General features: G+C 41.8%; 1 protein-coding gene and 1 pseudogene across 1 annotated transcript; one reads left to right on the plus strand and one right to left on the minus strand.

Moving 5' to 3' along the window:
• Nucleotides 1-3,978: 3,978 nt before the first annotated feature.
• On the plus strand, nucleotides 3,979-33,917 carry stx18 (syntaxin 18). The gene is made up of 11 exons (XM_060901281.1): nucleotides 3,979-4,165; nucleotides 22,413-22,480; nucleotides 23,791-23,906; nucleotides 24,010-24,087; nucleotides 29,047-29,113; nucleotides 29,239-29,324; nucleotides 29,777-29,859; nucleotides 29,961-30,019; nucleotides 31,122-31,191; nucleotides 31,285-31,365; nucleotides 33,338-33,917. The coding sequence occupies exons 1-11, from the start codon at nucleotides 4,013-4,015 to the stop codon at nucleotides 33,431-33,433; spliced, it is 957 nt and encodes a 318-aa protein (XP_060757264.1). The 5' UTR covers nucleotides 3,979-4,012; the 3' UTR covers nucleotides 33,434-33,917.
• Nucleotides 33,918-38,772: 4,855 nt separating this feature from the next.
• Nucleotides 38,773-56,419, minus strand: LOC132869020 (glypican-6-like; annotated as a pseudogene).
• Between the last annotated feature and the right edge of the window lie 15,670 nt (nucleotides 56,420-72,089).

Genomic DNA, 72,089 nt, shown 5'->3' on the forward strand with positions numbered 1-72,089 from the left:
GTCCCAACTTCTTTGAAACGTGTTGCTGACATTAAATTCAAAATGAGCATATATTTTTCAAAAAACAAGAAAATTTCTGTTTCAACATTTGATATGTTGCCTTTGTACTATTTTCAATGAAATATAGGGTTTCCAAGATTTGCAAATCTTCACATTATGTTTTTATTTCCAGTTTACACAGCGCCCAGGGGCGCAGATACGTTTTTTGAACTGGGGGGGACAAAAAACTGGGGGGGACAAAGCTGCCAGAAAACCAACCCCAACCCCGATATGCCTGTCAAACTTGTTGTGGGTTACCATAGCAACCAAGCTCGAGCTCGCAACCTGTGCAGTCTGCGCAGCTCAACCAACCGAATATCAGTCTTTGTTTTGTTTTATGTGAGTTGTTGCAACTATGTATACACTGCTGTGCACCTCAATAAACCGAATGGTAATTAGTCTTTTGATTTTTCCGTGAGGTTTGCCTTATGCAAAGAAAGACAGCATAGACGTTTTTTCCTCCCTATAAGTGGGGGGGACCGATCGAAGTGAATTTAAATCTGGGTGGGACGAATCCCACCCGTCCCCCCCCCCATCTGCGCCCGTGACAGCGCCCCAACTTTTTTGGAATTGGGGTTGTACATCGGATTTGTCATGAATCTGACATTGAACATTGCTTGAAAATGGTGTGAGAAATTTTGGGCTTTTTTTGGGGGGGGAGCGCATAGTGAACTCTGACTGTTACTTTCGTTTGAAATTATTAAATGCTAGTGCAACTGTGCTAACAACATCCCCTTGCTGCTCCCCGGGAGCTGTTAGCATGGCTGCCCACTGCTCTGGGTATGTGTGTGTGCTCGTTGCTCACGTGTGTGCGCATCAGGGCTTTACATTAACTTTTTTGTCCACCGGCCACTGTGGCTAGTGGTTTTCCCGAGTCACTAGCCATTCAGCCTTTTCACTAGCCACAATTTTGTTGCAAGGAATTCGCAGTTTTTTCTTCACCATGATACGTTAAAGTTCGGAAGATCTAGATTTAATTATGAATGACAGCATATAATGTATCTCTACAGTAGCACTCAAGTATTCAGTGCTGTTAAGGTAGCTCCCTATATGAAAACATGCAACCAATTCAGACAAAAATATAAACAGAGTATTCTGTTTATTGAACTCAAATTCAAGCCCCTTACAATATGAAATATCGTATAATATGAAAAATAACATTCAGTACAACTGAACTGATTCTAATATTAAAAGTCCAATTCAAAACATTTATCAATGAAAAACATTTGATGTTTTGATATGCAAGTATTATGTGTATTATCAAGTATTATTATGTATATCATGTATTATCTATTAATAATGTGTGTGTGTGTGTGTGTGTGTGTGTGTGTGTGTGTGAACATGTGTAGAGAGAGACATTAAATGTCCTCATTACATTCATCATCAGATGAGTCTGAATGGTCCATGAAAAATGGTCTTCGTGACCTGAGGCTTCCAGCAGGCCATAAGTTGATAGCTGGGGTGGGATCAACTTCTTTACAATCACGTGAACGTTTCTAAACAGAAGCTCCATCCTCTCCAGCTCAGCCGACTTCATGCCAGCCAGGGACTTGAAAGCAATGCTGTCCTGTAGTGACCAGCCGTCTTCGCCGGTTTTGATGTTATGCTACCGATGTGTGCATTTGACTTTTCGTGGTCCTTTATAATTTCGAGTTTAAAATTACTAGTGCCTGTCTTTGCCAGACTTTCTACAGTCTTCGCAGTACAGGGTATTTTCGGTTTTGCTATGAACTAGCTAATCTCGCCCTCACTTCCATTTGTCATTGAACTGTTTTATCTTCTTATTAGCGTCTTGTTCATCTCCATGGCCGCAGCCAGCTCTGAGGCCCCCGTGGTCCGGACCTCGGTCATTTTTAAGAGCTGAAAATACATTTGTACGCTAAATATTCAACTGGATAAAAAATAAAGAATAACATTAAAACATCTCCGTAAAAATGTGCATTGTTAATTATGTTAAACGCTGATTCTGTCTTCTGTGTGTGTTTGGTGCGCGCGGCTCTGAGACCAAGAACACAAAAACGAATGAGCGCGCGACTTGGGGGAGGAACGCAGTGCAGGAGACACGGGGTTTCCATGGTAACCATCAGCGCACTTTCATCAAGCTGTTCAATTTACATTTTCGAAGCAGCACAGTTGTAGCCTGCCTTGCTTGTCATTTTAAAAATAAATCATTCAATAAGCCAAAGCAATAGAGTGGAAAGTTTCAACTTATGTTTGCCTTGGATAACTTTGCCTAAAACATGGTGGTGTATACTGATTTTTTTTCCCCCAGAATTTTTTGTGTGTAGGTGTAACGGATGCCAGATTGTTAATGTATCTTAGTTCCATAGGCTACATGGTTAGGGGATCTTTTGTTCTCATTGCTTGGGCCAGATCAAATCATTAAACAAGCTTACTCTTGCCACATATATGATTTTTTTTCAAAACCGATGATATTCAGTTCAAACACCATTAAAAAGTAATTTCAGGAATAGATCTCTTGTGTGGCGTGTAATTCACCCCTCTCATTTAAATATGGCGAAAATTTCTCGGCGCGCACTTTGCGCATCACGGACCTCGGTGATTTTAAAATGCTGCTCTGGCCCTGCTCATCTCTGCCCCTTTTTTCCTGAGCAGCAGGGTTTGAAACTCCAGCAAAATGCCGCCACATAGTGCGCTTGTCAGTCGTCAGCAACTTTGCTGCTTTGTTCATTACCCGCAGGTTACCGTATCATTGATTTTATCTGAGACGTTAATGAACGTTCTAAACAATTCTAACATGCTGTCAGAATGTTTATGCAGGTGCTCATGGGAGTTGTAGGCATGTAATATTACATTGCAATGCGTTTATTACATCAGATGCCTTCAGAGAAAACTACAATTAAAATATATTGTCATACTACAGAATAAACCGCAAGTGGGACTGAAGTTATTACCCACCAAAGCCGAATTTTACCTGCATTTGGTGGGTGGGCGGGTGCTAATGTAAAGCCCTGGTGCGCATGTGTGTGTTCACTGCTTCAGATGGGTTAAATGCAGAGAGGAAATTTCATAAGTGTGTGATGAATAAAAGTTGTGCTTTCTTTCTTTCTTCTTTTCTTGCAACCGCTAAGTTCTCACAGGAAGAACGAAAATGCAGCATCAGCTAACACATTAGCAGGAAAACCACAAATCAAAGTATAAATATAATAATAAATAAACATATTTGACGTGTGGAGTTGGGGCAGCACGGTGGTGTAGTGGTTAGCACTGTCACCTCACAGCAAGAAGGTCCTGGGTTCAAGCCCAGTGGCCGGCGAGGGCCTTTCTGTGTGAAGTTTGCATGTTCTCCCCGTGTCTGCATGGGTTTCCTCCGGGTGCTCCGGTTTCCCCCACAGTCCAAAGACATGCAGGTTAGGCTAATTGGTGGCTCTAAATTGACCGTAGGTGTGAATGTCTCTGTGTCGGCCCTGCGATGACCTGGCGACTTGTCCAGGGTGTACCCCGCCTCTCGCCCAGTGTCACCTGGGATCGCCTCCAGCTTGCCTCCGACCCTGCAGAACAGGATAAGCAGCTACAGATCATGTATGGATGTGTGGAGTTTTCCTTCAAGACTGACACTAGCTCAGCTTTTTTATATAAGAGCTAAAGTTTCAGTTTGTGTTCGATTTTCTCACAGTTTCACTGCTGTGGATTTTGAAGATAAAATTTCACCAGGGGAAAGACAGAATTGAAACGCGACCTCTTGTGGCCGCTTGTTGACAGTGCATTTAGGAAACATAACGTCACATATGTTATACGTGTAATATATAATGTCTACAAAAATGTAAAATATATATATAAATTATGTGTTAAACAATCTTCAGTTTCTGCACTTCTTTTGCTTGTTGTACCAGTTATACATTCCTGTATTCCGTACCAATCGATTTGCAGTGCAGAGCCGTGTTTTTGTCGCAGGAATATGACGTAAGCGCAGCGACGCTGCCGGCGCGGATGACGTGTGTATGTTGGAAAAATGGCGGTGGACATCACTTTACTGTTCAAGGCGAGCGTGAAAACGGTGAAGACACGTAACAAGGCGATCGGCGTCGGACCGGAGAGTGCAAAGGATGAACTCGTGCGGAGAAATAGACCGAAAAACAGCTTCTCTAGCAAAGCCAAGGAAGTGGTGAGGGGTTTATTGTGCTAAATGCTAACTAGCTTAGCCTCAGGAGTCAGAATAGCATTAAGCCTGGTCTGAAATAATGACCTCAGTGTTTACCTTATTTATGCGTTTTATTGTTATTTGTGTCTCCTGACCCGACGTTCAGGATTACATGCAAAACACGAGCTAAAATGTGATTTCTTCAACACATAGTCCTATTATTAAAGTGCATGTGTAGGGCCACTCAAGTGGAGTTATTTTGAGGACATTGTCCCAGCTGAAGAACTCACACCCTACTTGTCCATCTCATAGCAGTGTTTTCCCCAGAAAAAAATTAAAGCCCTAAATTCTGGCATGATAATACACAGACAAACGAAGATCCATGCTCTCAGGTGCATTTTCAGGGTCTGAGAGTTTTTAGATACAGTTGCGTGAAAAAGTGTTTGCCCCCTTCCTGATTTCTTTTTTTTTTTGCATGTTTGTCACACTTAAATGTTTCAGATCATCAAAAAAAATTTAAATAATTGTCAAAGATAACACAAGTAAAACATAAAAATGCAGTTTTTAAATGAAGGTTTTTAGCGGAGCTCCCGAGCGGAGCACCATACCCAGGGGCACCGCTAAAAATCTTGGGCCCTATGAAAGATTACAATTTAGGGGCCCCCCCCGGTAAAAATTTCAAGCTCAAGGAACTGAATTTGAAGTCTGTTTTTGGCTGGCACTTCTACTTTACTATGCATATGATCAGCTACCTAGCAAGTTTAGGTGATACAATTATTTGGTATATGAACATTTTAAATGCAGAACTGTCAGAATTAGACTGAATAGACTTGCCTTAAAATGAAAATTCCATGATATATATGGAAGATATTTTTTTTTCTTTTATGAGCAACTATTATTAGGCCACTCAGTAGCCTATGGAGTTCATTCAATCCAAATGTTTGTGTTGAGAGAAATTGCATGCATCACTGTATCAGTATGGATTTATAACATTCTGTATGCACATTATGGATACTCCAGAGCCCTCCAGCAAACATCATCAATAATCAGGATTACAAAATGTATTCCTTTGTTTCCTCCATTTATTGACTTATTGTATGTGATCAAATGTATGCCTTGATGAATAACTACACTAGTTTTTTGATACAATTACTTAGTGCACTGCAAGAAATCCACTAAGTGTTTTTGGTTTTTTTTAGGCATCACACATTTATTAGAAAACACAGCAAATGTTCAAATATTCAAGTTAAATACTTAGCAACAGTATCAATAAATCCACACATGAACAATAGCAATGATATCTATGATCACAGCTAATGTGCAAAATATTAAAGTTAAATACTTAACAACAAATCCACACATGAACAATGGCAAAACATCTAGACTTAATTATACAATAAAGATACCTATGAAAAAAGGTGATTTTTTTTCACACACAATGTGATATCCGGACTTCATAATTCATCACTCCTGCTTAGCAACTTCTAGAATGTACACCTCTGTTGCGCACATAGAAAAACTGCCAGCTGCGCTAATAGCTCTGCGCATGCACGGAGCTACACATTTCACGGGTCCCGCGCCCAGAATCAGACTGTACCATTAGTAAAAAGGGTGGAGGGGTGAAATGACAAGATCATATATAATTCAAGAAAAATGTTATAGCAAATCATAACCATGTATAATTTGCATATTTTAACAGATGAAATGAAATATTTTATTTCAAAAACTTACACAAGGCAATACTATTAAAATAATATTAATATCCCTCACAGGCCCCCCTGTCAGTGCCAGGCCCTTAGAATCGTCCTAACTTTCCCCCCCTAGCGGCGCCCCTGACCATACCTAAGAAAAATTGGTAAACCCATCGAGTCGATTTTTTGTGGTTTGTACGTGTAGTCATACACGCCGCCTCGTGGCCAGTGTTAATAATTACCAGTCATACACACCGCCTCGTGGCCAGTGTTAGTAATTACCAGTCATACACGCCGCCTCGTGGCCAGTGTTAGTAATTACCAGTCATACACGCCGCCTCGTGGCCAGTGTTAGTAATTACCAGTCATACACACCGCCTCGTGGCCGGTGTTAGTAATTACCAGTCATACACGCCGCCTCGTGGCCGGTGTTAGTAATTACCAGTCATACACGCCGCCTCGTGGCCGGTGTTAGTAATTACCAGTCATACACGCCGCCTCGTGGCCGGTGTTAGTAATTACCAGTCATACACGCCGCCTCGTGGCCAGTGTTAGTAATTACCAGTCATACACGCCGCCTCGTGGCCGGTGTTAGTAATTACCAGTCATACACGCCGCCTCGTGGCCGGTGTTAGTAATTACCAGTCATACACGCCGCCTCGTGGCCGGTGTTAGTAATTACCAGTCATACACGCCGCCTCGTGGCCGGTGTTAGTAATTACCAGTCATACACGCCGCCTCGTGGCCAGTGTTAGTAATTACCAGTCATACACGCCGCCTCATGGCCGGTGTTAAGGCCAATTTATGCTGACAACCCAGTCCTCGCAGATAGCGTCTGCGTAGCCCCCCCACCTTCTCAGACGCTCTGCGCGCACCTCCCAAAAATTGTGACCACCGCAGAAGCCTCGCAGACAAGAGGGCTCTGATTGGTCCACTTTACATCCGCTGTACACGCACTTCCGCTTCCCTACTTTCCCGGCTTGGTTTGTTTTCACGACCGCCATTTTTTAAAACACGAGCGAAGATGGAGCAGCACGAAGAGCGGTTGATTGAGGACGTGAGGAAGTACGTACATCTATACGACTCCAGTTCTAGTCATTATAAGTAACTGGAGGATAAACACTCCACTAACCACACCCACCAACTACTCCTAGCGATTTCGCGACTTCGCGCCCCCTTGCATTGTGGCGGTGAATAACATCGCGCACGCCTATTACTCCCTGCTCAACAATAAATTACAACTGTCTGCGAAAAGCTATCTGCGAAAGCTTTGTCGCAAGAGCATGCAGAGGCCCTTAGAAATTACCAGTCATACACACTGCCTCCACGGTGGTGTAGTGGTTAGCGCTGTTGCCTCACAGCAAGAAGGTCCTGGGTTCGAGCCCCAGGGCCGGCGAGGGCCTTTCTGTGTGGAGTTTGCATGTTCTCCCCGTGTCCGCGTGGGTTTCCTCCGGGTGCTCCGGTTTCCCCCACAGTCCAAAGACATGCAGGTTAGGTTAACTGGTGACTCTAAAATTGACCGTAGGTGTGAATGTGAGTGTGAATGGTTGTCTGTGTCTATGTGTCAGCCCTGTGATGACCTGGCGACTTGTCCAGGGTGTACCCCGCCTTTCGCCCGTAGTCAGCTGGGATAGGCTCCAGCTTGCCTGCGACCCTGTAGAAGGATAAAGCGGCTAGAGATAATGAGATGAGACGAGACACACCGCCTCGTGGCCAGTTTTAGTAATTACCAGTCATACACGCCGCCTCGTGGCCAGTGTTAGTAATTACCAGTCATACCCGCCGCCTCGTGGCCAGTGCTAGTAATTACCAGTCATACACGCCGCCTAGTGGCCAGTGTTAGTAATTACCAGTCATACACGCCGCCTCGTGGCCAGTGCTAGTAATTACCAGTCATACACACCGCCTCGTGGCCAGTGTTAGTAATTACCAGTCATACACGCAGCCTAGTGGCCAGTGCTAGTAATTACCAGTCATATATGCAGCCTAGGGTGGCACGGTGGTGTAGTGGTTAGCGCTGTCACCTCACAGCAAGAAGGTCCTGGGTTCGAGCCCCGGGGCCGGCGAGGGCCTTTCTGTGCGGAGTTGGCATGTTCTCCCCGTGTCCACGTGGGTTTCCTCCGGGTGCTCCAGTTTCCCTCACAGTCCAAAGACATGCAGGTTAGGTTAACTGGTGACTCTAAATTGACCATAGGTGTGAATGTGAGTGTCAATGGTTGTCTGTGTCTATGTGTCAGCCCTGTGATGACCTGGCGACTTGTCCAGGGTGTACCCCGCCTTTCGCCCGTAGTCAGCTGGGATAGGCTCCAGCTTGCCTGCGACCCTGTAGAAGGATAAAGCGGCTAGAGATAATGAGATGAGATGAGATATGCAGCCTAGTGGCCAGTACTAGTAATTACCATTCATACACACATTCATATAAGAAAATTCAACAACCCAGAAACAGATGGGAGCTCTGCTTTTAGCCAGTGCCTAAATCTATATATTATTATTAAAGGGGAAAAAATCCAAACCTACATGACCCTGTGTGAAAAAGTGGTTGCCCCTTAAACCTAATAACTGGTTGGGACACCCTGAGCAGCAATAGCTGCAATCAAGCGTTTTTGCGATAACTGGCAACGAGTCTTTTACAGCGCTGTGGAGGAATTTGGGGCCACTCATCTTTGCAGAATTGTTGTAATTCGGCCACATTGTAGGTTTTTCGAGCATGAACCGCCTTTTTCAGGTCATGCCACAGCATCTCAATTGGATTCAGGTCCAGACTTTGACTTGACCACTCCAGAGTCTTCATTTTGTTTTTCTTAAGTCGTTCAGAACTGGACTTGCTGGTGTGTTTTGTATCATTGTCCTGCTGCAGAACCCAAGTGCGCTTCAGCTTGAGGTCACGAACAGATGGCCAGACATTCTCCTTCAGGATTTTTTGGTAGACAGCAGAATTCATGGTTCCATTTACCACAGCAAGTCTTCCAGGTCCTGAAGCGGCAAAACAGCCCCAGACCGTCACAATACCACCACCATATTTTACTGTTGGTATGATGTTCCTTTTCTGAAATGCTGGCAGATGTAATGTAGACATAGCCCTTCCAAAAAGTTAAACTTTTGTCGTCAGTCCACAGAGAGTATTTTCCAAAAAATCTTGGGGATCATCAAGATGTTTTCTGGCAAAACTGAGAGGAGCCTTTATGTTCTTTTCACTCAGCAGTGGTTTTCATCTTGGAACTCTGCCATGCAGGCCATTTTTGCCCAGTCTCTTTCTAATGGTGGAGTCATGAACACTGACCTTAACTGAGGCAAGTGAGGCCTGCAGTTCTTTGGATGTTGTTGTGGGGTCTTTTGTGACCTCTTGGATGAGTCGTCGCTGCACTCTTGGGGTAATTTTAGTCAGCCGGCCACTCCTGGGAAGGTTCACCACTGTTCCATGTTGTGACCATTTGTGGATAATGGTGCTCACTGTGGTTCGCTGGAGTCCCAAAGCTTTAGAAATGCCTTTATAACCTTTTCCAGACTGATCGATCTCGGTTTGGATGTTTTCCCCCTTAATAATAAAAACCTTCATTTAAAAACTGCATTTTGCGTTTACTTGTATTATCTTTGTCTAATATCTAAATTTGTTTGATGATCTGAAACCCTTTAAGTGTGACAAACATGCAAAAAAATAAGAAATCAGGAAGGGGAAAACACTTTTTCACACCACTGTACATGATTATAGGATAGATTTTACCAGTGTTTCAATGATTTCTGATCTAAATACAATCCCGGTTCCATAAACGTTGGGACAAAGTACAAATTGTAAATAAAAACGGAATGCAATGATGTGGAAGTTTCAAAATTCCATATTTTATTCAGAATAGAACATAGATGACATATCAAATGTTTAAACTGAGAAAATGTATCATTTAAAGAGAAAAATTAGGTGATTTTAAATTTCATGACAATACATCTCAAAAAAGTTGGGACAAGGCTATGTTTACCACTGTGAGACATCCCCTTTTCTCTTTACAACAGTCTGTAAATGTCTGGGGACTGAGGAGACAAGTTGCTCAAGTTTAGGGATAGGAATGTTAATCCATTCTTGTCTAATGTAGGATTCTAGTTGCTCAACTGTCTTAGGTCTTTTTTGTCGTATCTTCCGTTTTATGATGCGCCAAATGTTTTCTATGGGTGAAAGATCTGGACTGCAGGCTGGCCAGTTCAGTACCCGGACCCTTCTTCTACGCAGCCATGATGCTGTGATTGATGCAGTATGTGGTTTGGCATTGTCATGTTGGAAAATGCAAGGTCTTCCCTGAAAGAGACGTCGTCTGGATGGGAGCATATGTTGCTCTAGAACCTGGATATACCGTATTTTCCGGACTATACGTCGCTCCGGAGTTTAAGTCGCATCAGCCAAAAAATGCATTATGAAGACGAAAAAAACATATATACGTCGCACCGGACTACAAGTCGCACTTTTTTGAAGGGTTATCCTATCCATAGAATCTGTGATTCTATCTGATAAGCGGCGCGTGGTTACTGCGCGACTGCATTGTTTATTTAATAAACGAACAGCTGAGCAGTGATAACTCGCCCTTTGCCCTGTAAGTAGCCTAGTCTGATTATTTTAAATATCTACTACTATCTTTAATACTATCACTATCGTTATTACTAATAGCCTATATTATTATTATAACTAATAATATTAGTAGCCTATTACTGATGCATTAATCAGTTTGCTTTTAGAATATTTTTACCGGTAGGGCTTATTGTCACCCCATGGCTCTTTCATCTTTGTTATTAAAGCTGTAGTCATCATCGAGGAGTGTCATTCTTCATTTTTGTCGAATTTTATTTCATCAAATCAGAGGTCAAGTAGGCTATAGGTATATCATCTCCAAAGACAGGTACGGTAGTAAAAACAACCGTCTAGTGAAAAAAAAAAACAACAACCACCGCTCAGAGAAAAAAACAGGCAGAAAGTGCGCCTGCCAGTTAACGTCATATCAGATAAAAACATCAAACGTTATTCAGACCATTAACACCATAACATCAGAGACGAAGAATAAAGTTCATCTTGGAAGGAGAGTTACTTTTAAAAATGCAAAACAAAATCATTTATAATAGCCCAGAGAAAAACTGGCTGAATATGTACCGTAAAATAAAGTTATTCAATAGCCTATAGGCCTAAAATCAGGGCTTAATTTGAGCCGGAACATGACCGAACAAGATCCGGAACCTCCGTTGTCGGATCCGGCAGCTATTTTCATTTCATTTGGTGTTCCGGCAGCTATTTAAATGGATCAGATCACCTCCGTGACCATCACAAAGGGGAAAAAATCAAACAATAAATTAAATAAGTAAATAAAAATTTGTTTAGTGTTCGGTTTTGATTTTGATATCTGTTGTTGATTTCTCTCCTATGACATCCACAAAATCTATGTGGAAGGGGAAGAGGGAGGGACATGGGGTGTATACTTCCGCTCAATCGAACACCGGGTTTTTTGTAGCCGTTAGCTTGCGCTGTGGAAAAAATGGCAAAAAAACAAGAAAGCTTACTAAAATTTTTAAAATGAATTCTCCAACTTGTTTTGTAAACCCTTTATTTCTTAACTATTACTTGAATTGATTGCACGTATGTTTGCTGGCACTGCTTTTAATGAGCAGGAGAAAAACAGGGAGGGCTCAGAAAACGACCACAGGTCAGAATCGAACCCGGGTCCCCAGATTTATAGTATGGCGCCTTATCCACTCGAGCCATGAAGTCCTGCTGGCACTGCTTTTAAATCCCCTACTTAAATCCTTAAAATGAGTCAATTAATTCATGTCTTGTGTGATCTGATCTCCAATGGTGAAATAAACCGGTTGTGATATGAGTACAGTCTGTTATTTTAGAAGATAAATTTAATATATAATTTAATATATGGAAGAGGAAAGGGAAGTTTGGGCTTCCATGCTTAGACTGCTGCCTCCGCGACCCGGTCCTGGATAAGCGGAAGAAGACGAGACGAGATTTAATATATAGCCTAATAAAAAACATTTTATAACATAATATCACGACATATTACTGTCTGTAACTGTTCGTCACTAAAGCGTTTTCTAAGATCATAATGTCTGATATTATTATTATTATTTTTTACACACACACAATAAGTGCGTGTGCATAAAGTTATGGCCCTTTTCTACTACCCTTTTTCAGCTCGCTTCAGCTCACTTCAGCCCGACACGGCTCGCGTTTCAACTATCTCAGAGCAGCACGACTCAGCTCGCTTCAGCCCTGCTTAGCACCCAAAACTTGCACCGTTTTGGAGTGGGGCTGAAGCGAGCCAAACCGAGCCGAGTGGGGCTAGGGGCGTGAGCAGACACTCCCCTGTGCACTGATTGGTGAGGAGGAGTGTCCTCACACGCCCACACACGCCCCACGAGCACGCTGGGATCTGTAAACACCGTAAACCCGGAAGAAGAAGAATTACGAATTACGAGAATTTCTGAAGCCTTATGCGCCTCGCCTCATCTATACGCTCTTGCCAGTATCTGTTGGCGTTGTCGGTGACAACAAGCCACAGCACCAAGACCAGCAACACTAACGACTCCATGTCCTCCATGTTTATTGTTTACTATCCGGGTCGTGAGACTACCGCTTAAAAGGTCACTGATGTCACTGTTTGCGCCGCCTAACGACATCACGTGACGTCCACCCACTTTCACTAACTCCACCCAATGTGTCCACCCACTTCCAGCCAGCACGGTTCAGCGCGGTTGTAGTCGAAATGCAACTCCAACAGCCCCACTCAGCTCGACACGGCACGGCTCAGCACGGCATGGCTCAGCCCAACTCAGCCGCGTTGGTAGTGGAAAAGCGGCATTATAGTAAACCACCCCCGCCTTTTTTTTCCGCAGGAGGTGGGTGGATCCGGCGACTCAAAAAAAAAAAAAAAAAGGCGGGGGTGGTTTACTATAACTTTATGCACACGCACTTATTGTGTGTGTATTGTGACCTCCCACTTCACAAATTAAGCACTGCCTAAAATCATTACATAACTTATTTAAATAACTATAGGCCTATCATTATTAATAAAACACAGGTCAATCAAGTTTATCAAGCTGACGATTTCATTCCAAATCAGCAAATCCATTGAATTCCTCATCCTCGGTGTCGCTTCTGAACAACTCTGCCAACTCCAGCAGCAGACGAAGCGCCGTTTCCTCTTCTTCTGCGTGGCTGTCGTCAGACTCGGCATCAGCTCCAGTTATTCCGCGGTGAAAAAAAAACCATATATACGTCGTACCGGAGTATAAGTCGCATAGCCAGCCGAACCATGAAAAAAAGTGCGACTTATAGTCCGAAAAATACGGTACCTTTCAGCATTGATGGTGTCTTTCCAGATGTGCAAGCTGCCCATGCCACACGCACTAATGCAACCCCATACCATCAGAGATGCAGGCTTCTGAACTGAGCGCTGATAACAACTTGGGTCGTCCTTCTCTTTAGTCCGAATGACACGGCGTCCCTGATTTCCATAAAGAACTTCAAATTTTGATTCGTCTGACCACAGAACAGTTTTCCACTTTGCCACAGTCCATTTTAAATGAGCCTTGGCCCAGAGAAGACGTCTGCGCTTCTGGATCATGTTTAGATATGGCGTCTTCTTTGAACTATAGAGTTTTAACTGGCAACGGCGGATGGCACGGTGAATTGTGTTCACAGATAATGTTCTCTGGAAATATTCCTGAGCCCGTTTTGTGATTTCCAATACAGAAGCATGCCTGTATGTGATGCAGTGCCGTCTAAGGGCCCGAAGATCATGGGCACCCAGTATGGTTTTCCGGCCTTGACCCTTACGCACAGAGATTCTTCCAGATTCTCTGAATCTTTTGATGATATTATGCACTGTAGATGATGATGATGATGATATGTTCAAACTCTTTGCAATTTTACACTGTGGAACTCCTTTCTGATATTGCTCCACTATTTGTTGGCGCAGAATTAGGGGGATTGGTGATCCTCTTCCCATCTTTACTTCTGAGAGCCGCTGCCACTCCAAGATGCTCTTTTTATACCCAGTCATGTTAATGACCTATTGCCAGTTGACCTAATGAGTTGCAATTTGGTCCTCCAGCTGTTCCTTTTTTGTACCTTTAACTTTTCCAGCCTCTTATTGCCCCTGTCCCAACTTTTTTGAGATGTGTTGCTGTCATGAAATTTCAAATGAGCCAATATTTGGCATGAAATTTCAAAATGTCTCACTTTCGACATTTGATATGTTGTCTATGTTCTATTGTGAATACAATATCAGTTTTTGAGATTTGTAAATTATTGCATTCCGTTTTTATTTACAATTTGTACTTTGTCCCAACTTTTTTGGAATCGGGGTTGTAGTATTAATGTATACACATTTGAAATTTCACCTTAAAGTTCAACACGCAAATTAAACTGTTTTTTGTTATAGATTACTGAGGTATATGATAGATTGAAAATCTACGGGGATTCCTTAATTATCTATGATCTAGTAGTGTTGTAACAAAAATGTCCATGAAAATATGAACAGTGGTTTGCTCCATCTTATGCAATCCAATGAAGAGAATCGATCATCATGACCTTCTGTTGATCACAAAGGGATCTGAACCTAAGAACTGCCACCTTAAAATCAGTTGCTGTATTACTATAACTGTAATGGTTTAGAATGTTTCTGATGCAGTTACCGTAATATATGTAGAATTAAGATACACTGAAAAGAAAAGTAAGACAACTGCATATTATAAAGTTTAAATTTTGGCACTTTATTAAATGGACTAGATTAAGAGTAAAACATATTTAAAGGAAAAGAAACTTCATTCATACATTTAAGTTTGCAGAAAGATTATGTACTTATGGGTGATTCTCATGAAGACCTTCACATTAACATAAAGTTTTTCACCTCATTTCAGTATTTTTTCAAGTTGAGAGCCTAAAATAGTGTGAACTTTACTATGTTGATCTTTTTTTAATGGAAAAATATTTTAATAGAATTTTATTCTTATTTGAGGCTTACATGATCCAGAATAATTCTCATCACCGTTACAGTAAATGAAGCTAGATCATGAGTTAAAAACATTTTTTGACAATTTATTTCATATTTCCACAAAATATCCCATTAAATGAACAGCACAGTCCATGACAATTATTTTATATTTTTTTGACATTTATTTAAAGTTACGCAACTCTCATTACCGATACACAATATGTAATATATAATTAAATTTTTTAATTGATGGAAATGTTATAAGAATGTTTGATAAAAAAAACTCATGTGGACAACAGGTGGAGAATATACTACAGAAAAATGAGCCAAAGTTATAATAGGATGAAAAACATTTTTAAAAATTAATCATTTTCCACACATAACGGTAATGAGGAGATAATAAAACGGTAATGAGAATTAATGTAACGGTAATGAAACTTACTAGGTTAAACCAATTGAGTAACAAAACAGGGAACCAGAAACACAAGCAAATTACAATGAAACATTTGACAAGGAAACAAAAAACCATCATTGAAGACTACAATGTGCCAATTTGAACTTCTTTGGGCTGAAGCAGTTAATCCAGTCTTTGACTTTCATCCGGCCGGCCTCGTTCACGATGAAATACTAAAATAAAATTGATTAAATACCTATTTTAGTAATCTTAAATAAGAATCTCATTACCATCTCAATGGTTCTCATTACTGTTATTGCCCTCACATTGCATGGTAATGAGAATATTGAGTAACAGTAATGATATAATCTTGGCTGATTTCACAAATAACCTGAAATGCTAGCATGCTAGCAACCTATAACTTTGCCACATGTTAAAGCCTTATATTGTGATAATAATCATAAAATAATATATTTTTTTATTTTTAAAAGTAATGAGTATTAAATCATAACGGTAATGATAATAGACAGTGTAACTGAGGACAGATTTAGCAACATTAACATAAATATCACAAAGTAAGAGAAGAGTGAGCAACTGACCTTGTCTCCATTTTGAAACTTGTATCTGAAGTGATGCATCATGGGATAGCTGATCAATTTAAAGGCACGATGTACTTTTTATAGGGGGGTGAAATCATGAAACGGTAATGAGAAACATTTGGTGCGGACACAGTTATTTTGTTTAAAATCAAGTACCTTTTTTTGTTCAACACAAAAAATATTAATATTATGCATAAATATAGATGTTTTAAAATAACTTTACGCTATTATTTTTTTATATAATTAGGAATTTTTATATGATTTAAAGTAAACATTAAAAAAAGGGATGCGGACACATAACGGTAATGAGAATTTCCATAGATTTTTTTGTTTAATTGATATAAAAATTAGTTTATATGATGATGAAAACCATTTGTCCATACAGTGCTCCCTATTTTCTTTACACAAAATATCAGAGTTTATGTGAATTAAGTATTGATTTTGGAAAATGCGTCCTGGACATGTTCACTGCAGCTTCATGAGAATCACCCTTATAAGCACATTCATGAATGATAGACTAGGTCAAAACTTTTGTGATTAAAGTGCATATTCTGGACCAATTTCAGGTTTTTTTTTTTTTGAAAGTATGTCCCTTTACACACTCAGCCAGAAGGGTAATTTTGCACAAGGCCATCTGTCTACAGCAGAAAAAAATAAAATAACAAAACGCGTCTGGAAAAATCCCAAGGGAGTCTGGAGACAGATTCGTGACGTTACCTGCGGAAGCGCCAGCAGGCTGCGCAAGCTTTGCACGGTTTCAGTGCACAGCCTGTGTAGACCAAGCGCTCCCATTTCTCTCTCACTGTCCGGTCTTTTGGAAAACGATGAGTACTAATCCCATCAAGATTGGTGTTGCTACACCCTCCTACGCTACATCTGTTAACCATTTTAATAATTACGCGATAACGTTGAAGAAATTTGCAGAAAACCACCAGGTTGTTTTCTCATAAACAAACCAGCGCTGACGTAGGATTCAGAGGGAGGCGTCCCGCACGCGACGTCACGAAAATCAGTGTTTGCCGGGAAATTCAAATGCCAAGTTTTTTCAGAGGCGGATCAATTCAACTCAAATGGCTTGATTTCAACTGAATTTTTCTGGTATTGCGCAAGGTAAAAAAAATTACACAAAATGCAAAATGTTACAGATATTTGACCAAAGTTTAATATAAAATAGGAGAATTACATTGATCTCGCTCCTGAATTTACCCGTGATATGCACTTTAAAATCAGTCGGCTTTGCCCGTCTGATGGGGGACAACATCGGCAGCCAATGAGATCGCTTATAATGAATCTGAAATTTCCGGGATGTCTGACGTTTTCTTTCGATATTTTTATTGGACGGTTTGAACACGTGATCTTGACATAGCCAACGTTTGTTTACGTCATACCACGCGGACATATTACTTTGACAGAATCAACACAAACGTTGGAAAAAAAGACCGCTTGTTTCACACAAATATCAATCAATATGTAAATGGATCTGTTATTTGCTCTCCTATGTATCTCGTTACTTGTGGGTAGGAAATATAACGTATCGGTCTAAATCTAAGCGTATCGGATTTTAACTAAAACGACAAAGCGTATCGGCAGGCAGAGCAAGCGTATCGGGCCCAATACACTAAAACGCTTTGGGGAAAACCATGCATAGTGTTTTTAGAATTCAAATCCCACATATTACAATGATTGTGGAGAATAACATTCAGATGGTCCACAAAAAAACCCAAAAAACTCATGATTCATGCCACAGGTGACTCATGTACATGGTTCCAAAGACAGAATACATGTATACACTATAGATATTAAAACCTTTTCTTCTCCTTTTTGCTGTTTAACTCCCTAACTCCGCTTGATAGCAAAAGTTAGAGTGCCACAAACTTTTTCTTGATATGTCTTTTTTTTTTTGTCCTGCTCCAACCCATGATTCTAGCACTGATAATGATCATAAAAAGGTCCGTGATCTCCGAGAACTGATCTCAGCTGATATCCACCTTCGAAATAAAGAGACAAACATGTCTTCATTCAAATAGGAGTACATTAAAATCTTGTAAATCTGAAAAAAAAAAAACGTTCAAGCATGCTGAAATATACAAAAAATTTTGATCTATGTGCATGGGGAAGCCATGGCCTAATGGTTCGGGAAGCAGCTTTGGGACCAAAAGGTTACTGGTTCAATTCCCTGGGCCAGCAGGAATGGCTGAAGTGCACCTCGCTCCATAGGCTGCTCTGGGTACGTTGTACGTCGCTCTGGATAAGAGTGTCCGCTAAATGCCTGTAATGTAACACGCACAACAGAATTACTTTAATTCGGCCTGTTTACATAACTATTCTTCTGGAACCTTTTATTCATTGTGTTTTCAAAGCATAGTTCGAACTTCTGTGGCTAAAGAACCGGGTCATAAATTACAGAGAGGAGGAGAGACCTGGAGACAGGTGGAAGGAGAGAATCGGACAAAGAAAAAGCTTGAGTTTGATGGATGCCGAGTGAGTGAGTGTCAGGTGGAGAAAGCAAGACGGACTCTGGGAGACACCGAGAGGGCGGACAAAGGTTTGAACGAACGAGTTAATTAAATTGACGAGGCGTTTTTCTTTTTCTTTCTCACAAGTGTTTAGTTGTATATTTAATCGGTGCAATAAACAGATAATGAGCTGGTTAAGCATTGTTTTAAACTGAGTCTCAAACCTCCTGATGCTCAAGTTTGATTATCAAAGTCAAAATTCTGGTATTATGACAACCCTAGTTGTGTACTGAACATGAACGGAGTGGATTATCTACTTGGGCAGCCATGTGTGGTGTTTTTTTTTTTCCCCCCTCCTTAAAATGATTTTGAAGGAGAAACTAAAAGTTATTGCAGTATGAGACGATGCACAAATTGTCCAGTCAAGGAACATACTGAATAAAATGACAGATGATGGAGCCGGAACTTTTTTTTTTTTTGATTGTATGAAACCAGTCAAGCCAGTGTTTCACATGTTTGGTTTTCAGAGGTGACGTGACATCACTGGCATAATAAATGTGTGAGAGAGAGAGAGAGAGAGAGAGAGAGAAGTGGTCATGAATATTATGCCGTCAGTGAGACCTTGTGAAACTCGAATAGTTTGTCATGATAGGAAGATATTTTAGTTGATTCTAACTTTTTTGTCACTGCTCAAAGCGATCACAACACAGCTTTCTGAGACAACGGATTTCATGAGGCAGCAAGGCATTACGGGCATCTGCCTTCAGTTTCCGAGATACCTGGAGAGGGACGGAGAGGGAGACGGGTGAGGAAAGGCAGAGAGAGAGAGAGAGAGAGAGAGAGAGACACAAAGAGTTTCTGTCGTAAATAAGCTGCGCTAAAGAGAGAGACAGAAACACAGTGTGTGTGGAACCTCCTGTCTGTCAAGCAAAACTTTCAACACATTTGTTTTTCATGTAAAGATAAAATTGCGTGTGTGTGAGAGAGAGAGAGAGAGAGAGCGAGAGAGAGAGAGGTAAAGTCAAAGTGGGGGTCCCTGATGATGAGATTAAATGCAGCCAGGCAGACTGTCTCCTTCGGCCCCCCAACACACACACACACACACACACACACACACACACACACACACACACACACAGTCTGTTTAGTATTACTTTGCTCTTTAGAGACTTAAATTACTGGTGCAATTGATCCCTATGACCTCACGCTGAGCTGTGGGAATCAGACACACACAAACACACACACACAGGGGACAAGACGCCCACGAGTCTGAGCTGCCTTACTCAGTGTGTGTGTGGGCATGTTTTTATCAGCCAAACGTCCTCACAAGAATAGGAATATCTGACAGTTTTGACTGTATGGAGACATTACGTTGGTCCCCTTGAGGCAAAGTGCGTTTATTCTTTAATTTAAAAAAAAAAAGGCCAAAAACGTTCCTTCTGAAGTCTTGACCTCCCCCTGTTACCGCCTTTCATTTCTCTCTTTCTCTGTCCCTCCCTCACTCGCCCCCTTCCCATGCTGGCGCTTGTTCCCTTGCTTTTTTTCCCCCTTCACTTGCTCCTCTTTGTTGTCTTGCACCCTTCCTTGTTCCTTCTTATCCCTCCCGTTGTCTCTCCTTTTCTCTTGCAAAAACTCGTCTATGTTCTCAGAATTGTCCGGGTGCAAAACCTATTGATATTTTATGTACCGTGTGTGGAAACAGCAGCCAGTAACATTCAGTGACAAGAAGAAAATATTATCAGGGAGGCTACCGAGAGAGCGAAATGAATGACAGGAATATCTGGCAAGTGCTACTTCCTCTCTGCATGCAACGGTGATTTCTCATGTTCTTCATATGTTTTGGTTTCGTGGTCATAGTGGCTAGAAAAAAAGTCTTTTTTTACACACACATACCAAAAAAAAAAATCCAGCTTTGCATAAATCACTCCAAACAAGGTGGTTGGGTCTGATCAGACTTGGGTGAACTTTTTTCCCAGCATTGGTGCCAAGACAAGACAGCTGATCACCAAAAGAACACGAGACCGATGGTGAAGCATGGTGGTGGCAGCATCATGGTGTAGGCCTGTGTCTTTTCCACATGGGACTGGGCATCGAATCAAAATCGAGACTCCTTGATCACTCTAAATTCCAGGTATCTGCTGGACAGCTGAAGACGAAGAAAAATGACATCTTCGAGAACAATAACGACCCAAAGCGCACATCCGAGTCAAGAAAAGAATGGCTTCAGAAGATGATCAATGTTTTTGAATGGTCCAGTCAGAGCCCATGTCGAAATCTGATGGGGAAAAAAAAAAGAAATAAGGGGAATGACTTGCACAGGAGATCCTCTTAGAGTTTGACAAATTTTGGAGCATTTCTGCAAGGAAGAGTGGAAAAAAAATTGCCACATCAAGATGCACTACATTGGTCAACTCTTTCCCTAAAAGACTGAGTGCTGTATTACAGGCAAAAGTTGCTTTTAACAAAGGGTTAGTTCAAGGGTGTACACATTTACGCAACCAGGTAAAATTTTTGTTTGTTTGTTTATTTCTTTTCTAAAATGTTTCTATTTGTTTTTTCACTTGAATTTTATTGAACGCTGAAACTTGAATAGAGCTCGATAATATTAATATCATTAATACATGCATATTAAATGCATGATACGTATTAAACATGATCACAGCATTGGTGATGGTGATAATTAACCAAACGATGACATCGGCATTACTGGAAAAAAGCCAACAACAAAAACGCTAGTTGAACTTCAAAAGTCACACAGATTCAGCAAGTTGTATTACAGATTTAAGAGTTATTCCACGAAATCGAGTCGTACGTGAGCTGATGGGTGCCTCATTGGCTATCAGCTGTGTACAACGAGATTGAGTGGAATAACTGTTTTATTCTATCCACATTCACTGGATTTTGTGAAACGGAGCATTTTTAAAAATTGTTGCAAACTTGAGAAATAAAAACTTTATACAAAACGTCCAACAAAATCATTTCCGCTTAGAATGTAAACAAACCACGAAATGGTAGTAGCAGTTTGTGAAAAATGCTATAATAATAATAATTCTTGAGAAATCAAAAAAATTATGTTCTTACCATCAAATACTTTTATTCCATTTTTTTGCTTATATATTCATTTTCCAGAGGTTTTGGCGGTTGGCAAACCCACTTAAAGGTGCATTACCGCCACTGACTGGGCTGGAGTGTGGAACAGGAGATATAACTCTTTTCTTTCAGCTATTTTTGTTTGTTTTAAATACTTGCTAACGATTTTTGAGGTTTTGTTTTCAAGTCGAGTTTTTGTTTCGTCCTCGGTTGGTTCAGCAACATGCTCTGCCATTTTGTTTTTCTCTACTGACGGTTTATGAACTGATAGCCGAGGAGGAGAGTAGCCAATCAGAGCGCGCGATTGCTCATATCCAGTGAACGTGAATAGAATAATGTGAGAGATGATATGCATCTCTAATCTGTAAAAATCATTCAGTTAGAGATTTAGAAATGTTTCTGTTTTGTTTGAGAATGTGAAGTTGTAAGGATTTACCTTAAGAACGCTGACACATCGGGTGACACACACACACACTCGGTGTTCGTGTGTAATTGGAGTCGTTGAGGTGGTGCGGTAATTCAGTAAACGGTGTGATTACGGCTGTTAAACACTGACATGCTGAGCTCTGTAAATAATCCTGCTGTCAGCTGTCAAACTGGGTCTAATAGAACATAGCTGTGTGTGAGAGAGAGACAGGAACCTGAATGAGCCTTCACTGGGCAACGGCGGAGAATCAGTTGTATGATCTGCATCACAATTTCTTCTTTTCATAAAGCAGTGTCATGCTCTTATTTTACCTCGTCTTTTTTTCTTGTTTGTTGGGGGACGCGTTATCGAAATAAATAAAAATATTTTATTGCCATTGCTTCAGTGTTGCAGTCCAAATAACAATTTGACTATCCTGGGACATGCAGTGGTATGTGATCCATCACATCCCGTCCTATTCCATCCATCCGTCCCAATACGATACAATAGTTAGCTTATTTAATCTGTAGCATTATGTTTACCGTGTTGCGTAAGCTGCTTTTATTTCACATCAGCACAAAACGCCAGTGTGAAAAAACAGCCTTTGAGTGAAATCATTGATTTGTTTAACACTTAATCGCTCTGTTTCTTTGTCTCCAGATCTCCAACATCACCAAGCTGAAGGACTTCCTGCTGCAACACAGAAAGGACTATGTGAACGCCGGCAGGTGAGCCTGAAATACGAGGTGCAGTTGTGAACTTCCTATTACTGATTCGTACTGATGTCTTCTGAAAATACCCAGAACGAGTCACCATCGGAGCTTTCGCAAACACAGCAGAAGTGATCAAATGCTAGTCCTGTCTCCCCCTAACCTCCTCGTCGCACTTAATTGTATTATTCAAGCAGTTATGATCCCTTGCGATTAGGAGCCCTATTAAGTTATTTAACACACAAGCAGTTTGAGTTCTGCTGTGTCACCCCCCCCCCCCCCCCCCCAAAAAAAAAAAAGTCCTTGAAAGGCTCCTCATAACACACACACACACACACACCCTCCTCCTCCTCCAAATGAACTTGCATCAGAGGAACGGCAGAAGGAATTTCAAATGAAAAATTATATTAAAAGCAGCCACCGAATGGGTCAGCATAGCCGCTGAAGTGAGACAGAAATGAAAATGGGTTGTTTTACAATCAGGGTACCAAGTTTGTGTCACAGGGGTCCAACATTCAAATTGATTCAAACTGGTTCTTGTACCAGTTTTTAAGTGAAGGACAAGTTAAAGAACAGATTCCAGGTAATTTTTTGACATGTGTGTATGGTAGTTTTGTGTAATCTGCTACAAGATGGGAGAAACAAATGAAGTGATTCTCGGAGAGGACTTTTTTTTGACAATTCAGAATCCACTACTTCCATAGTGCTTTTAAATATAAGGCTGTAAGCTTTGTGTTAGTTGTCTCTAACATTTATGTCCCAATATCTTGACCACATTTTAGGATGAAAATAATCATTTTAGATATGTTATTTTATATTGAAAAATTAGCTGTCTCGGAGAGGACATTTTTTTTTTGACACAATTACATACTAATTTGATCAAAATAGTCTGAAAACTTACTGGCATTCAACATTAAAACTTAACTATGTTTCCAGTGATATGGAACCAAATATGTGTTTTATGGTATAAAGAATGATTTAAGTGCATCCCTTTTGGAGCTACCTGTGGTCAAAAAAGCACCTTTTCTAAATGACACGAGTAATTTTGCTAAATATGACATTGCCATACATTCACCAAAAATAACGTTATCACCACATTTTTTTTTTTGCATGGTAAATAGAGCTATCACAGGGCTACAATAAACAACCAAGTTTATTTAGTCAAGCCTTTTGATATTGAAGATAAGTGTTAAATGTGATTTTTAGCTTGTGTACCCTGATTGTAAAACGACCCAAATAGGAGTGTGGATAAAAGCACAGTGTCAACACCGTCTGGAATTTTAGCCCCGTTTAGTCTGAAAAGGTTTACAGTGTGTGTGGGTGTGTAGTTTACTCTCCTCAGATGTGACCCGTATGACGGACTGTGAGAGAGACCAGATTGATCAGGATGCCCAGATCTTCATGAGAACGTGTTCAGATGCCATCAAACAATTAAGAACTGAAGGTAAACATGCGCACATGCATGTCAGCGCACCAATTTATTTCAAATCATAAATGCTGACTTGAGATTGAAAGGGGCCCTTTGTTTTGTGTGTGTGTGTTTTTAGCAGAGAAGATGGTGATCTCTGCTCAGATGAAGGAGCATCGTGGGGCTGTGCTGGACCTGATCGAAGTCTACCTTAAAGGTACAGACAGAGAGCAGATCATTTTCTTGGTTTTCATGGCAGCTCACGATTTAGGAGCATTACTGCCACCTACTGTATACTTAAATATTTTTGCTTCCCCAACATCTGCTTCGAGCTTTTTATAGATCTCTTTGAGGGCAGAGTAATAGGAGGCTTTTAACACACTCCAACAACCTGCTAAGTTTGATACTATATTTGTGTCATTCCACCAGAATGTGCTCTTCTGTTTCTGGCACAAAATGCTCTTCAAACACTCGCATGCCTGGCCATAATTAGCGGTGTTGAACTCAACCCTGTCTGATCCAGTTTCAGCCTATATGGTGTACAGGAGTTGTTTTAAAAATAATTATTGAGTTGAGAGAGAAACTCTGTGCTGACCTCTTCACGCCTTCTCAAGTTCCAGAGAGGCTGCTCATGAAATTTTCTCCTGAGTTAGTCAGTCCAGATTCCACCCAGACTCATTTATCCTCCCTTGGTTCATCTCGGCTGTCTTGAGCAGTTATTCATTGAGAGAAGTACACTGAAACTCCGCTATAATGAATCCTTGGGGGACGTCTCAATAGTTCATAATACTGAAATGAACCCACTTGTCACACCAAACACTCTTCTATAAAACGAGACCAACTTTGTTTTATTCATATTTACGCTTAACTCACTTACATAATTACAAAAGGGAAGCCGTGGCCAAATGGTTAGAGAAGCAGCTTTGGGACCAAAAGGTCGCCGGTTCGATTCCCTGAACTGGCAGGACTGGCTCAATTGCCCTTGAGCAAGGCACCCTAACTCCCAGCTGCTTTGGCAAGTGTGGTGGCGTACCTCGTGTCTGATTCACCAAAGAAAAACTCATGAGATTATCAGCTCGGGCAAGAACCCGGCCATTGCCAAACTAAACATAACTATTTACAAAGTAAAGGAAATAATTCACACTCACCGTTATTTGCTTGCCGTGTCTTCTTTTTCAGCCCATCGTTTTCATTGCAGTTATGGACAAAGTCGAAGTTGAATTGTTTTGGGAGACCATATTCTTTCAATAAATTCATTGCTTTCCCCTCCTGCTTTAGATGGTCCAGGATATCAAGTTTGTCTTTGACGGAGAGTATTACACGTTAACGAGTGCCATGTAACGGAGGTGGGTGACGGATATAATTGCAGGAAGATTGCTTGTTTATTTAATAACAGGCAGGCAAACGGTTCAGAAACGTAAGACAAAGGCAGGGTCGTGGAACAGACAATGGTCGAGCAAAGCACACACACAGAAGATCGGAGGTCATCACAAAGGCGAAGTCCAAAATACAAAAGCAAGTGTAAAGCAGTACACGGAACAAAGGCTTGGTAATGTGAGACACTAGGTACAGCGCATATACTTTGCAAAGTCTCTGTGTTTAGGGAGTCCTTATAAGTGCGTGCTGTGATTGCACTCTAATCTGGAACAGGTGCATGGGAAATGGTCTTAATGGCGCTGTGCCCGCGTTAGCGCACGCACATGACAGCGAGTAGTCATGATGATTATGCCTACGGAGTAAAGACTCAAGTAAAACTGCTTTTAGCTGATAAAATAAAGTCCTTTTCAGGGATTTTTTTTTCAGTTAAATGATCACTGTTCTTGATAATTGCTAGTGATTGACACCTAAGCTAGTTAAGCCTTTGTTTTATGGCATTAACATGTATTGTTAACTTGACTGCGGACTTGATGACTTATCGTTTGTTTCTGGTGGGAAGAAGAACGCGTGGCTCACTGATGCTTTTTTTTTTTTGAAGATTCTGACTCCTTGTTGCTCAAGGTGAGGGGCATGAACCTTGTTCATTTTATGCGGAAGTTCTGAGTTTGATATCGCGGGGTTGCAGTATACAAGATTTGCTGTTGTAGTATTCCTTCTTCACAGTGTCTCTGGATCTCTTCCCTGGGGATTCAGTTGTGGGTGTATTCTCCATTTCTCATATCCCATTTGCACCTTTTCATTGTGGTGGGACAGTAGTTGTAAATGTCTTTGTTCATCTTGGCATGCTCCTCCCAATTTTGTCATGAGGGGCTTCCCCTTGAGGCCAACCCATATTTGTCATAGTTTATGGCCTGTTGGGACTTCAGGCATTGTCTGGGGGTCATAAGATCCCTTTCATATTGGTAGACTTGCAGTTCCAAGTAGTCCTGTTGGCAAATTGGGGTAGTATCCATGTTTGTATCAGACCTTGTTCCTCTTACTTTCTGAGCCAGTCTTTCGACTGTAGAGACCTGAAGAGACTTGGCCCAGCTGCTAGTCCTACTTCTACCCAGAGGTGTTTCAAGAGGGCTAGTGCTATGTACTGGGCCACTGTGATTCCAAAGGGCCATCATCCCAGCTGACATGACAATGGAATCTAATATTCAGCAGAATGTTCTCCGGATACCTTTCCTCACCAGGGCTGCCCAAGTTTCCATGTACTGGGTGTAAGCCCTTTCTACCTTGTCCTTGGTTGACTGTAGAGGTTGCTTGATGCCAACTCTTGGGTCTATGGAGAGAATGCAGAACACAAGTCAAACTTGTTACTTTACCCACCTTGCTTTTGTTTGGGGAAGTCTGTTTTTTGTCTTCCCTGTGATTGATTGGGTGAGAATTGGCATTTTTCGCGATTCTAGAGCCTGGCCTGATACTCCTTGCCATGTTGGGGCACATGGCATTGTAGGTGTCCTCTGTTGCACCGAGATGTAGTTTGGTACTGTCCAAGCAAGTGTTCTTACTTACTTATTCAGAGGTCACTGGCCCTCAGGTTTGTTGCAGTCCCCTCATTCGGTCTTCCATCATTGCGTGCTCTCAGAGGCCAAGAGGATTCGGTCTTCTCGGGTGGAAATTTTACCTTCCGGATTTTCGTTTTGTGTTGCCGCCTGGATCCTGTTCATGTGAGATTCAAGTGTATGGCAGTCTCATACTGGCAAATCCTGTTATGGATCCATGAGTATCAAGTATTACTCACCCATACCCCTTTTCGACCAACAAGGAACAGGTTCTGTTCTGATTTGCATCACAAATTTTGAACCGTTCAGAGCATTTGGACCAAAAATAAATTGGTTCAGAACTTGGAAAGTTGGTTCCCAGCAGGAACTGAAATATGGCTGGTTTTTCTAGAGTGACCTGTGATGACATCGGTTGGCATGTCATTAGTTTGGAGAGGAAGCAGAGTGCAGCAATGGAGAACGCAACGGAAAAGGATACATTTTCAAAAAAAAAAAAAGGACTGAAAAAATATCTGCAATAACAGAACAAAAGTTCACAGGTAATCAGTGCACTCTGCCATCTTGCTACTACTGTTGACTCCCATTGGGAGTTGTGCAACACCCTCTGTTCTTGACGCATCCTTGATTACAACGGTTGTGCTCAAAACCGGTGAAAATGTGGGCTGTTTTCCTAGCTGGTACCAAGTTGCAAAGAATCCTGAACGGAACTGGTTCAAGAACCCATTCCTTGTTGGTCAAAAAGGGGTTCCAGGTGGTCTTTGTTAATGTAACCTGATGTCTACAGGCTTCTGTAGTCTGTCTGTGAAGGTTCTCGGTCATCCAGGTCATCGTAAACCATAGGTACGAAAAGAAGGCAACTGGATTTGCTTGAAATTCTTGAGTTTTCAAGGATTTCAAGCAAGTCCAGTTGCCTTCTTTTAGTACCTGGGGTTTCTGTGGTCTGTGGGATTCCTTGTTCTCCAAGGCTTCTTGTCCTTTGAAGTCCAAAGTGCTATTTCTGACATTATTAAAGAACAGAAGACTCTTCTTGTGCGTCAGGCGAGTTACTGCCAAGTGAAATTACTTCTAAAGATATTTGAGGAGGTTCCTTCTCTTCATGTGCTTTGTGGCCTAATAGAATCTTTTCAGCGTGCGTAGTTCTATAAAGAATACTCGGCGAGTTTATACCGGTTAGCCATTTTTAGAGGCCTTACAGAGCGTTCATGGGCTATGCAAGTCGTTTGTTCCTCGTGCGATCAAAGCATGCTTCGACTTTGAAATCATGGATGCCGATCCCTCCCTTTATTCTTTCTCTCCTCCAGAGGGCCCCAAACCACCATGTAAACTAGCGTTTAATCAATCCGCTACAGTATTTCTCAGACTACACCCGAGCTAAAGCATGCAGTAATTGGAAAGCGTAAATGGGTTATCAGGTATCAGTGAGTGGGTTTTATGACTTCCCGTTGATCTTATCTCTGTGTTTCTCCTTGTTCACACATTTCCTTCTCTTTCACTCTTGCCTCCGGCAGACGCGTCATATGATGCGTTTCTTTATAGAATGGCGATTCCTTTCAGCCTCGGGGAGTTTATATGGTTTGGCCTTAAACGGCGATATCTCTTTGAGCCTTTCACGTGTGTGTGTACTACATCTTGTACTCCTTGTCCTTGGGCCCTTGTTTGTGGCTCTCAAGCTTTGGTCAGTGTGTTCAGTTACATGGCCTCTGCTTAATAGTCTGTTTGAAAAGCTGTTATTTCTGTGGTCTTCAATTTCAGTACTCACGCTGTGAATAATAAATAAACAAACTTCTTGGGTTCTTCCTTGGTCCATGCTGTACCCTTCCACCAAGTTGACTGTAAATCGGGTCAGTAGGTTTTGTGCAATCCTGCTTACAGTAGACAAAACAAACTGCACTGAAAACATAATCTTATTAGCGGTGGTAAAAAATACAAGAAAAATGAGAAGTTTACAAAAGCTCCAGTGAGAAATGGCAGCAAAAGCACACAGCGCGTCTTGCTAGTTCATGTTTCTCCTCTTCATCAGATGTACTACACATGATTCATTCATCACAGCATTCAATACCTGGTTGGAGGCTATTTTAAATTTCCTTCAAAATGGTAGCCACCCTCCTCACTGACTAATTTTAATCTACACACAAAAGAATAAATGAGGGTCTGGAAAACATGACTATTTTATTTATTATTGAGGATAACTTTGTTCATGTTACACAGCTTCATCCTCTGTATGAGCATGTGGGTTTGTGTTTCTGCAGGTGTATGTAAGCTGTATTCGGAGCAAAGAGCGATCCGTGTGAAGAGAGTGGTCGATAAGAAGAGACTGTGAGTCACGCATCACACTCAGAACAGCTTTTTTTGTGTGTGTGTGTGTGTGTGTGTGTGTGTGTTTGTGTGGTGTTGGTATTACTGTGTGATGGGGAGACCATTCTGAAACCTTGTGTTTTCAGGTCTCGGTTGGAACCAGAACAGAAAATTAAAGTGGAAAAGCCTCAGAGCGAAGATGCAGAGAGAACTCTCCCGGAGGAAAGCAGTGGTAAGGCGCACTCGCCAATTTAAAACAAACGAGTCTTTTTGATGTTAAAGCCCAGAAGACTTTCCAAGGGTGGAAATCTTCCAGACCATTCCAAAACGCTGACACTCGAGACTTCTTCCATAAACATCAAATAAATTTCTCCTTTGAGAGAGTGCCACCAGAGTAATGATTATTATTTTTTTTCTGTGTTAAATAACACCGCATTTTAAAGATCTGTTTATTAGCAGCTTTGGAGTATGTCGAGCTTCACTGTGAATTAGCTTTGACTGAAGAAGTGATAATGTTTTTGAACAAGCGCGTTAATGTAAATCTGTGATTGAGAACTGTTTCTGCTGTGATAGAAAACTAACCAACACCTTCTGACCAATCAGAACAGAGAATTCAACAGGACTGTGGTATAAATCCAAATAGAAGCATGAAAATATAATGCATGTTTGTTTTCATGGTTCTAGAGAAGCCACTGTGTGATAGTGGTGTTGACCTGTGGGAGGACAGCAGAGTGGAGGACGAGCTCTCCCCTGAGGAAATTCAGATGGTATACATGCGCATGCGCGCACAGTTTGAGTCCCACAGTTTGAGTCACTCATCATGGTCATCATGATGAGTCACACTCATCATGTGTGTATTTGTGTCCAGTTTGAGCAGGAAAATCAGAGGCTGGTGAGTGAGATGAATAGCCTGGTGGATGAAGTCAGGTAAAGACACACATATACACACACGTTACTGTGTGGAAGTGCCAAGTACTTTTTATTATAAGATATATTCTATCATAGCACTTTTTATTAGAGAGCGGATCTTAAAGCAGCCTGACAGACCTTAGTTAGGTTAAGGAAGCAGGTTTGTTGTAATTAGCAATCGGAAAAGAAAGCCTCAGATGGTAGGAGTAAGATCTGGATGGCAAGTGTAGGATGTGGATAGCAGGAGTAAGATCAGGATGGTGTCTGTAGGATCTGGATTGATGACTGAAGGCTCAGAATGGCAGGAGTAGGATCTGGACAGGGACAGCCAAGATGACTCAGGATGGCAGGAGTGGGACCTGGAGGGAAGACTCAGGAGGGAAGGTTGGGGATGGCAGGAGTGGGCCCTGGAGGGAAGGCTCAGGAGGGAAGGTTGTGGATGGCAGGAGTGGGACCTGGAGGGAAGGCCTGGGATGGCAGGAATGGGCCCTGGAGGGAATGCTCAGGAGGAAAGGTTGGGGATGGCAGGAGTGGGCCCTGGAGGGAAGGCTCAGGAGGGAAGGTTGTGGAGGGCAGGAGTGGGCCCTGGAGGGAAGGTTGTGGAGGGCAGGAGTGGGCCCTGGAGGGAAGGCTCGGGAGGGCAGGGGTGCGCCCTGGAGGGAAGGCTCGGGAGGGCAGGAGTGAGACCTCGAGGGAAGGCTCGGGAGGGAAGGCCCGGGAAGGCAGGAGTGGGATCTGGAGGCATGGCAGGAGTAGGACAGGAACAGGGTAGCAGCTTTGTGGGCATCAGAACAGGAACAGAAGCTTACAGTGCTTGGTTTAGCAGGAGTAAAAGCTAATGAGCTTTTGCACAGTGGATGCTTGAGTGAGTGAGTTTACTTTTTAGCCAGGCTAATCTACCCACACTGATTTCTGCTTTGTTCAGAACGATATACCTTCCCTGAGCTGAGCAGTCACTGATTTTGCTCTGAATAAATTAGCTCGCTATGTTAAGCTAAGCAGTGGGAGAATGATTGATAAAGGCAAATTTCATCACTTCAGGTCTTAATTGTTACTAAAACAAATGCCACTGAAGGCTTGAGTAAAGAGTCTCAAGAAAACTGTCCCCGTGTGTTTGCAGGCAGATTGAAGGTAAGGTGGTGGAGATCTCGCGGCTGCAGGAGATTTTTGCTGAGAAAGTTCTGCAGCAGGTGTGTGGGTGTGTGTGTGTGTGTGGGTGCATGAGCTGAATTAAGAGGCTTAATTCTTAACTAGAATTAAAATGTCTTTTGTGTGTGATGTAGGAGACAGAAATTGATAATATTCATCAGCTGGTTGTTGGAGCCACAGAAAATGTTAAAGAAGGCAATGAAGACATTCGAGAGGTGAGCAACACACATCCAGCATGTTAACATACAGACACAGCAGTTTTCTTCACACTGGTTCTACTCGGTATTACTGACTCATTGTACTTTGAACCCCGAAGATGTAGCTAGATGAGCCCTGCTGTGTGAAAACGGCCCGTTCTTCAGACGTTGATCCTTTAGTTAACTTGATTTGGATTATTGCCAGTTTGGTCCCAGTTCTTTCCTCAAACCTGTTACCTGGACAACAAGGTTGTGCCTTTAGAAGAATCTAAATACAGAAAACCATGAATGTGGGATGTTCCTCAGTATATTGTGTAGTTATTAAAGCCAGGTCATTTAATTGCTTTTGAGAGTCTGTGAATAAGCTTAAAAATGTTCTGCAGTCTTTAAAAAAAAAAAAAAGTGTCCACTACTTGAACAAGGAGCTTACCCCTGCAGTCTCCACTACTTATGGATAGACATCTTAATTTTTTCGCTCATCTGGGCACAGGCCAGGCCGGAAGAGCTTATGCGATCATGCGTCATCCATCTGTCGTTGTTGTCCGTCCACAATTTACAAAAATCGTTCCTCCTCCGACGGGATTGTTCGGATTTCGATCAAACTCGCATACAATGGTCCACAGGTGAGCTTGCATACAACTTGTCAAGATGGTGGCGCCACCTGTCATATTTACGATTTTATGGGCGTCTTGGCCAGTATGAGCTACAGCATCATTGAAGCCAATGGGTTATTTTTTTTGGTTTTTTAAAGCTCACTGGTCGGAGGGCGATGAGCTATTGCCATCACGTGCCGTCCGTCCGTTCACAATTCACAAAAAATTCTCCTCCTCTTTGAGTTTTCAGTGGCTTTTGATTCTGAATTCTTTCTTTGGAAGATCTAATCGGTCTGCACAAAACTTACTCCCTGGTTTTGTGACTTCTCATGAGCAACTTGTTAATTAGGCTGATGAACAAATTTTCAGGAAAATTCCGACTCCTCCCTGAGTTTTCAATGGATTTTGATTGTTTTGTTTGGAAGGTCAAATTGTTGGCATGAGCAACTTGGCTAATTATAAATGAGTCTGGTTTCTCATGGTACGGCTGCGTGAGCTTCCGCGTCGCCGACGCTCTTTATTTAATTAGCGTTAGCATGAGAGTGTGAGTTTTATCTGGCACCATTTACAAAAGTATAATTGTCGGTTAGTGTCCTATCCAGCTGAATATGAATAAAGTAGATAAATCTTGCATAAGTGCCATTTCATTATTCTGATTCCATATCTCGTGGCTACTTAAGTGTTAAGTGTGCGGACCTCACGACAGTATTTGTAAAGAAAAGAGGGGGGGGAGAAAGAGAAACCTTGAGATGGCTTCTCCAGGCTTCATAAGCGAATCACTGACTGACGATGACGATGGTCTCAGTCTGGCCTTTTTCGGCGAACTGGGAGAGTGCTTGTCCACCCAGTATGCATGAAGTCCACAGGTGATGAATTAGAGAGAGAGAGAGAGAGAGAGAGGGGGGGGAATTGGTGTGTTTTTTGGAATGATCCTGACCAGTAAATCCAGCATACTTCGTTATCTTGGATTTGTTAAACAAACACCCTGCCTGCAAAGCAAGTATTTATTTATTTTTACATCTGCCACTCAAAACTGTTTGGGATTCATTCTCATGATCATATTTGTGAGAAGAAAGATTATACGTACGTGACATAAAAATCAAAATCTATCTCTGTTAAGTAGACCCGACAGTATGGCACTTTCCCACACAGTCTCTCTCTCACACACACACACACACACACACACACACACACACACACACACACACACAGAGATCTATCTATTGACGACAGAATGCAGACCCCATAATTTTCAACCAGGTTTCAGGATCCCATTTTAAAAACCTTCCACGCTCGTTAGACTTTCATAAACTTAAAAACCCAATAACACATGTGAAAGCATTGTCTATTCTGAAGTATTACACATTAAAGTGAAAATTTTCCCCTTCGTCCTTCAGGCAATTAAGAATAACGCAGGTTTCCGTGTCTGGATCCTCTTTTTCCTGGTCATGTGCTCCTTCTCTCTGCTCTTCCTGGACTGGTATGACAGCTAATACCTGAAAAGACATCATCTCACAACAGGATGTGATGTCGCATGGGACGGTAACACCACGAAGATGCTGAATCAGATGCCACGTGTCGAGAGTTGGAATACACAAGCGTTTGTATGTGTGTAGAGGGGGGGCATTGTGAACACTCGGACTTTTATACAAGTCCATATACATATATCTAATATAATTTTATGACGCGCACAGTCAACGGCCGCTTTAAGAGGAACTTGTTGTTGATTCTAAGATTCCTGTTCTCGGCTGGCAGGAGTCACACTCTGAGATCAGAATTTTTCATTCTAATGTTTGAACGTTAACTGAAGCTCATGATTTGATGAATTGTGCTGCTGTCAAGGGATTGGCTGATTAGAGAACTACGTAAAACAGCAGGTGGATGGGTTTTCCTAATAAAGTGGCCGGTGTGTGTCGTTTTTATATATGAATATAAAACGCTCAGTCTGTAAAAATTAAAAATAAATTATAACATTCACTGTTTTGTATTTGTCATACTTGTGTCCATTTTTTTTTTCTTCCACCGTGACTGTTGAAATCTTCGCTGCTTGTACTGTGAATCTCCGTAATAATGAGCACAAGGTGTCTGCTGACAGGTCAAGCAAAAATAAGACCTCGACTTCTCAAATATACAAATCAAACACTATAAAGGTTGGCTGACGGAAACTTAAACCAAACCCGACATTATTTCCTGTTTTTATTCCATTTGTAAGAGCGTTTTGATGTTTTATTTGTGATAGAAATGATTCAAATGAGTGTAAACAGTCTAAACAGAAATGGACAGCCTTCTCCTGGTCAGGAATCATAGTACAGCCAAAGCCTGTCTATTTAAATTAAAACATGATCAATTGGAATAAAACCAACCTGGAAACTGAAGTAAAATCTATAAAAAGTGGAGCTCCATCCAAATTTCAGTGGAGTCGCTGGTTGCGTTGCCACGTCGTAGCTCCGGGGTCCCAGTTTGATCCTCTAGTCTGTCCAGAGTTTTGCATTTTCTCCTCCTGTTCACATGGGTTTCCTCCAGGTTCTCCAGCTTCTCACATCTCCCAAAAAAATGTACTGGCTATGCTGAATCGACTCTAGTTGTGAAAGAATGGAGCCGATGGACCAGAATGACTTCCTGCCTCATACTCTGTGATCCACCACGATCCTGACCAAGAAAAAAACGTTTACTTGAAGGTGAGCGAGTGAGTAATTGTTTGGTTGTTTCATCATTTAATGTGTCTCTGTTTAGCAACAGCTTTCTTTCTGCAATAGATTTGTGACTTTTGCTTGCGATAATAAAGCACTTGAGCGATGTAAACCCAAACTCTTTAAGCCTTTCGTTTTCATAAAATCTGTGAAATTTAGTTCCCTCTGAAATGGTCATTGTGTGATGTTGATTTCTGTAATATCGCACTAAATATCAGGCCATTCTGTGGCTGGGAAGTTATTTAACTTGAGGGGATTAAAGCAAATCATGTGCATGAAATCACTCACCACGCAGACAGAGGAAGTCCGTGTGTGTATGCATGTGTAGGTTTACCTTGACTGTGCGCTGACAGTTCCATCATTTTGTCGCTAAACAAACAGCTGATCACACCGAGGTGCTCGCCGACCGCTGATATTTATTAGTTTGGTCCTGCGTTTCCTTAATATATAACATAACGTTTTTTCTTCTCGCTTTCTGTTACTGTAGTCGGTCTTTGACGTTTCATTCGCGCGCACACGCCTTCCATTTTCCTCTCCTGTTTCAAATTTGTATCCTACAATGCCTTGAGCAAACGGGGAAAGCCCACCACATGACGCATGACGTCGGATCTTGAATTGGGTCATGGTGAAGCAGGAAAAAATAGCGGAGAATTTAGAGCCACGTGGCCCTTCGAATGGCCGTGGAAGTCTGTGATTCAAATTCAGTAGCTTTCAGTCCATGAAACAAACAAAATTGGGTGTCAGGGACCGAAACTTTAAAAATCTGAAAGGCGGTCTACCTTTAATTCCCCCAGACATTTGACTGGGTAAAAGACATTCCTTCATCTTGAGTGACAGCTTGAGCCTGGTCTGGGTGGCGGTGGATCCAGTGCTTATTCTTGGAATTAGATCGGACATGACGTGGTTGGGCAGTGCGACTTATTTATTTATTTTATTTTTTAAACATAAAACCTGTTATTTATTCCCAGATTGCATCTAGAGACTTCCTATTCAACGCACTCAAAAAAAAAAAAAAATTTGCACAAACTGAAGGCGATTTGTTGAATAACTGAGTCAAGCCATGGTCTGGGTCTGTGTGTTTATTGCAGTTATACAGTAATATTCACAAACCACATCTGTAAACGTCAAGCACGATATCACCGAGCTGTACACAAGCTAAATAAATAATTTACGAAACGATATTAACGCACACCAAACAACATACAGTCCCGGTCACAAGCACGTTGGATTTAGAGAGCGAGAAACCTAGCACAAGACGGGGAGAGAGATTTCTCAGATATTTCAGAACGTTTATTTTATATACACATCAAAAGGCTGGGGTGATGAACACTGGCTTCAAGAGACGCACACGAGCGCTTGAGCTGGCTGTCTAAACCATTTGTTTGTCAAATACTTGTTGAAAGTTTTCCCAGCTTACCACCTAAACAAACACGCACAGATTTGCCCGACAGGTCCGTCAGCGCCCAAAGATTACTCGGTAATAAAGCTCAGAGAGCACGTCCGAGCTGAAGTCAAATCATAAATTTAAATGAAAACCCCAGAACTTGAATACACTCATCTGTAGTTCGATATAATTATCAGACGTGCGAGTTGTTGAAGGATGATAATGCCAGAGATGCCTACTAGTACGGATTGGCCGTATTTTGTACGGAAAAGTTACGTAAATACGATGTTACGGCAAACAGTGTTATTCTGTACGGAATTATTATAAAGTCTTAAAAAATTCCAGTGAGTTTTTTTTAAATGTCCAAGCGACTTTTTCAATCCATGTGCGATTCACGGCTAGGCTATTTATTTTTACGACAACCACACATGCTGTGCGTGACATGCACAGATTCCGTACATTTGTTCGCGCTGTTTTCGATACGGTAGAATGGCCGTGCATTACACCCAGTCAAAAGGGCAATGGATACGCGCACTGCAAACTGTGTAGAACTGACATTAACATCACTCATGGTGGTCGCGATGACTGTACGCGGCATGTCAACTACAAAAAACATGTGGAGTATGCTGAAATGGCGAGTCAGACGGAAAGTAAATCTGGGGGTATTCAGCATTTTTTTACGAAATCTGTGGATGAAAAGACACGGAACGTGACACGTGCTGAAGCGGTGATGGTTGACCCATGCTTGGAGTTGAACTTGCCAATTAGTGCCATGAAATGTGAGTTAAACTTATTCAGTTTCTTTTTACATGTCTGATTTTTATTCACTGAAATATCAAACACTGGCTGTACTTCTTTAATTCAAAGTCTTTTCAGTGTTGCAAGTGCAAATGTACATGTAGTATGATCAAAAACAGAATTTTATGATTAGTGCTGTTGGGATTGTGGCAAAAAATTGATCATTCCACTGTTTTAAATACAATTATAAATGTCATTTTATTCAATGTCTCTTCTGAAGCATTATGCTGAAGTATTTATATATTGGGACATTAACAATGTCGGACTCTCTTTGGCATGAAATAAGAAATTTTTTAAAAATTTTATTAGAATCCGTTAACAGGTAGAACATTTTGCCAGGCAATATAATATAATATAATATACTTTTGAGGAGTTACATTCAATACCAATGATTGGTAGTCAACCGTAATGTCTGCAAACAGGGAACACTATTGTATTTATAAAAATGTGATATATTGTATGCTCTAGAAATTTGTTGAGTGGAAATTCAGTTGAGATGGCTGCTCGCGTTTTGTTTATTCAATTCACACAAAACAGTTCTTTTTAATAATTTAAATGTTAAACATATTGTTATATATATACCTCTTTATAATGGAAATGCGCATAAATTAATGTTACTGAAAGTCATTCCAAAATACTGAAAAATGTTTTCAAGAATACTGAAATTCAAAATTTGGGGTAGGCATCTCTGTAATGCTGTTTAACAGCTCTGCCCAATTAGCAGTCTACTTTAATCTAATCAAATCAAACTAGAAATGTGCTCTCGTGTGCCACGTCAATGTTGTTTGTTTACGCAGTTACTCAGATGTCGGCTAGTATAGAGAGCCGAGACTAATTAACCTTGTCGCATAACGACAAAATCTAGCGCATGAACACTGCTAGCTAACACCGAATAATTAACACATGCAAACAATTACGATTCTTGCGACTTTTAAAGCAATGCATTTTTTCAAAAAAAAATTTTGCCTCTGTGGCGTTTTTGGTAAAAAGATGTCTGGAAAGTTCTACTGAGAGCTGCGTTTGGTTTTAAAATTGGCTTTTTGATGACTCGTTACTCGGATTAGATCGGTGTGGTGAGCCAGGTCAGATCAGATACAATGCGACCACGTTCAATTGTACACCACAATTTCCACTCCACTCCAAGTCATAAATGGAACAGTACATCGTCAGTGTGTGTTACAACACAACGACACACTTAGATTTCAAGGTTTTACTCACGGATTGCACATCTGTATGATCGAGAAGTTCGAAATAGACATTCACACACAATACAGAATAGTGTGTTTAGTGAGGAGTTTGTACATCTTGGTATCTGTTCGCGCGGCAGTCCAGTTACCTTCTAGCCGGTGTAGTGTTAGCGAAGGCCAATGCTAGTGCAGGACAATGCTAGCACAATCAAGCCAAATGTTATGATAATTTTCCTGTAATTCCCTGTGCAGACACCTGTCCTCCCATTCTCACAGGTGGTGAGAATGGGAGGACAGGTGTCTGCTGAGCTCACAATCAGCACAGGATCCCCACAGGGCTGCTGCCTTAGTCCCAAACTCTTCACCCTGTACACCCATGACTGTGTCTCCACCCAAGATAACACCATCATCAAATATGCTTATGACACCACCATCCTGGGGCTCATCCAGTGGGGAGACGAGTCAGGGTACAGGACCCTGGTAAACAACATTCTTGTCTACAGAGAGGAGAACGACCTCATCCTCAACACAGACAAGACCAAAGAAATAATACTGGACTTCAGGAAGAATCCTCCCCCTCTACAACCTCTCATCCTCAAAGGGACTGAGGTGGAGAGGGCCGACAGCTACAGATTCCTGGGACTGCAGGTTACCGTACATCTGACCTGAGCTGGACTCAACACCACAGCCACAGTGAAAAAAGCCCAGCAAAGGCTTTATTTCATCAGGCTGCTCAGGAAAGCTGGTCTGAACCATCGCCCTCTCACCCTGGCCTACAGAGGACTGATAGAGAGCCTCCTCACCGCAGGCATCACCGTCTGGTACGGTAACACCACACAGGCAGAGAGGAAGGCTCTGCAAAGAGTCATAAAGACTGCGGAGAGGATCATAGGGACAAAACTTCCTTCCATGGACTCTATGTATGTGCAGCGCTGTCGGAAAAGAGCAGAGGGAATCATCAGAGACTCACTCCACCCAGCTCACTCTCTACTCAGACACAAACACTGCACGTACAACCTGAGACAGCAGATCGGACAGCATCACCACTCATAGAACACGGTTCTTCAACAGCTTCTTCCCTGCTACAGTCAGACTGATGGCAAAACAAAATTATTGAATAAGCGTAACAATAACCATTACTACCTCACTTCGCTTGTCATATGCAATATGTGATGTACTATTATCTGTGAAACAGGATTGTGTGTCATATACCCTTTGATAAATGTGCAATATTTTAACCGTGCAATATCCCCACATAACTTTCATTCCCCTCCCAAAATGTGCAATATTTCCATATAACTTTCCCCTCTTTTGATAATCCAGGAACAGCATTCAGGACTAGCCTTTTATTTTATTAATGTTATTTAACATTTGCCCTCTCCTTCTGTTTAATACTTGTATTTAAAATTTTGAGCATATAACCCCCCCCCCCAACATATTGTATAGCGTTTCAATATTTTTATTATAGTGTTTTTATTTTCTAATCTGTTGACTGAGAGAGCCCTGCACAAAAATTCCAATGTGTCTGAACTGTTGGTTTATGCACAAATGGCAAATAAAAAAACCTTGACCTTGTAATTTACTGAGTTGCTTTTAAAATCAGCATCGGCAACTACACGCAACACAGCCACCTGTTCTCTCAAAATTTTTCGCTTTTAATGAAGCAAACTTCACGGACATGTTTTTACAAACTGTCACTAGCGTGGAAGTTTTACATCTCCAACGTGTCTCTTTTCCAGTTTTTCGATGTCCGTTGGTATGTTTTTCTCTTGTAAATATGCGTGAAGAATATATAATGAAGTTTTGGTAGCCTTCCGGGTGTTCAGCACGTCTTTAGTTTCAGTTTTAAGTTTATTTATTTAGTGCTTAAACCTAGCACTGAAGGGCGGCACGGTGGTGTAGTGGTTAGCGCTGTCACCTCACAGCAAGAAGGTCCTGGGTTCGAGCCCCAGGGCCGGCGAGGGCCTTTCTGTGCGGAGTTTGCATGTTCTCCCCCCGTGTCCGCGTGGGTTTCCTCCGGGTGCTCCGGTTTCCCCCACAGTCCAAAGACATGCAGGTTAGGTTAACTGGTGACTCTAAATTGACCGTAGGTGTGAATGTGAGTGTGAATGGTTGTCTGTGTCTATGTGTCAGCCCTGTGATGACCTGGCGACTTGTCCAGGGTGTACCCCACCTTTCGCCCGTAGTCAGCTGGGATAGGCTCCAGCTTGCCTGCGACCCTGTAGAAGGATAAAGCGGCTAGAGAGAATGAGAATGAACCCTAGCACTGGATTAGCCTCGTCGTCTCTCTTTGCTGGCCGACAAAGAAATGATTGTGCGCATGCGCAGCAGAAAAGTTTTGTCACTGGATCTTGGCATGAGCTCCGATGTGTGACGCCGTGTTGCCTTGACAACGTGCAATATTATAACGATATTGCACGCTCATTCTCCATTGGGGAGAGTGGCGTAATACATGGAGGATAAGCGATATGATAATATTGTATGTCATCAGTAAACTCACTAGAAGGGAATAGAATACGTTTTTATTCCACGGAAAAATGGATAATAATTAACAATAAGTCCTGAATGGCCATTTGATTGAAAACAAAACGGTGTTTTCTGACTTTTGCACAGTACTGTAATTCGCAAAGTAATACCTGAACTGAATTAGCACACTACAATCTGAACACATTAATATTTAAACCTGAATAATTATGACATGATGACACCTGAACAAAGGCGTTTACAAATGAAAATCTGAACACAAACACAAAGGAACACCTCAGCACAATTTGAATAATGAGAAACAGCTGAATACAGAAACACAAGAACCTCAACTCTAACTCTTTGTCCTACCAGTCGGTCCATATTGGTTCCTGCAGCAGTTGTTGGCTTTTCCTCTGGACTGAATGTCTTCCTGCTCTCTCAATCTCTGTCAGTCTTACACTCTCTCGTTCTCTCGGTGAGTGCTTGGTTCTACTGGGGGCTGGATGAGGATTCCCATAACCCTGAAACACCTGCACTCACATGCAATGTACATACTGTGATGACTGACAAGAGAGTGTGTGTGTCTTACCTTGGTCGAGATGCTGATGCTGTTCTCCTGCATGTGCATGATGGCTTCAGAGATTTTCACAGCGACAGAATCAGCAGCCAGCTCCACATTAAACGGTCCACTGAGTCTCTCAGCCAGAGAGAGGAGAGAGTCTGGCACAGACGAGTGCGTCATTTAACCATTATTACAAAGGAAAGAATAAAGCTTCCCAGAAAAAAGTCCTGTCGCTATTATTAGTTCTGTGTGCTTACAATTATCCTGCACCTAAACCATGGCCCTCTACCCACCTTTAGCCATGCATTAGGTACAATAGTCCTTAAGCAAAAACACTGCCCCTAAAGGCCTCTGCATGCTCTTGCGACAAGGCTTTCGCAGATGGCTTTTCGCAGACAGTTGTAATTTATCATTGAGCGAGGAGTAATAGGCGTACGCGGAAGTGCGTGTACAGCGGATGTAGAGTGGACCAATCAGAGCCCTCTTGTCTGCGACGCTGTCTGCGAGGCTTCTGCGGTGGTCACAATTTTTGGGAGGTGCGCGCAGAGCGTCTGCGAAGGTAGGGGGGGCTACGCAGACTGAGTAGTTGGTGGGTGTGCTTAGTGGCGCCGTCTGCGAGGACTGGGTTGTCAGCATAAATTGGCCTTAAGACTCGTCTCACACATTTAAATTTCTGGTGAACATCATGAAGTTTGTGACAAAGATCGAGATACAACTGGGGAAAAAAAAAAAGTCAAAGTCCCTCCCATGCCAGGACCTGGTCTTTCCAGGCAGTCTCCTATCTAAGGGCCTCTGCATGCTCTTGCGACAAGGCTTTCGTAGATAGCTTTTCGCAGACAGTTGTAATTTATCGTTGAGCGGGAAGTAATAGGCGTGCGTGATATTATTCACCGCCACAACGCAAGGGCGCGCGAAGTCGCGAAATCGCTAGGAGTAGTTGGTGGGTGTGGTTAGTGGAGTGTTTATCCTCTGGTTACTTATAATGACTAGAACTGGAGTCGTATAGATGTACGTACTTCCTCACTTCCTCGATCAACCGCTCTTCATGCTGCTCCATCTTCGCTCGTGTTTTAAAAAATGGCAGTCGTGAAAACAAACCAAACCGGGAAAGTAGGGAAGCGGAAGTGCGTGTACAGCGGATGTAGAGTGGACCAATCAGAGCCCTCTTGTCTGCGACGCTGTCTGCGAGGCTTCTGTGGTGGTCACGATTTTTGGGAGGTGCGCGCAGAGCGTCTGCGAAGGTGGGGGGGCTACGCAGACACCATCTGCGATGCCGTCTGCGAGGACTGGGTTGTCAGCATAAATTGGCCTTAAGTCTTCAAGGGACATTGGGCAGCACCAAATCTCCATTTCTATAGCCCTCAGCCTATTGCCTAGCTAGGGTTACAATGAGGGACCAGTCCTCTTTAGAGTTTGACTCCCTACTTGCATCCGTATTGCCAAACTTGAAATGTGATTTATTGTCAATTACTTATTTAATTATTTATCCAACCTATGCTTGTCCTTGTCCAGTCTTTTGTATGTTACTCCTCTGGAGTAGTTCCTAACAATGTCATGGCTCAAATATATTCACATCCCTTCAAAAAGTTTCCTTAACCATCAGCCACTTAGCAAAGCACTGACCCTTCTTGTAGCTCACCAATGAAGCGGTTCCACTCTGAATTAAGCTCTGTAAGATTGGCCAGACAGCCCTTCATGATGTTGAGGCATAGTGGGTGGCAGGACCGGAGCGAAGGACTCCCACTACATAGAGGACAGTACAACTGGCGCATCAAAGCCTGACCACATTCTGCACTTACACTGAACTACAGACAAACAGAAGAGAGAAACAGGGAGATTGAGACAGTTAGGAAAAGTCACTCTCTGAAAATAAAACAAAACATCTGAACGTGTCACCCACCCTCACATCAACTGGCCACAGCGATTGATAACATACTTGCATTACCTATATTATAAAACTAATGTATTTTGTGAGTGCAGAACATGTCGTAATGAATAGATGACATGAAGAGATGAGTTACTGCGGAACTGGGGAAAAAAGGGGAGAACTCAGAGAACCTGGGTCAGAGTTCAAGAAAACGACTACTCTGCGGAAAACAACCAGACCCCCCCCACTAAAGGGTCTGGATGGGTGAGATGATGGGAAAATTTATTACAACTAAAAAGAGAGATTAAAATGTATAGGGAGTTAACTCGCAAGACATTGAAGCTTCAAGTCAGGTATTTCTCTCAAATTTATATCAAATCCATTTCTTGACAGCTGGCAGCGAGTATGATGGACTCAAGGTTACTCGTTCAGCTACTAAATGTGTGAATATTTAAACAGTCAACACTTACCTTAATGGCTTTGTTAACAATATCTCTGCCTGTAGAGAGGCCTTGCACCAAGGCCCTCGCAGCAATTAAAGCACGAGACAACTACAAATAGAGACAGCAATGTGAGTACATAAATATTCACCCTTTGCTTGGAATAAATGCTTGGTTTGGCTGCAGTTAAAGCTGCAAGTCTTCTAGCATATATCTCTATTAAGTTTGTACATCTGGATCCAGACATTGTTTTACCCTTTTTTTTTTCTCTGTCAGATCCGATCATTTCAATTCTAAGGTCTCCACAACATGATGCTACCAGCACCATGTTTCACTGTGGAGACAGTGATTTCAAAGAGTTCTTTTCCACATCTTTGCTGAGCGTCCGAACTCGAAATGTGATTTATCCTTGCTTTTGTCAATTATTCAATTATTTATCCAGCTTATGTTTGTTCTAATTCAGGCGGTAAATACTGACTGCAAACACAATTTATATAAATTGTACATATTCCACTCATTCAACCCCCTTTCAACAAATGTAACGTTAAGTCCATTTCCGTTGCAGGATGTAACACGACAAAATGTGGAACAGATCAAGGTAATGAAGACCGATGCAAGGCACTGTCATTAAATTCATTGAGAGCACTGTTCTATACGCACTCCCGACATGTTTGTGATGTGTGGTGCGTGTTATCTGTGTGCTGAGTTTGCGTTGCAGTTCTCCGAATGGCTGCAGATGTTGTGTGTGTTTGCTTACACACTCCAGATAATCCACACTGAAGTGATAGTGAGGGTTCAGAAGAGTGAACACCCGCTCCACCAATCTGACACAGCTTCTGATATATACACCCCACCATCTCCACACACACACAAAACACTCACCATTACAGTGTCTACTTTCTGGATTTGCCTGATAGATCTTGATTGCTCTATACTGCTGTTCCTATGTCATCTCAGAGCTATCTGCGCTTATGATCAACCTTTTTCTTGCTGTCTACTGAATACTGTATGCTTTTTGCATACTTACGTCGAACTGCTGTGTCTGTGACACACTTTTCCGTTGAAGTGGATAAACTTACTGGATATGGTAGAGACTTGCATTTCCTCAGAACATGCTCTGATTATAAAACTGTTCTAACCTCATCCCAGGATTCATATTAACAGTATGCTCATGCCAAACATTGTGTTTTTTAAAATCTATTCAGTACAGTAGTCCATCCATAAATTTGCAGCAATTCACGCTAATTATATTATTTGAAGCTGGTCAACCAAGGTTCATGTTAATGAGTCTCCAATGTGTTCCAAATGTATTGCGTAAACACTCCTGTGAACAATTTTACAAATAAATTTGCTCATATCGAGTTGATGTGTGTTTATTTCCACATTTTGCTTCCAACAGAGTATTGGTAAATAGTGTGGCAGCTGGCCTGAATGTGACTGAAGATTGGAAAACACTTTGTAATTCATACTTTACTTTTGTCTTATCATTAGAATTGCTTTGGTTTACGATAACTAATGTAATAATGCCCCCTTGTGGGATCCTGGGGAATTTCTGTAGAACTCAAAGACAGCTTGAAAAGCACCATTCTTGGATTTTTTTTAGTTTTTGTAAGGTCTGTCCATCAACAAAATAGGAGGCAGTGTGTATGTGTATTTGTATGTATACATGTAAGATATATTCACATGCGATATACCTACCGAGACAAAGATATTTACTCGGGAGAAATAAATGGAAACAGCGTGGTTCTGTTCTGCTGTGGTGCGCACTGATATTTGCGGCCTCGGTTTGGATCCATTTGTCCCCTTAGAGGGAAGCATCATGGAAAATCAATACAAAGGTCTTCTGACTTATAACCTTCCTAAAATGGAATATTTGTATCCTGATGGGAGTGCTCTATTCCAGGATGACTCCACCTCCCATCGAAAGGGTAACAGTGGTCACCGAATGGTTTGATGAAAATGAAAATAATGTAAAATCATGTAAAATGGCCTTCAACGTCAGCAGATTTCAACACAATTGAGCACCATGTCTTGTGGCTACAATCATCAAAACACCAAATGAAGGAATATCTTTGGGTGAACAGTGTTGATCCTTCCAGTCTCGTCTCAGAGACTTGTAGAATCAATGACAAGGCAATATGAAGCTGTTTTGGCAAAATACAGTCATATCAGTCTACACATACCTGTATAGTATTGCCTCAGTTGCAGAGGTGGAAAGTAACGAATTACATTATTCGTGTTACTGTACTTGAGTAGCTTTTTTGTGTACTTATACTTTTTCAAGTAATTTTTAAAGAGTGTACTTTTACTTTTACTTAAGTATGTTTTCTTTTAAGTAGTGTACTTCGGTACATTTTACATCACAACCGTTACTGAGTAAAAAATAAATAAATAAAAAATAGCTAAAACGGAGAAGGGGAAATGCGTTCTGGAAATGAATCACGGGAAGGACAGTTGTCGCACGCGCGAGTCTCACACAGATGATGGCGGACATGCACCGGCGCTTTAAGGGGGGGGGGGCTCACGCCCCTGGGCCACAGCCAATCAGGGGCCTTGTAATATTAATAAAATAATAAACTGTCGGAATCGTGGGCCTACATTAATGTACGGATAGAAATAAGGTTAGAAATAAATGAGCGCACAGTAGCCTGCTGTAAGAGACATGGTGGATGTGGTTCGCGAAACGAACACCCACAACTGGACCAGAATAAAACGTAACAAAATGTAACGTCACGCACGAAAGCGCGCCAAAGACTGCAGACTACTGAGACACAAATTTAGAGGCTTTGAAAGATGAAGCGTTCACATGTTAGCGGGGCGCATAAAAGGAAAAAAAAAGAGAGATGCAGGTAATGATAGAATCGTTGCCTAAAGTCACAGACTTTTTTAAGGTAAGGATCACCAATCTGTTCAGAATATCAGCTACTTATCAGTTATCAGCCAACCAGCAGCTAGGCTCTGTGCAGCTAGGCTAGATATGCTATGATCTGTCCAACAGTAAAATAAATCAGTTGTGATTTGAATACGTGCACTCTTAGAAAATAAAGTACATTATTGTACCTTTAGGGGTACAATGACTTGCCACTGGGACAGTACCCTCTAAGGTACTTACTTGTACCTTTTATATACTGCTTGGGAACATATATGTACCTTTTTGACCTTAAAAAGGTACACTTAAGTTACCTTGAGGTCCAATAATGAGCCCTGGAGGGTACATTAGTGTAAATTGTACCTTGGGGGATAGAAATGGACTCCTGCTGTACCCCTATTTCTCACAGTGTGTCGTGTGATTTGAGTTACAATCCTGTTAGTATAATAGCATATTTCGATGGGGATAATAAAATGTCTAAAACGGCATCTACTGAAGAAATTGATGAAAAGATTGTAGCCTATAATTGTCACAGTTCGGGCAGCAGACAGAGTAAGCATACTGAGGGGAATAGCAATACAAAGCTAGCGCAGATCCACATTTCTCGCTAGCTGTGTTGGGTGTGTTGTTAACCCGTGTGGATTTAAGTGAAATACTTGAGAAGTTCTGTGGTCAAGACAACGTTTTAAGGTAAGGACACTTGATTATTAATGTTTGCCTGCCGTGGCTTGTTGTTGACGAAAGGCCCACATGATTTTGCCTTATGCAGCTACTGCTAGCGTCATGCTTTGAACTAGGTTAAGCTCATTTGCGCTAAAGGATGGGTTTATTGAAGGACTTTGATGTAGCTAGTTTCTTTTTAAAAAATCGTATGCTCAAAACAGTATGCCCGTGTTCATCATGTTTAACTTTATTCTTGATGGAGTGCGTGAAATATTGTTGCAAGTGGTATTTCTATGCAGTCATGTCAAAAAGGCAGTTGAATGCACGGTCTTCTTCAAGGAGAAGGAAGACTTGCATGATGCTTGAACACAGATCGGTAAAATAGACCCTAGTAGGACTTGGTTTCGTGTATTTCGGTCTGTAGAGTTAGGAGTTTGGCCGCTGTCCATGGTGTTTACGTTTCATGTGGCCGCCGAGCCAAGTACCTTCATCATCATGTTCCCCTGTCAAAAGTTAAACTCTCTAGGGGTGCTTCTGCTGTAGCAGTTGCAGCAGTTGCTCAAAGTTTGATTTGTCCATCATCATACGTCTTATCTGTTGGGTGTCTATGCCCAGCAGATTTTCCCATTTCGTCCATTTGTAACCATTTTTGTCAAACAGGAGCTGCTTTTGCACTTGGTTATTGCCCATCCGGCAAACGTGAGCAATATATTTTAGTTGTTGTACATAGCAGGATAGTTTTATATCCTGGGTTCCTGTCAGTTTCCGGAGGTCAGCATTGGACATCTTGTAGCTCCAGTCTATATCTTCATTTGTAGTGTTCTTTTGGTCAGGGGCATTCTTTCGTTTATATCCACCTTTAATCATTTTCCTTAGGAAGCCGTGCCACACTACCTCAATTTTGTGAATTTCACTGGATGATAGTTGCCATGCCTGTGTGCTGTACAGGAGGCGAGATCGAACGCATGCCACTAGGAACTTTATACGGCTTTTTAGTAGTATTCGGTGGTCGGTTAGAACGTGTTTCAGTTCATTCCATTTCATGAATGCAGCACTTATCCTAGCATGCAGGAAGTGTGAGGATTCATCACAGTTGCTGACATTATAACCAAGATATTTAAAGGTGCGGACGTTTTTAATATTAGTGCCGCCAAGGGAAATGATACTTGGTTTACATTTGATATCCTCATTGATGTTAAAAGCCATTGTTTCTGTTTTGACATATGATATTTGTAAACCAAAGCGGGTGTAGGTCTTATCATACAACTGAAGAATATTCTGAAGCTCCTCGATGGATCCAGCGAGTATGGCCTGATCATCTGCGTATAGAATCTCTGTTATGCAACCCTCTCCTGATGCTCGTGCTTTTGTACGCATTTCTCTTGTGGATACCTCATTTGGAATGCAATATCTGAACTTGAAGCCTGTATCTGGGTACAGTTTTGATATCTCATGCTGTGCAATCCTGACAACAAAGTCCATATAGATATTAAAAACTGATGGCGATTCTAGGGCACCTTGTCTTGCAGTGAATGTTTGTTTTCATGCCGCCGAGCTATTTTTATGTATTTTATTTTTTAAAAGGACTTGTCTGTAGGTGTGTGTGTTTTATGTTTACAACACATAGGTCTACATTAGCGCACGCGCGCTTGTGTGGTTATCTCTGGCCATGCCCCTGCGTGAAAGTTACGCAGTATCACTGTCCCGTCCGTGGTAATAATCAGAACCAGCTCTGTAATGATAATGCGCGCGTTCTTCTCTCCCTCTGTGGTTGGATGTGTTGAGCAATATGAGCGTGGGCCTTGCGCAGCTACGCTGAGCCAAACGTAACCTATCATAGGCTTCTAGGCTAATTACGCGCTTACACTGTAAATGCTTGACACGTATTGCAAATAAAATAAAAGTGTTTTCCTGGCCAACGGTAAGGGTAGGGTTGACAGGTAGCCTATGAGGGGCCTAGCCCCTGGGCCACGGATGTTGATAAAGCGCCCCTGCGGACATGGAGGAGACCGAGGAACCTGTGGTGGACGACCCTGCAGAAAACGCAATTTCTTCCAGTAATGAAGTGCACCCCTGGCCCTACATACGTGATCACTTCAGCTTCGTAGAGAAAAGGGGTGACAGTTTCATTATGCAATGCAGATTATGGTCCGATGACGGTATGAGGAAGAAAACAATGTGGGGGTGATTGACAAGTATGGGCAGATGGGCTACAATTATTCGTCCATGCATGTACTAGTATACAGCATACCTACAGTAAGTGTATGTACAAGGTAAGTGTACCTAATAAGCAGGCCATCGACTACAGTAAAATAAGTAAGTAAACTAATTAAAAATAACTTTTATTGAATGTCTGCTCTTCCATACCATCAAAACGCCGGTGTGTGTGAGTGAAGCTTGTCAGCAGGAACTGACTGGTTTCCTCAACAGAAGACAGGAAGTCAGCTTCACTCTGCCGTACCAGCGTTTCTTCCATCACACTTGTACAGCACGTGTAATCACGAGGACAGAAGCGCAGGTGTTCACCTGCCAATTAGAGCAACATATATTACACCATGTCCAATCAAAGTAAAATATGCGACACACCAGCCAGTAGGAACATAAAACCAAATGATATTTCACACCAGCTAATATGAGCAAAATACATTATACACCAGCCAGGAAGAGTAAAATATATCAGACAATGGTCAATCAGAACAAATACAGAGTATCATGAAGCAGGCAATCAGAATAAAATATATCAACCTGAACAATAAAAGCAAAATATTGTCATAGAATTGTGAATGTTAATGGAGATAAGAACAATATGATTTAATTTACATTATGTAACTTGAATTTGAACTCGATGGTAACGTTCTGGCCATCACATTTGAAGAGGAACTACACCAAAAGGGAAATTCGGTGTTCAAAAGTATGCAGGTTTTCTAAACAAAGGCAACAAGTGACTACAGTTACTTGCTTTTGGCTGTCCGTCGAAAATTCGACAATGACGAGGTCCTCCTCTTCGTTGTCTTCTTTGCCTTCCCAGGTCTTGCTGTTGTTGCTGTTGGGGTTGTCGCTGTCTCTCATGTGCCCACTCATGAGAGAGAAGCCCTATCCTGGACTGGGAGATCCTGGGACAACGACAACAGGCGAAGGGACCAGGCGTGGGAGCAGAAGGAAGGAATTGCCCAAGGTGTCGTCAGGCCCGTTTCTCCTCCCTCAACCCGGTTCGTTCTTCCTCGAAGTGGTGGACTCCCTGGAACACAATCCGCCTCCAATTCATGCGGTCCTCTGTGAGGATCTCAAGGTCGGCAGGAGGAACGTTGCAGGACTGCAGGGACTGCTTCAAGAAGTCCTTCCAACGCTTCTTGGGTCTTCCACAGGAGCAGGTCCCTTCTGTGAGTTCTCTGTAGAGGACCATCCAGGGCATTCGGTTGGGGGCCATTCGGATGACGTGTCCAGTCCATCGGAAGACACGACGGAGGATCGTGGACTCCGCGCTTTTGCAGTTAGCCTTACTGAGGATCTGCGTGTGGGGGATCCTGTCCTCCCAAGTCACTCCGAGGATGTGTTGGAGGCAACGTGTCTGGAAGGACACAGCCAGCACAAGGATTTGTTGTTGACAGTGGTGATGAGGGTGCGCAGTCCTCATCCGCACTGCTTCGCTCCCCGACGGGGATCCAGGTGGCAAGCAAGAGAGCAGGACAACCAGGGTCAACGGGGAGCTGCACCTCCAATGTTGGTTCCCAGGAGGATGGGGGTATGTGCCTGTGTTGGCCACAGGAATCGCCGGAGCATTTGGACCACCTGGCTTTCAGCCTGTATTCACCCTTCCACCAGTGATTCCATTCCTTGCGGGCATCGAGGTTGCAGGATTTCAAATTTGGAAGGGTGACTACAGTGATGGTAAACTTTCATGTAACTACCTCATAACTAGTTACACCATAACCACTACTTCAGGTTGGACGACAGAATCACTGGACAAACTCATCGAGAATAGGACACGTGTACCTTCCCAGTTAAATGTTCAGCGTTATCTTTATTTTTATTATTTTATATTATTTTAGACTAAAAATAAAAACATTAACACAATTCAATAACATGGAAATATAGCTGCAAACAGCAATTATGGGGGTCCAAACACTTTCTGGCGCCACTTCTTAGTGATGGAAGAAATCCAGAAGCCACTGAGACCATCAACACTTGCTCCCTTGATGAGGTACTAAATTTGGCGGCAAAGCATCAAGCCGTTGCTGAGATATCGCCTCACTTCCCGTTTTCAGTCGTCCTCCCAAGTTTGGTGTCAGTATGCAAAGATGTTGCTGAGAAATGGCTTCAGTTCCTGTTTGATGACTTTGCTGTTAAATTTGTTTCCACATTATGGACAAAGTATTGCACATATCAAAAATTTGAGAAACACGTTTTGTTTGGGTTGGTCTTACCAAGCTGTTAGAGGTGAATTTAGGCTAACTTCCTGCTCCGTCACTCACGTACTAACTTTGGTATGACTCCGTTACACTGTTGCTGAGACATGCCATCAGGAACCAATGACTACTATGTCTTTGTTCCAGCGCTGAAGTAAAGTGTCATATTATTGTTCATCAGTTAGCTTAGGTTCCTGTTACTCAATTCAGCTGAATTGTTTACGTCATGGGCGGCACGGTGGTGTAGTGGTTAGCGCTGTCGCCTCACAGCAAGAAGGTCCTGGGTTCGAGCCCAGCGGCCAGTGAGGGTATTTCTGTGTGGAGTTTGCATGTTCTCCCTGTGTCTGCGTGCGTTTCCTCCGGGTGCTCCCGTTTCCCCCACAGTCCAAAGGTATGCAGGTTAGGCTAATTGGTGGCTCTAAATTGACCGTAGGTGTGAATGGTTGTTTGTCTCTGTATCAGCCCTGTGATAACCTGGCGACTTGTCCAGGGTGTACCTCGCCTCTCGCCCACAGTCGGCTGGGATAGGCTCCAGCTTGCTTGCTACCCTGTAGAGCAGGAAAAGTGGCTACAGATAACGGATGTATGTTTGCGTCACTTGTTTTTACATACAGTATGCACGATATGGCCAAATGTTTGTGGACACATGACAATCACACCTGTGCTTTTAGAACATCCCAGTACAGATTTAGCTCTACTTTGCTGTTGTAATAACTGCCATTCTTCTGGGAAGGCTTTCCACTAGATTTTTGAATGCAGGCCACTCAAGCCCCTCCACTCCAACCTTGGCAGACCATGTCTTTCTGGAGCTCGCTTTGCTCCATAACTGTAATGCTGGAACAGATTTGGGTTCGGCTCCTAACTTCCTGACTTACTGAAAGGAAATTGTAATGCAACAGCGTCTACATGTATTCTGTACTATTGTGCGCATCCAACTTTTGACCATTAAAAAGACAGTTGTATACACTTTACAGGACGTACCTGAAGATACCGATTTCATGATAACGTAATTTGCACAGAACACAAGTCGCACAATACCTCATCTCATATAAATGTGACACTGAAAGTACCAAAAGTACCTTTACTATATTTTTTTAGCCACCACTGTTATTTATGTCTTAACAGGATATAGTTATTTTCATTTCAATGCTGGCCAATACCCTGCATAATTTTTAACATTACTATTATTGCGTTTGTTTGTTTGTTTGTTTGTTTGTTTGTTTGTTTGTTTGTTTGTTTGTTTTTTATCCTTTATTGTCTGCAGTAGCTTTGTGCACATGACAAAGTTATTGTATTTCGACGGTATATGTGTGTTTGGGAGAAACAGCAGAAGCTTGATCAACATACAGGCTCAGTATTGATCTGCTCTCTCTCTCTCTCACACACACACACACACACACACACACACACACACACATGTAAATCCTCCAGTCTCATCCCAAATTCTCTTCACACCTTCAGTTCCCCCTTTTGTTCTTTCCTCCACTGCCATTAATGACTCTCATCATCCTTCTCTTCACCATCTGCTGCCCTGACCCACGGGACCTTACACACACACACACACACACACACACACACACACACACACACACACGCACGCACGCATCCCTAAAATCTCTGGGCAAAAATTTCTATGCAACTGTTTCTGATAAATACACTCCAGAGAGTTGGCTGTCCACACACACACACACACACACACACACACACACACACACAGTTTACACTCTTTGTCGAGTCCCCCAGTCAAGCAAATGTAAATTAATCCAAACACACCAATATTGATCTGCTCATGATTTCATGGACCTTCCAGGAAGCACATACACATGTCCAGATGTCCAACTTTGACTTGAAACGTGATAGAGTAATAGTTATTTTAACTATTGAACTCACATTATTTACTATTAAATGTTGTTGTAATGCTTCAGACATACAGTCACATGACTTATGCTTGCTTGATTTTTTTTTAATTAACACATGCAATACGCACCACTGTTTCACAAAATGGACAAGACCCTTCCACTTCAGAATAAAATATATCAAATGAAATAAGGCTGGGGGAAAAAAACAGACACACACACAAAAGTCCACAATGTCTGACTTTTAAACTTCTGAACAATATTAAAATCTGAGCTGCTGTTTAAAAAGGGCAATTTCAAAACATCAATCCATAAAAAATCAATACATGACAGTCATTTTTGGTCATTTCTGAAGCATAAAACTTAATTTCAGTGAAACTGCAAGAAAGTGTATTTATTTTGGGTTCTCAGTATTACCGCTCTTCCAATAACAGGAAACTGAGCTATCATGTAGGTAGGGTCCAATCCACTTACATTTTTTTTTTATCTTTCGTGACTATTCTCGAAAAGCTTCTCTTTCCTTCCTTGTTTCTTGCACTAATAAGGACACTTATCCAATTTCATTGTGCTTTGTGCAATGACAATAAAGGCATTCATTCATCACCCAGGTTTAATATCTGATTGGCTTTGTCAAGTTTGTAAAATGGAAATTATAGCTTCGTTCATGAAATTTAGAAGAAAAAGATGCTGTTTGGTAGAAAAGTGGTCTTGGGCATTGTTTGAATAGGCGAGACACCAGAGGAGACTGATTACAAAATAGGCTAAGTGTATGAGTATGAGTCTCTTTTGTGTGTCTACTTTTATTGATATAAATGTATGTTGAAAGAGTGGTGGAATCTCTCTCTCTCTCTCTCTCTCTCTATATATATATATATATATATATATATATATATATATATATATAGAGAGAGAGAGAGAGAGAGAGAGAGAGAGAGAGTCTGTATCATCATAAAACACGACATTAAACATCTGTATGTTCACCGTTCATTGAGGAGCTTTAAACTGAAAACTTTAAACATGATAATTTCATCCAAAGTTCTGTCCAAATTGATTGTGCAATTCTCAAGTATAGGAGAATGTTTATTCTGGGTTTTTTATCTTAATATTATAACACCTATTTAATATTAAATGAGTAAATTAAGGAACTCAAAGGGCATCATGAGTAACTGATCTGACACAAGTATTAAACAAAAACCTGACAAATCTATACATATAGTACATTTTTACTTCATCTGATGTCCAGGATTTCCATATTATAAGGCAATTCCTCTTCAACATTTGCACAATGATGGGGTTTTTGTGTGCTGAATGGGGGGACACCACACACACACACACAGGGCCGTAACTACCATTGAGGACACCGAGGTCATGTCCTCGGCATTTTTTTCCCACGGTATTTTTTTTTTCGCTCAGAGATGTGTAATTAATATATGATGAAAATCGTTCTGACTTTGATCGGTGGAAAATTCTAAATTCAGCTTGCATCCCCCTGTTCTCATTTGTTTGTCTAAAAATAAAGTCCACATAATCATTTTTAAACGAAGATGAAATATCCGACATTGGAAAAATTTCATATTAGGCAGCCTCGCGATAGTCAGCTAAGCACCACGGGATGTCAAGAGCTGAGAAGTGTTCTCATTAAGGTCCGACTCCGCAGCCAGTCAGTTTGTCAATTAGTCGTGGAATCTGAAAATTGACATAAGATGAAGAAGTCTACTACACTAAAACAAACCAAACTCACTTCTGGAAAGTCAACAAGTGAGAGAAAAAGAAAGAGGGAAGAAGGTGAGTTAATTTTGCCAGTCCGGAATGCTTATGATCATTAACAGTGCAATTTTAATTAGCATTTCAAGCAACAACAGTCGAAGCCACTTAGCTAGATAGGATTTTCGTTTTCCAGGCGGCACAAACTCTTTTATTCTCTCTCATCTCGATGTGATTTGGTGCGTTTCAGATCAGAAAAGGCTGGACAGTCGTGACCTGTTGTTTATGAAGTTATTGGATACTGACGAGACTTGAGCAATTTTGCTAACTTACCAGACTATAGGCTAACGTGAACACAAGACACTATTGTTTTGATCATTGGTTGTATTTTCGAACGGAAATGAAAACGGGTAGCAAACTTATGTTCACATTTTATTTACAACATGATGCACCGCCTCTGACTGCTTTCTGTCAATCATGAAGAGCCCAGCCGCGTTCACAGCTCCTCCTCCAATCACCAGCTGGAGATGAGCCTCCTCTCGGGAAGTCTTGTCCCGCCCCTCTTATTGACTCCCATCTCCAGTGAGGCTCAGTCTCCGAATGTGGCGTTTTAGTCGGTTTTGTCCAATAACCGTCTAGTATTTTGCTATTGAAAAGGGCAGATATTTTTTAAAAAGCAATTGAAGTCCATTCAGGCTCGGCTACATTGCGTTGTCACTCTCACTCACTCATTCACACTCACTCACACTAACTCACTCACACTAACTCACTCACACTAACTCACACTGTCTCACTCACTCATTCTCACTCACTCGCACCCACTCATTCTCACTCACCCACTCATTCTCACTCACTCGCACTAACTCACTCACTCGCACCCACTCATTCTCACTCACCCACTCATTCTCACTCACTCGCACTAACTCACTCACTCGCACCCACTCATTCTCACTCACTCGTTCTCACTCACACTAACTCACTCACACTCTCTCACTCACTCTCTCACTCACACTAACTCACTCACACTCCATCACTCACTCAAACACTCACTCACAAAATACTTTTGTGATCGTGCAGTTTTGAAATTGTTAAAATAAACATGTTCACCTACATGTTCATCTTGTTGGGCTTGTGATTTTGACTCGTTTCCAAAATGTATAAAAAGTCACCATATTAGGACATTTTTTTTTGGCAAATAAGATGTATCGCAATGTTTGACCTCGGTATTTGAAAAATCCTGGTTACGGCCCAGCACACATACATAAAGCAGACTTTAGGTCCAGATGCATGTAAAAGTATGTGGAGAGAGAGAGAGAGAGAGAGTGTGTGTGTGTATGTGTCTGTATGTGTGTGTGTCTTACCGGACATGGCGTTGAGGGGAGCGCTCGCGCTGTAGCCCTGCTCTCCGTACGCGCGCCGTGATTCGGAGCAACTCCGCGCGCTAACGGAGCCGAACAGCGCGCACACAAGTACAACACGCACGAGCTCCAGGTGCCCCAGGACCACCACTGTCTTCCTCATCCCCATCCTCATTCCCATCCTCATCCTCATTCCCATCCACCATCCACACTCACACAGCGGGCTACTGAAAACTTTTCTCTTTGCTCATCAGTCTGGACGGTAAACACGGTGTAAATCGCCCTCACTTCCACAAAACACTTCCACACCTCTCACCGCACCGCACGCGCACTGCACCGGACAATAACGGGCCCTTCATCAGTTGGTGTTTTCGGGGCTTGTTGATGGCGAGCTCCTGCTGCTGCCGCTCTTTGTCTGAGCGCGTCAGAGATCAATTCTCCAGCATCCCTCCCTCTCTATACAGAACAATGGGACAAAGAGAGAGAGAGAGAGATGGTGGGACGGGGAGGAGAAACAGATGGAGTCAGATGTTTAATTAAAAGAAAATCTGAATTGCATTGCATCTGGACCTAAAGCCTGCTTTATGTGTGTGTGTGTGTGTGTGTGTGTGGTGTCCCCCCATTCAGCACACAAAAACCCCATCATTGTGCAAATGTTGAAGAGGAATTGCCTTATAATATGGAAATCCTGGACATCAGATGAAGTAAAAATGTACTATATGTATAGATTTGTCAGGTTTTTGTTTAATACTTGTGTCAGATCAGTTATTCATGATGCCCTTTGAGTTCCTTAATTTATTCATTTGATATTAAATAGGTGTTATTAATATAAAAAACCCAGAATAAACATTCTCTTATATTTGAGAATCGCACAATCAATTTGGACAGAACTTTGGATTAAATTATCATGTTCAAAGTTTTCAGTTTAAAGCTCCTCAGTGAACGGTGAACATACAGATGTTTAATGTCGTGTTTTATGATGATACAGACTCTCTCTCTCTCTCTCTCTCTCTCTCACACACACACACACACACACACACACACACACAGAGTTAATACTGTTATTAATATTTCATATCAGTGTTCGAAATACCCGTCTGCAGTCTGCATTTTGCAGAATGATTTTCAAGATTGCAGAAGAAAAATTAAACAACCTGCAATTTTGCAGAATGAAAAAATCAGGCTCAGCAAAACCGGCAGCCAGCGTGACTCCAACAACAACAGCGACAGGTCGCGCGTCCGCGCGGGGGACAAAAATGAAGACGGTCGCTGTTATAGTTGCATACATATATATATTGGTAAATTGTATAGGTTTGTATATATTGTATTGTTGAATCATGCAAAATTATACTGATATTATATCCCTTTTGAAGACAGCAACAGTACTTTAACTTTATTCATAGATACTTTTGAATATTTTGTTTTCTCATACCAAGCTACACTAATACATGTTTTGTGTACATGTTCTATTGTTTTTACTAGTGCTGTCTTGCCTGTGGTGCAGACTAGCACAAAGTAAAACAGTTGCCCTGTAAGACAAAGCTCATAGGTTCAGTTCTGTAGCTCTCAGTAGTTCTGTAGCTCTCAGTTCTGCCATGATTAGTTTGTACCCAGTTCTTTGTTGTTAGTTTAGAGCAGTGAAGCCCCTGCAGTAGTTCTCAGTTCAGTTCATGACCTTGCACTTTAGAAGCCAGGCAAACACCGTGAACCCAAACGTCTTTCCATTTGCCAGTTGGGTTTTATTCCATAATGGCATCAGTTCTTTGCATCATCGTAAGATGTAACAGAGTGTAGAATTGAAACCTTGATTTCAATTTAAAACTACAGGTTGCAGATGAGGTGGCACGGTGGTGTAGTGGTTAGCGCTGTCGTCTCACAGCAAGAAGGTCCTGGGTTCGAGCCCCGGGGCCGGCGAGGGCCTTTCTGTGTGGAGTTTGCATGTTCTGTCCGTGTGAGTTTCCTCCGGGTGCTCCGGTTTCCCCCAAAGACATGCAGGTTAGGTTAACTGGTGACTCTAAATTGACCGTAGGTGTGAGTGTGAATGGTTGTCTGTGTCTATGTGTCAGCCCTGTGATGACCTGGCGACTTGTCCAGGGTGTACCCTGCCTTTCGCCTGTAGTCAGCTGGGATAGGCTCCAGCTTGCCTGCGACCCTGTAGAAGGATAAAGCGGCTAGAGATAATGAGATGAGATGAGGTTGCAGATGCAAACACTGTGAATGAAGTACATTTTGGGTAACAATCTATTGTTCAAGGTAGAAACTTAATCTTGACAAAATGTAACATGACGTGTAACATGAAAATGAATGTTTTGTTTCTTGAAGAACAGTTGTGTTCTATTTTTTATTGTGGTGATACCTTTATTAGTATGTTGTGTGGAAGGATAATGTGTGGGTGTGATAACTAGTACATTTATGAATTAGTTGGTATACTTCAAATTGTAGTAGCCCATAGTGTCAGGGCGAGGGGGATGAAAGACCTGTGGAGGTATCATGGAATGATAACTTTGCTGCAGAGAAGGATCTGTGAAGACTGAAATTAAAAATAGAGTGAGAGAATAAAGAATTACAGTAATGCTATGAGTTGTAAAGCTAGATATGATGTAAATATAGGCATTATTAGGTTGAGAAGGGTGTAGTATGGAGGCTTGTGTATTTGCAGAAAATATTTTCAAATTGCAGAACAAAATTTTGACATTCTGCAATATTGCAGAACACTGGAAAAAAGTATTTCGACCACTGCATATATTCATTCATGTCTTCATCCACTCTTGTTTCTCTGTCATGTGCACAGCCTGAGATTCCCAGTGCACTCTGTTCAAGTATATTTTGCATATGAAAATGTTTAAAATATTTATAATCGTCTATACCTTGCATTCCAGGCTCCAGGTTCTTTTAGATCAGTGCTTGTAAAAGGACCAAACAATTTCAAAATCGTGATTTATCCAAACAATAAACCACACCCATTCACTCCATGTTTTGTTTCAATTCAATTCAATTCAATTCAATTCAATTCTATTCTATTTTATTTTTACAGCCCAAATCATAAAATGTTAGGATGGTAAGTTGAAATTGAAATGAAACCTGAAAACAATGATTTGTTCATAATCTTTAATCTGTATTGCACTCAAAACAATACAACAGATCGTTATTTGATGTTTTACTTCATGAATTGTATTCTTCTTTCAAAATAAACACATTTCAGTTTTGATTCTTGTAGCACATTTCACAGAAACCCTGGGACGGTAAAGCATCTACCATTTTATAATGTTGCCATTCCTTCTCACAACACTTAAAACATGTTTAGGGACTGAAGACACCAAGTGATGAAGCGTGTTATTTTGTCCTATTCTTCCTGCAAACAGGTCTTAAAGTGTGCAACGGTACAGGGTCGTGACTGTCACATTTATTTTTCATTTCAAAATTCACCACACATTGTCTACTGGGGACAAAAGGAACAGGCACCCTCTTCTTCCACAGCCATGCCTTTGTAACCTGTACAGAATGTAGTTTTGAATCGTCTGGTTGAAATATCCCTGGAAAATATATCATCTTGAAGGCATCATATGTTGCTTAAAAATCTCAACTTTTCTGCATTAATTCTGCCATCACAGAAGTGTAAGTTACTTTTACCAAGGGCACTGACACAACCCCATACCATGATAGACCCTGGCTTTTGGACTTGTTGCTGGTAACATTCTGGACAGTCCTTTTTGTCTTTGGTCCAGAGCACACGGTCTTCATTTTTCCAAAAAAGGCCTGGAATGAAGACTGATTCATCTGATCATGTTTCCACTGCTCCATGCTCCATCCCAGATGCCTCTGAGCCCAAGTCAACGGCGCTTTTGGACACAGTTAACATAACACTCCCTTGCTGCACAGTAAAGTTTTAACTGGTATTTGTGGGTGTAACTCCGTATTGTAGTGCTTGATAAAGGTTTGCCAAAGTAATCCTGAGCCCATGTGGTTTGACCAGCTGTAGATGAATGATGGTTCTTGATGTGGTATCAGCTGAGGGATTGGAGCTCACAGGTGTTCAGTTTAGGCTTGGGCTCTTGCCCTTTACGCACTGAATTTCCTCCAGATTCATTTAATCGTTTAACAACATTATGCACCCTAGAGGGTGAAATATCCAAATATTTTCCTATCTTTATTTGAAGAACATTGTTTCTAAACATTTCAATAATTTTCTCATGCATCTGTTGACAAACTGGAGAGTCTTGGCCCATCTTTGCCCCCAAAGACCGCTTTTGTACTAAATCATGATTACAATCACCTGCTGACATCAACTGTTTCAAATCAAATCATTATTTAATTGTTTTTATCTCATTACAAGCCCTAATTGTCCCTGTCCCAACTTTTATTGGAATGTGTCGCAGGCCTAAAACGTAAGAATAGAAGCATCTTCACAAATTAAATGAAGTTGACCAGACAAAACGTGAAACGCTGTCTGCAATGAAATACAAGCCAAAGTAAAGTTAGAAATCACTGTTTTCTTTTTTTATTTGCATTTTCCACATGCCCCAACTTTTTCTGATTTGAGGTTGGACAACCCCAATTCCAAAAAAGTTGGGACAGTGTGTAAAACATAAATAAAAACAGAATGTGAAGATTTGCAAATCATGGAAACACTACATTTCATCAAAAATAGTACAAAGACAACATATCAAATGTTGAAACTGAGAAATTTTATTGTTTTTGAAAAATATTTGCTCATTTTGAATTTGATGTCAGCAATATGTATCAAAAAAGTTGGGACGGGGCAACAAGACTGGAAAAGTTGTCATGCTAAAAAACACACCCCACACCTAATTTGGTTAATTGGCAACAGGTTATTTACATGATTGGGTATTAAAAGAGCATCCCAGAGAGGCGGAGTATCTCAGAAGTAAAGATGTGAAAGATTGCAGGGGCAAACAGTGCAGCAGTTTAAGAATAACATTCCTCAATGTAAAATTGCAAAGAATTTGGGGATCACAATCTATGGTACAAAATATCATTTAAAGATTCAGAGAATCTGGAGAAATCTCTGTATGCAAGAGATAAGGCTGAAAACTGACATTGGATGTTTGTGATCTTCAGGCCTTCAGGCAACACTGCATGAAAAACAGACACGTGTCTGTAGTGGAAATCACTGTATGGGCTCAGGAAGACTTCAGAAAACAGTTAAAACAGTTAACTGCATCCACAAATGCAAGTTAAAACCAAATATAAACAATATCCAGAAACACCACCACCTTCTCTGGGCCCGAGCTCTTTTCAGATGGACTGAGGCGAAGTGGGGGGCGCGGTGGTGTAGTGGTTAGCGCTGTCACCTCACAGCAAGAAGGTCCAGGTTCGAGCCCCGTGGCCGGCGAGGGCCTTTCTGTGTGGAGTTTGCATGTTCTCCCCGTGTCCGCGTGGGTTTCCTCCGGGTGCTCCAGTTTCCCCCACAGTCCAAAGACATGCAGGTTAGGTTAACTGGTAACTCTAAATTGACCGTAGGTGTGAATGGTTGTCTATGTGTCAGCCCTGTGATGACCTGGCGACTTGTCCAGGGTGTACCCCGCCTTTCGCCCGTAGTCAGCTGGGATAGGCTCCAGCTTGCCTGCGACCCTGTAGAAGGATAAAGCGGCTAGAGATAATGAGATGAGATGAGATATCTATATATATATATACACTGGGTGTGATGATGCTGGGGATCATCCCCCCCTCTGGTTTTTATCTCTGCTGAAAAAAAATCCTCGGGGACAACCTCGTCAATAAAACAAACCAAAAAAAAAGTTGACATGACAGGCATGTTGTGACACAGTTTTCTATGGTCTACATTGCACTCACTTTCAAAATGACCCGAAGTGGCAGCTTTGATGTTCACGAATGTCCCCAGCAAATAGATACATTGTAGATAATAACAATATCTTTGCGTTCTATGCAGGGATGCAAACAGTGCACCTTTTGGCGGATGCCGCCTTTTTCACGGCCGATTTTTTTTTTTTTAGGGGGGACGTTGGAGTGTCTGATTATAATTTCAAAGTAAATTCTGTATTAAAATTACTAAATAAGCAAATCCGTTACAGTCCATGAAACAGGAAGTATAAGGATGAGAAAAAAACAGTTTAAATCGGAAAGCTGCGCACAATGTGAACTGCGCCATCAGAGCAAACTGTTCATTTAGTATTCATGTATTTTAGTGATTTTCGAGTCACTGTCCATTTAATCCGGAGGGAGAGAAACATCACAGCAACGCAACAAGTAATGCGAACTTTGTTGTGTTAGTGTTCGTGTATTTAGTCAGAGAGATAGGAAGATGAATTTACTATCTCTGGTTTAGTGTTCGTTTTCATTTAGTGTTATTCATTTGATATCATCGGATGTTACTGAGCTGTTAGCCTATTGTTACCTTAATTTTGTGACGTTTCATGAAAAAAAACCATCCCCCCTTCTGTTTTTTTGACAAATCGCACCCTGTATATATATATATATATATATATATATATATATATATATATACACATACACACACAAACTATATCTATGCATATACATACATATACATGATATATAAAGAAAGCACAACTTTATTCATTACACACTTGTGAAATTTCCTCTCTGCATTTAACCCATCTGAAGCAGTGAACGCCCACACACATGAGCAATGAGCACACACACATATCCAGAGCAGTGGGCAGCCATGCTAACAGCACCCAAGGAGCAGTTGGGAGTTAGGTGCCTTGCTCAAGGGCACCTCAGCCCAAGGCCGTCCCATATTAACCTAAGCGCATGTCTTTGGGGGAAACCGGAGCACCAGGAGGAAACCCACGCAGACAACATGCAAACTCCACACAGAAAGGCCCTCGCCGGCCGCTGGGTTCGAACCCAGAACCTTCTTGCTGTGAGGCAACCGTCCTAACCACACCAACGTGTCACCCATATATATATATATATATATATATATATATATATATATATATATATATACACACACAAAGTATGCATGTATGTATATATTAGTATGTCTGTATATGTGTGTGTGTATGTGTGTCTATAATATGTATATAGATATAGTTTGTATGTATGTATGTATATGGATGTATGTGTGTAATTATCGAATAAAATCGTCGATATATGGATATATGGAACATTAAAGACAAAACCATCAGTATTGTTTGTGATTTAGCTAGCATTTTCTGGAAACTTCTTTTTTTTTTTTGGCGCCAGATGGCAGCTGACCAATAATGCACGCGCACAGGGCCTGGTCACGTTGCTGGGGGGAACTTTACAAAACAACCAATCACAGCTTATCTAGTCCTGTTCCGGCCAATCAAATTTACTGACTTTTTAACCAATCAGAACGCATAATTTCTGAGGTGATTTTTTTTTTTTTTTCCCCGAGCGCGATGCTGACAGACTGAGAGCGGGAATTGATTTAGTCAATGGTACAAAATAATCAATACAAGTGTGTGTAGTTGGTGTTTAGTTTCTGCGATAAACTCTTTGGCTTGGTGGTGAGGGCCATTGAGGCGATGGATGCGAGCATACTGAAGGGAGAGACGGCGACTGGAAAAAAAAAAACAAAAGGTGTATCTGTCTGTCTACTCATCTGTTTATCACGGTTATGATTTTAACTTTTTGTGCTTTTGTTGTGTAATACATAGAAGGGCATTCTGTCGATTGCATGCCTCTGCCAGTTAAGTCACATATTCAGATTTGCATCAAAATTTAATCCATTATTCCTCGGCCCATCTTCCCTCAAAATTGCATCAAAATCTGTTCACTAGTTTAGGAACAAACAGAAGCGAAAACATCACCTTCAACAAAGTTGGCGGAGGTAAAAAATATTTTACAATTCTCTGAAATAGAGACGGCCTTTCGAGTTCATAAAATCGGTGAAATTTAGTTCCCTCTGAAATTTGGTCATTGTGATATATGTTTATTTCTGTAATATCTCACAAAATATCAGATCATTCTGTAACTGGGAAGTTATTTAATTTGGGGGATTCCCGAGCAAATAATGCGCCTGAAATCGCGCAGTAAAGTAGACCGAGGAAGTCCGTGTGCGCATGCGCAAGTTTACCTTCTTCTTTTGGGTTTCACGGCAGCTGGCATCCAGTGTTGCATTACTGCCATCTACAGGTTTACCTTTGGCGGTGCACTGACAGTTCCATCATTCTGTCGCTAAACGAACAGCTGATCACACCGAGGTGCTCACTCAGTGCGTTTACATGCACATAGAGAAAATCGAATTTCTGCCGTTGCTCGACTGAAATCAAAGTTCAAAATGCCATGTAAAGTAGACCGAGGAAGTCCGTGTGCGCATGCGCAAGTTTACCTTCTTCTACCTTAATTCGGCTGAAATTGAACCAAACTTGATTTCTTGGAATCGAGCTACACGACCTAGATTATGCGATTTCTGCCGAGCTACTTAGTGCATGTATACCCTATTGAGCTACATATTCGAGCTACTTACTTCAGCACTGCCCCTTCCGGAAGTGACGAGTGACGAGACCACAAGCGGGAAACACAACAGCCTCGGTCGGCATGACAACGGCATGAATCTTTTTCTTTTTGTGGCATTGTTTGCACTGTTAAAATTTAGCTCACTTACTGTATCACCAAATACATCTGTACAGCTGTTGCATAGCTTTGAATTGTGTACATAAACAAGTCACTGTATTTGTGTGTGTGTGTGTGTGTGTGTGTATAGATGTCCAACATCTGAAGAATGTCAATAAAAACAAAACAATTTAACTTTTTGTGTGTTTATTAAGACAAGTTAAATTGTAAGCAAAAAAAAATATTTTTTTGTAAGCAAAAAATGGACTTTAGAAAAATATACAATTGTGCAAAATAAGTTGTCTTACAAAACAGTGGTCTGCGCAGGACAGTTTGTAGCCATACAGTCTGTTAGAGCAAGCCTAACAGCTTGAGCACGGAACTGCCAATGTTGCCAGATTGGGGGGTTTTAAGTGCTTTTTGGCGGATTTGAACATGTTTTGGGCTGGAATACGTCAGCAGTATCTGGCAACAGTATAGCTCTTCTTCATGATGACAACCGGAAGTGTGCCAACACGATGGGGCGTGTAGCGCCACGTGTGGCTCGGGTGCACAATGCACCTTGCACTATAGCCCGATTTCACTTGTGCATGTAGGATTGGATTTCTCTGGCACCCCTGCTGGGACCCTTTGCTCGATTACCGACAGTAGCTCGATTTGGATGTGCATGTAAACGTACTGACTGACCGCAGATATTTATTAGTTTGGTCCTGCGTTTCCTTTCCTTCGCATATAACATCTTTTCTTCTTGTTTTCTGTTACCGTGGTTGGTCTTTCACGTTTCATTGGCACACTCACGTCCTCCATTTTTCTCTCCTGTTTCAAATTTATATCCCACAATGTCCTGCGCGAACGGGGAAAGCCTACCACGTCATGTCACAACAGAATTCAACAATAATGTGTATCTATTTGATGCCATATTTTGTAATCTATGACATAAGTGGCAAAAAAAAAAATTTATAAAAATTAGACGAAAATATAGCTTTGAAGAATATACTTGCCTAAATATTCCTCTGATTGTTATAACAATAGTATCCATAGTTCATCTCATTTCTTTTTTTGTTTCGAGTTAATGTCAATACTAGTCTAATATAAGCCACATTCATTTTTGAAAAATCATGAATATGAGCAGAAAATCAATGATTCAGTAATATTAGATATATACATATGTACAGCAAATATTGGAGATTTGATTTAAACCTCTTTTTGAAAGATTTCACTGCAGAGGAATTTAATGCTCTTTTCTGGGGTGCATTCTGTAATCTTTCCTCCAGTTTTCTCTGCTTTTGTTTCTCTGATCTTTCCTTCTGCTTTTTCTGATGTTCCTGCAGTGCTCTTTTGGATAGTTTCTTGGCTACTCTGTTCGCATGAGCTTTTGTTTCAAGTTCTGTATTCACCACATTCATTAATCTCTTCTTGGATTCAACTTCCTCTCTGGCTAAGCGCAACTACGCTTTCCACGACATATTGAGGTTTTTCACCTGACGTCACAGGGTCACGTGACGCCCCGGTGTCCGCCGTTTTGAAGGTCAAGCTAGCTAATGTCAACAACATCATAGCTGGTATGTTACTGTAGCAATGTTTACGTTCAGTCATTTGGATGACTGTTAAAACCTTTCAGTCTCAAGTTTTTCCTTTACTGTATTTACTAGTTTACTGTAATTATGATCCGGCAGTTATTTACACCGGATCCAGTGTAAATAGCTGCCGGAGCGCGCTCCGGCTTGCTCCCCCTCAAATTAAGCAGCGCGCTCCGGCTTGCTCCCGGAGTGCTCCGGCCGAGGTTCCGGAGCGCGCTCCGGCTTGCTCCCCCTCAAATTAAGCAGCGCGCTCCGTGCTCCGGGAGCAAGCCGGAGCGCGCTGCTTAATTTGAGGGGGAGCAAGCCGGAGCGCGCTCCGGCAGCTATTTACACTGGATCCGGTGTAAATAGCTGCCAGATCATAATTACAGTAAACTAGTAAAGACAGTAAAGGAAAAACTTGAGACTGAAAGGTTTTAACAGTCATCCAAATGACTGAACGTAAACATTGCTACAGTAACATACCAGCTATGATGATGTTGACATTAGCTAGTGCTAACAGTTAGCTGCTAGTACACTGCTACAACACAGACACCGACCCTAATAATACAGTTCTTGGTCATTGCCTGGTAACAGCAAATTTATAACGGGCCATGTCTCAACAGACTAAGAAGTTATTTCAATGACATTTAATAACATTTTGTTTATCCTGAGGACCGAAAGTAAATGAAAATGTGAACAAACCTTAGCTGTAATAAGATGGCGACCACCGGCTCCAAGGATGACCCACTGATGTAGGCATGTTACCCAGCCTGACACAAAATATTTGTAGGTATCCAAACTCTTATACGCTTTCAGATCAATACCTGTGTATGGCGATGGGTTTTTAACGACAGGTATACAGATCATGTGGGCCGAAGTCAGGTAAAGACGAGGGCTTCGTGTACTTCCGTACGTCAGTGAACAATCCTGGTGGAAGCAGGTAAACGTCGTTCTCTAAGCCTGCTAACCTCAATTTTTGCAAATACCTCTCCCTCTGCTCGCCCTGTAAATGCCCTACGTCGCTGGATAGTGAAGGTGTTTTCTGCATCTCGCTCCTTTTTCTTTTATGTTTTTCGTTTGTCGCCTTCCTCACATTCAAACTGATTCGAGCCGTGACGTCCAAAATGGCAGCCTCACATGACTTGGTCACGTGGGTGAAAAACCTCAATTGAATTAAGTTCAACGCATTAGAAACAAAAGCACGAACGGAGTTAAAACACGTTTTCTAGCAAATGGGCGCAGCCATATTATTTTCTCGTTCTATCACGTACAGTCTCGCGGGATTTACATCAATTTAACTTCCGAGTGTTCCCGAATGTCAACGAGAACAAACGAAGCCGACGAAAACATCGCTAAACAAGCAAACCAAATCAGAATGTATTCTGCTGGTCATTTTACTTAAACAAACATATTTTTAATGGATATACAAGAGATTAAAAAAACACTTTGGCTAGAAAAATAGCGGAATTCCGCTAAATAGTGGAAGTCTGGGATCCATGTTAAGCTTAAGCTGAGTGGTGGCTGCGTTAGCCGCCGCGGCGATGTATAAAAAAAGAAGGGGGTCTGGGGTCCTCCCCCGGAAAATTTTGAAAATGTAGATGTTAAATGGTGAATTCTGAGTGATCCTGAATGCAAAATTTTATTTTTATGAAGTAAAAACTTATGAATTTCAATTCTTGAAAAACCACTGAGAGTAGCCGGCAATGGAGCATTTGTAGGCGGCAAAATCGCCGGTTGCCGGCAGTTATTGAGAGGACTGCCAAGTATAATATTTTTGTCTCATTTGTTTAACTGGGTTCTCTTTATCTACTTTTAGGACTTGTGTGAAAATTTGATGATGCTTTAGGTCATATTTATGCAGAAATATAGAAAATTCTAAAGGGTTCACAAACTTTCAAGCAGCACTGTACATGGCTATCCAAAAGTAGATAGCATTTTCATGGTGGTCACTAAAGCGGTCCTTTTTTGTTTGTTTTTTCCCCCTCTCCAAATCTATGTATGTACATATTCATATTAAATTTCCATTGCACTTGTTCAATTTCCAGATTTAAAAAAAAAATGCAATCAACACGCTTTAAAGATCAAAAGTTATGTTGTGTTATGCAAGAATTGGAATCGATAGATGTCAAACGATTCTCAAGCCGACTGATTCCATGTCCCACTTCCTGTTTTCCTCTCTTTTTATTGTACAGGAATGACTAATAGACCTGATCTAATAGACAATGCTCTGATGAGACCTGGCAGGTTTGAAGTGAAAATGGAGATCGGTAAAATCTTAAAAACATCCTTGTATTATCAGGTAGAACAATTAAAAAAATAAAAAAATCAACACCTTTTTATTTTGGTGATGAATCATAACAGCTGTCTTTCCGCTGTGGGACCGAGGAAGTTGGTAGCTGATCATACCACAATGTTAACTTGGGTGGTCTTGAGATTTAAATTGAAAATAAGACCAAAATGTCAGCAGGACTTTACACTTATTTCATTAGCCAAAAACATCCTCGGGTGCAACTTGCCCAGGCTGAGATCGAATGAAACTGTTGACCAAGTGGGTGGACGTTTTGGAGGTGTGATAATTTGAGGCCCAAACGTCATTTGGACCTCTACAGAATTGTTTTCATCCCCTGGCTAAGAGAAGAAACCCTGCCTCAGAGGCTGACCAGTCAGTGTTTGACTCATTGATGGTGTAAATGCAAATTCGAATGCGCGTCATTTCAGTTCCATCACTGCAAAGAAGAAGCAAATGGAGTGACTGCTGCTGTTTGTTAAACATGGCAGAAGCATCTCAAACTTGTTAAATACTGAAAACTGTCAAACAGGCATTGCGTTTTAATTAATGTTGTTCATGAAAATACAGTTGTAAATATACACTTTGCAACTGAATTTGTAATATGTTTATTGAGCATCAACAATACAGATCTACAGATTGAAAACGGGGGGGAAATCCCTACATGAAACACAGAATGCTCATATTTTCAGTTTTGCATTTTTCAGAATCCCCCCCCCCCCCCCCAAAAAAAAAAAAAAAAAAAACACCACACAAACAGGGGAAATTAAAAAAATGTTGCAATGCTCAAGGACTCCGATATCTGGCTCCTCAGGTGGAATATTTAGAGTCTGTAATGGACAGCAAGGGGTTCCAGGTTTTATCAGAGTTCTTCAGAGAGCCTTTGAGAGAGAACCTTAGCCTCTCCAACTTGAAGCTGAACAGGACTTCTGTGACCCATCGGCTATAGGATGGGGGTAAGGCGTGTTTCCAGTTAAGCAAAATTAAACGCCTGGCCAGTAGAGTACAGAAAGCCATACTGTGTTGTGTTTCAGCTGATAAAGTATTGGTGTGTGGAATACCAAAAAGGACAGGGAAGGGATGGGGGTCGGCCGCAACATTGTAGGCCATGTGAAGGGTATCGAATATTTTAGACCAAACGTCTATCAGTTTTGGACATGACCAAAACATGTGCATGAGATCGGCAGGGGACTGGTTGCACCTATTACAAGTGTCTGCAACATTGGGATAGATTTTTGAAAATCTCTGATTAGTGTAGTAGATCCTGTGTATGAGTTTGCATTGGAATAGCCCAGGCCGGGCACAAATACAGGAATTGTGCACTAACTCAAGAATGCTGTCCCCATTGGTCTGGTTCAAGATTTAGCCCTAGATCTTGTTCCCATAGTTTTTTGTTTGTTGTGGGAAGACTGAAGTAATGGAGTCCAAGGCACTAAAAATATGTGAAATATTCCCTCACTGATTGGGGTTTGTCATAAGAAGAGTATCAAACAAAGTCTGTGTGAGGAGATTTAGGAAGTCAGGATGATTTTTTTTTTTTTTCTGGATAAATTGTCTCATTTGAAAAAAAAATGGAAAAGGTGTGGCGGGGGAGCTTAAATTTGGTCGACAGGACACAAAAGTACCATTGTCATAAAGATCATTAATAGAAGTTATGCCACTCTCAGACCAAAATTGAAAGGCAGAGTCCATCATTCATCTCATCTCTAGCCGCTTTATCCTGTTCTACAGGGTCGCAGGCAAGCTGGAGCCTATCCCAGCTGACTACGGGCGAAAGGCGGGGTACACCCTGGACAAGTCGCCAGGTCATCACAGGGCTGACACATAGACACAGACAACCATTCACACTCACACCTACGGTCAATTTAGAGTCACCAGTTAACCTAACCTGCATGTCTTTAGACTGTGGGGGAAACCGGAGCACCCAGAGGAAACCCACGCGGACACGGGGAGAACATGCAAACTCCACATAGAAAGGCCCTCGCCGGCCACGGGGCTCGAACCCGGACCTTCTTGCTGTGAGGTGACAGCGCTAACCACTACACCACCATGCCGCCAGAGTCCATAATTGATGGTTTAAAATTGTGGTTGTGCAACACTGGAGCATAAACAGAGCAGTCTCGCAGGCCAAAATGCTTCCTGAATTGCAACCAGATTTTGAGCGACTGGTTGACTACTGGATTAATGCTTACATTAGCGGTCGAGACAGAGAGTGAAGAGCACAGCCACGCCCTCAGTGAGGTCTGAGATGAAGAAATTTCAATTTGGACCCAGGCCGGCTGATTGGTGATGACTTTGTCAGTCCAGTATAGCAGTTTATGAAATGTTAGCTGCCCAGTAGTAGTGCAAAAAATTGTGGAGAGCAAGACCCCCTACCCGTTTCATCATCATCGTCCGGCTGCACTGCAGTCGACCACCAGTCTTCTCCACGATTGACGATCTGTCGCCAGGTCAGCAATGTCTTCCGGCCGCAAGTCGCCCTCAGAGTCTCCCAACAGAGACCTGATATAGCCCAGGAAGTTGAGCTGCTGGCGTCCTGGGCACCTTTTGCCGTGCGTTGGTACATACAGGGCATATGTCCGGCATGGTTCCCCCACAGGCATTCTGAGTACATGCCCCAGGAATCGGAGTTGACGCTGCCTTACTGTGGCGATTAGGGGTTGAGTGTTGGTCAACTTGTAAATCCAGGCGTTGCTCACATGGTCTAGGCGCTTTATGTTAAGCATAACCCTATAGCATGACATGGTGAACGCGTTTAGCTTGTTTTCCATGTCCCCCGATATAACCCAGGACTCTCAGCCATATAGAAATATTGTCACGCAGGTGGTGTTAAAAAGCTTGACTTTAGTGGATGTGGAGATTGATGGACTTCTCCAGATTTTCTCCAGCTTCCAAAAGGCAGTCCATGCAAGGGCTTTCCTCTTGGTCATGTCGTCACTGCTGGAGGCCATCATAGACCCCAGATATTTAAAGTTGGTAACATGTCTTATTGGCTGTCCGTATACCTCTAGCAGTGGTTGTTGGTTACAGTTAAATGTCTTGTACTCGGTTTTGGGTACACTGATGATGAGTCCAAGTTGTTTCCCAGCAACCGCTGTTTTAGTAAGCTGTTCCTGCGCCCTGGATATGGATGACTCAAGTAGTGCAATGTCGTCGGCAAAGTCCAAATCATTAAAAGGTTTTAGCTGGATGTCTTCTGGACTGCCGAGGGTGCGTAACTACGCCTGAGTCCGAGTTCTTAGTTGATTCTGACATCAGGTAGTCAATAAGCACTATAAACAGAAATGGGGCAAGCACATCTCCTTGTAAGACTCCGGTAGTAACATGGAATGGGTCGGAGATCTTATCATCAACTATGACTGCACTCTTGGAGCTATTGTACAGTACTTTGATGGCATTAACTATAACCTCGGGTATGCCATAATGGCGAAGGACAGAGAACATGACACTTCTGTTGATGCAATCGAATGCCTTTTTGAAGTCTATAAATGTGACGGTAAGTGGGAGTTGGTAGGACTGGA

This window comes from Neoarius graeffei, chromosome 20 (assembly GCF_027579695.1).
Source record: "Neoarius graeffei isolate fNeoGra1 chromosome 20, fNeoGra1.pri, whole genome shotgun sequence".
NCBI lineage: Eukaryota > Metazoa > Chordata > Actinopteri > Siluriformes > Ariidae > Neoarius > Neoarius graeffei.

Excerpts from the sequence above, each read along its gene's own strand:
- stx18 (XM_060901281.1), top strand. The coding sequence starts at position 4,013 with ATGGCGGTGGACATCACTTTACTGTTCAAGGCGAGCGTGAAAACGGTG. Across the intron at positions 23,907-24,009 it reads CAAACAATTAAGAACTGAAG|CAGAGAAGATGGTGATCTCT; the intron begins GTAAACATGCGC and ends GTGTGTTTTTAG. Across the intron at positions 31,192-31,284 it reads CTGAGAAAGTTCTGCAGCAG|GAGACAGAAATTGATAATAT; the intron begins GTGTGTGGGTGT and ends TGTGTGATGTAG.